Below are 72,089 nucleotides of genomic sequence, written 5' to 3' on the forward strand. Positions count from 1 at the left end.
GGGCAAAATTTTAGGCTTTAACAGAGCTGGAAGCCACAGTAGAGTACTTTATAGGAATTATAGCATAGCAACAGGTAACATTACAGCACAGCTACCCTATCTCTTATTGTGTGTATCCATAACAAGTAGTATCACATCTGTCAGATAAAGTTGGCCTGGGTAAATCATTTTTCCCAAACAATAATCACAGTGCACGTTCATGCTGCTTCACTCTGTCAGTGTATCTTACATACATTCTTTAACCAGATGCTTTAGCGACAATCTTAGGAATGTGCTGAAAGCATCAGGCTAATCTTGCTGTGATGTAGCACTGACTACAGCGGGCTGAAATCATGGAGGGAAAGTCACTTGAGTGTGTTTGAAAGATCTGGCACTAAAGGTACTTTCAAAATAGTAGTGGAGTGAAAAAAACCTAAAAGCATTAAAACAAATAATAGATTACAAGAGATCAGTCACATATGTAAATATGTCTTTGCAGCTGTAGGATTTATTATTTCCAGGGGTAGAGGAGCAGTGCTGACCACTGAGCAGAACTGGACACAATGAAATAAGTGTAAGAGTTGATTTCTTAATGCACTGCTAGGGTTTCAGAGAATTAACACAGAATTATTTGCTATACTGCGTATTCCATGTGTGATGCAATACCTACTCTAATGGTAACAGCAGGATTTCTAAGTGAACACTCAGGTTTCTTATCACTTTTATCCTTACATAGCATGTAAATATCTATGGTTATTCAACATATGAATTTTTCTTCACTTAATGAAATAATAATAACCACCAGGAGAATGTTTCCCATGTAACCACAAGTATTATATTTTGCTTATGTGAGCAGGAGTGAAGTTTAAGTATTTACTATTTGCTAATTATTTCTGTTCCCTTTTTTATCTGTTAGCATGTCTGCATCATAGAACCTGTCACAAGGATGTGCAAGTTACCTTGGCCTAAACCTGTCCATGTCTCCAGATAAATGTGCAGCAAAGCAATACCATATAGATATGTTCTTTGGGTCTAAAAAGACATAACCACGTAGTTCAGGAGATTTGCCTCCTGAACTAGTTCCAGTTCCACAGCTGCCAGAGATATTGATGGGTCAGGCAGTTTTGCACGATGATGTATGATTTTGCATGGTTATGTATGATATGTCATTCGTAACACAGGAAAATTCTGAAAGTTAAAACTTAAGCTCATATTCATGTCACTTTTCATGTGGAAGCCCCTATTCCTGAATATAAAAATCCATATGGAGATTAGCATTAAATAATTAAAACAGCTACTGTATGAGCTGGCTGTGTAATGAAGTAAGGGACAAGGAGGGACGAAGGCTTGGCATTACCACCTTGATGAGCCAGTACTTTTGCAAATATACAGCTGAAGAAACCAAGACACCAGCCCCAAGTAATTCACTGTGAAAACTACTTAGACCTCTATAATACTGTTTAAAGTGATCTGCAGATGTCCCTCTGCAGTTGCAAGTCTCTGCCTTAAGTCTTCAAGAAGATAGCACTTCCTTGGAAAATTACTAGTTGTAGAATCATCCATCTCTTTCTGTTGAACAGGTCTATTTATAATTACAAACTCATGGCCTTTTCTGGATGAAATATTCATGTAAACTCAACTGCCAAGCTGCACTTATGGCATAGTAAACTGTAAAACATTATCATATTAAAAGCAATTCAGCAACATGCTTCATACCAGCTTAATAAAAATGTCATTTTAAATATTGTTCAGAAGCACTAGTCTATTTTACAATGCAGGATCCAACACGTACTCAGGAGACAGTACATCTTGACAAAATGAAATCAAAATAAGAGGCAAAGGATTGAACTCAGGTAAGTAATTTCCAGGTGCTGGCCAAATATTTTATCTAGTGAAAAGTGTTTATTTTTTTCCAGTAGCTTCCTAAGACCTACTATAGACATTCTACACCTTTATATCTTCAGCAACCTTGTAACTAGTACATAGATGAAGTAAATAAAGAGAACTGAAGATTATCTAAATGGCACTGGAAAATATTTGTGAATTTGTATGTATGTATACTGACTTCAAAGATTTGTAAAGACTGTAGAAATCTGTTAGGTCTGGGGATTACACAGACTGAAAAGCATTGAGTACTTTTCATTAAAGAGGTAATACATAAAATTTAAAAAGTTTGCATGTAACAATAAAGATCATTTGCATGGTGCAAAGGGACTCAAAGATTTATATGGTCACGTACCAAGCTTCACTAATGAAATGTTCAGAAGTAGCATCTTATATTTATTCCTACTGAGAGTAGGAGTAATAACTGTTAATGGCAGGGACCTGAGATCAAAAATTCTGAAAATGAAGATTGGACTGTCAAACTGGATAGTGGAAAAAAGAGGCTCTAACTCAGAAATAACTTTTTAAGTAGCAAAGGGCTATCCTGTTATGAAAAATAAGACAAATTTGAACCAAAACAGAATAGTTTTTCATTCTGTTGAACAGTACAAATAGTAGAGACTGAAATCAACTTGACATGAATCACTCTGCATCTCCTAGAGGAATAAACTATGTTCAGATTCCGCTATGAAGTTGCTACTGAAAGTAAAGGGAACTGAATCCACCTTTAACCTCTGGGATAAGTAAACCTTGAGCTGTTCTACACACTGCCTGGTTTTGTCAATACTCGCCCCGCTCACACCACACAGCTCATATACTGTGCTATTTATTCTGCCTTTTGTCATTCTTAGTGTGTCCCCAAGACCAAATTTTGCTTCCTTTTTGTCTCTGTAACACAAGTAACCTCCTCAGAACTTGCACAGGTTTATGCAGATATTAACAAAACTGAAGATGATCTTTGTCTAGCTTGATAAATCATTCTCTCCCATAAAAAGAAAAATCTACAGGACTGTTGAAGAAGGAGGAAAAGAAGGAAAAAAAACCCCCTCTTTCATCAATTGTCCCACATTTTTTTCCAGTGGGAATGTGAATGAAGTGGTGTCTAGGGGGACATAAAGCCAAGAAAGTAAATGAAACAAAGAAATCATTCACTAGGTCCAAGAAGCTTACTATAGGAGAGAATTCATAGACTCCCAACAGTTCTGTGTTTATTTTTCATACCATTTTCTTTCAAAGACAGTGAGAGCTCTACTCCTTGCTTATTTGTTAGCAGGGCAATTATGTGTCCACAGGGAAGCCTTTCCTGCTCAGGGTGCTGTGGATGTCATGCAATGTGTGCTGACATTTATTTACCAATGTTTTAACAGTATTTTTACAGTTGCTATGTTCCAACAGGTTTGATCTCTATGAATTTTACTTTAAAATGTTTAAGTTTTTCAGGTCTGGTGGATAATTTCTGGATGGGAAGAACTTCAGATGGATGATAAGGAACTCAATTTTAAATAGTTATCACAATTTATGATGATCTAATAACCCTGTCTTTTCTTTCTTCCGAGAAGACACTATAATTGCTGAAGTGAGGCTTTCCTACTGAAATTTTACTGTATTAAAAAAAGAGTATTTTCTACACTGGTATTTTGTAAATAAAACACTTTCTAGTTTAATTACTTTAAATTATTTAATATCATTGCATGATTCAGTAATGTGCAACATCTTTCTCTGCGGCAATCACTGAAATTGCTGTATAGAGGCTCCTTGACAGCAGAAAGGGTTTACTACAATTATAAAGTAACTCTAAGATTTTCAGCATATTCCAGAGTGCTGTAGAATGTCTTTGAGATAAATGCAAAAGAAAATGTATGCAGCTCTGTTGTACTGACTGAATGTCTTGTCAGATACTCCAACATCACAGTACTTAATCAATAGAGGAAGATTATATTGGCCATAAAATCCAAAGAGTATGGTCTTCTAACAACATATGTTTACTACCAAAGAGGAAAAATATATTTATTCTTGGAACGCCACATTACAGAGAGGAAGAATGATTTGCAATTGTTATTAGATGTTTGAATTATTTCATTTTAACTCTGGAATATACTAACTAGGTAACAGTAGTGGGGGGGGAGGGGAAAGGGGGGAAGCATAAGCAGGCTAGGTTAATGCATACTGCAAGCTATTTATACACATACATGTGTGTATGCAGGTGTGTGCTCCTTAATATTAATCTCCAAAATTTCTTTGCAATCATAATTCCATGTAGATTCAAATTAAAAAAAAAAAAAAATAAATTTTCACATTAAACACACGGCAGCATTCTGCTAAATAAATAAACATCTTGATAAATATCTCGATAAACATCTCGGTCCAGATAACAGTGATTAAACTATGAATCAGATTAGAAGCAAAGAAGCAGATGATTGACGTATGTATTTGAAATTTACAGTATTTTTTTCACAGCTTGTCCAACATATTCACTACATACATTTGAATGCAGAAACATAGTATTATTTTAGGCCAAGATCATATCACCCAACAGTGAACTCAGAAGTTGATTACTGCCCGTCCTCATTATAATATCTGTAATGTATACCATTCTCATGGTGTACCATTATTCTTTTCGCATCTTTTACTCTGGCTGCTCAATACTGGAGCTGGTTCTGCTGTGAACAACTGCTTACAGTGTTAACAGTCAGCATCAGCGGGTGTTACATAAAGCTGCTCTGATTCAATCCAGAGTTTTATAAAAAACTTATGTGAATTTCACAGTCATCAAAATATTATCTTAAACCCTCATCAACTTGTTAAGGAGACAAATATGCACCGGCTTTACTTGGGCCAGAGTGATTGAAGCTGTTCACTTGGAAGGGTTCAAAAGGATTGAAGAGGAAATCATAGCTGGATGCTTTTTGAGTTTGACATAATTTTCAAGAATACTCAATGAGTAAAGCCTTACGAGGTCAGCATAAAAATTGTTGTTAACCTCACTGGGTTTGCACCAGGCCTCAGTAACTTATTTTTATAAAATATATCACACTGAATGCATAAGTCTGTAACAAGACAATAGGGAAAACTCTATTGTTAAAAAGTACAATCTTTCAAAAAGAGTGATGAAATTATTTCCTCTTTGCTAATGTTTACTGAGCATTTTAGAAGGATTGGTAATAGCTTCTTTGACTTTATCAACATTATTAAGACTCCAAGGAGCTGAGTATGCTTTTGAACACAAATTACCCTATGTATACTCACTACAGGTTCTTGATTATTGTGCTAGTAAAAAATGTTAACTAACACATTTTGAAAATAAACTTATGCGCTTCCTTGTAGACATGACCCAGATGAGATGTCTACAACTTTGTAGAAACTTTTAGCTTGTGAATACATAATTTCTATATTGTTTTCTGAACATATCTGTGCTAGTGTGAAATAAAACCCAACAAAACCACATCTCCTCTCACTGAATTTGGCTTCAGAATGGTAGAAAGACATGCAAACTTTGAATGTGCAAAGCCTGCAGCACTCCACACTTCAGTGCAGGTGGAGGCAAAGCCAGTGGCTAGGACCTTCTAGGGACTTTAACATAAATTTTATTTCTTTTCATGTTTTCTTGGATCTTTGGTTCCGGGTTTGTTTTGGTTTTTGTTTTTTTGGTTTTTGGTTTGTTTTTTTTGCATTACAAAAATAAATATTGTGGCTGTAGACGCCTATTGATGAGAGTACTTTGGAAAATAAGCTCCTGAAACTCATTACCTTCCTAATAATAATCACTTGGTGTTGCTCATTCAATATCATGTTTTTATCCCCAGTCCTTACTGTATAGTGTGCCTTGTTCATTGTACACTAGTCAAACCCTCTAGACTAAATGATTAATTTCTTCAGAGCCTGTGAAACTCATGAATGCAGTGTTTAGGTCCTTTACAACACATTCATAAAAACTATCTGAGATAAGTGTGTATTATTATTCCTATTCTAAAGATAGCAGATGCTATGCCAGAAATGTAAAATCTGATTTAGTGTTATATTATACTCTATATATCCAAGGCAGAGCAATTTACTTCAGCTGCAGCCGTGAGGTCTCAGCACTGGTGTACATTACAATACCAAGTCAGATGTCCAGAATATACACAGCTAAGGCAAAACCGTTATCAAGTGTGGGTTTAGCAAGCAGCAAAGCATTACTGCGTGTCAAGAGAATGAAGAAAACCAATTCTTCAGGTCACTAACCCTGAGGATATCTTTTTTTCCCTCCCTGCAACACGTGCCTCATTCACTCAATCCTATTCAGCTGCTGAATAAATGAGATAGGGACCTAAACAGTTTTCTTTCTAAAGAAGTTGCTGTTCCACAAACTGCTGGAGAACTGGAGAGTTTTATAGGTGAGCATCTCTACATTCTCCTGTTCTGCTCTTGCCTATGCATCCCTTGTGGGTAGTTACCTATCACAAGACGTGGTGATAGATCAGCCTTGTGCTTTAACCCACAATGTATTTTTTGTTTCCTTCAAGAAACTTCTGTAAATTCTCTTGTCATGTACTATCTTCTTTAAAACCATATACTTCCTTACAAGTTTTGGGACCTATCACATGGGTCCAAGTGCCTGCCATAAAAGTCCTCGTGGGCCAGTTACGGAAAAGGATCCAGAACTTCAACACTGGGTTTCAGGTATTTACTGACAGCTGAAGAATATGAAAATTGCGTATTTCATCCACTCTGCTCAGGGGCTATGGAGGACACAGGAGGGGGAGTTTTTCTGCTCATGTGCTCGAACTTTCTCCTAGCAAAACCAACACAATCAAAACCTGCAGGAAAAGTCTTGTTTGGCTTCAGGGTTGGATTGTGCCCACTGCAAATAAAACTTCTCCAAAGTTTGCTGCAGAAACTGAAATCTGAGAAAACAGAATTTACCAGAAGGTTTTAAGGTGGATTTAATTTTCAGAGTTCCATGTTAAATATTCAAGAATAATCCCCTGGATATAACAGCTACTCTTCCTCCTACCTGCTTCTAGGAATAATTTCAGTTTGGCATTATGAGGTGTCAGATCATCTTTTAGCTGCACAAACCAATATATTTTTTCCTTGTCTCATTCTGGACATGTATTGTACTTTAGCTGACATTTTTGAAAGCACATTCAGACTGAGGCAGACAGTTTTCACATACAAATTCAATGCAAGCAGTTAAGGAGTGACACAGACATGTAAAAACTAAGTCTTTATGATGAAGCTATTTAATGGTGATTTTGGGTGGTGCTTCCTGTTCCATCCACAGAATAAGGATGCCCATACATTTGTCCATGCATTTGGCATCTCAGACTATCACTAGATCATATTAAAGTGAATATTTAAATTCATTTTTATCAATATCAAATGGCTTCATGAAGACCTGAAGGAAAAATAATACATAGCAAATTCCATTTGAAAATGTAGTTTAAGAAAAAAACCTGGAATGCCAACAAATCTGAAAAGTAATAAAATTGTACTTAAAATGCTGAATATTTCAGAATAATTAGTGTTATGAATCAAAATCAGATGGAGGATATCAGAACACCACAGAAGATTATATAGACAAAAACACAATATGTGAAATTTGGCTTCCAAAACTGCAGGGGAAAGAAAAGAGAAAAAAAAGGAAAGGATGATTTCCAGGTCAGTTTCGTTATTAAAAAAACCCAAACTATCAGCTATTTTTTCTTGTCCCTTCATCATATATGTAATGATTTATACATAGTTAGATATTTGTAATTAATAGAATCTATTCTTTTTATTTTTGTGTCTGTTTTCTTTTTTTAAGCAGAGCTTAAAGTTAGGCAAATATTATTCAAGAATGATTTGGGTTTAATTTTTTTGGGGTTACATGAACGAACACTGGAGGATCTGTTGAGACCACTCCCAGGTCTAATCACCTATGATGAGTACCCAGAGACATCTGTAACTTGAAGCATCTTATCAATCATAAAAAATATGCAGGCTGCATAGTGCCCACCACAGCACTGTTTCTCAGCACATGGTAATTCTAGAGCTGGTATGCTACTTAATTGTAATGTGACCCTCACTATAATAGAAAACTGACTCAGATGCATGAAATTTTTAAATTAAAGTGCAGGGATGCAATCTAGGAATCTCTTATTCCTCAAGCATATTGCTAACTATTGCTGGTATTCCCACTGCAGAAGTCACTATCATGGCACAAAGCACTAAATGTTTGAAGGACTGAGATTTCAGTAAGTCACCATATGCCCAAATAAAGCACAAGAGAAAGCGCAGGAAAGACAATATATCCTATGTCTTACAGCAAGCAGTAAACAGGATTTATGCAAAGACTAGTGTGAGGGTGTGAAAACTTATTCATTCCCTTTTTTATAATTCCATGCATTTCCTCATGCATTTCACATTTCTTGTTGACACAAAGCATAGTATTGTTTTATCTCCTTGTCTACCCATTCTTTTATGATATAAAGCTTTCCCTACCGCAGTAATATCAGTTCAATCTATCACTTCACCCTAATGCTCTCATCAAAACAGAAAGCCTCACTCCGTTTCTCCTTTACTGTATGCCACTGATTCATGCATCTTAACCTCCTTTCAGAGTTCAGTGTGTGCTCCTATATCTGAGTAGGATTTTAGTCCCTTCAGTCTTTACACAGAATAAAAGACACACACTGTAAAGATGCCACAAAGGAGATGCCAAACAGTGTGCCTCTGTGTTCTCACTTTCCTCTTGTGTCTCTTTACTCGCTGTAATTGTCTCTGTCTGTAACATACTCCATATTCTGCTTTCATAACATAATTAAGCCAAGCCCAACTTCAGGTACTCTCTCTATATCCAGCACCAACAAAAGGTATGTGTGAAGTCTGAAAAGAAAATATTCAGGAATATGTTTCAGTAAACCCCAGAAATTCATAGCAGATTACTCATCTATCCCCACTTTTGGGAAACCAAAATGAATTTTTATGCACAGATAGCTTACAGAGCAAGAAAAAAACAGCACTGAGAAATGTGTGCCTAATTAACATCAATGAACAGCTAATTACAAACTATAAACAGATGAAGAGAATCAGGCTGCTAGAAGAAGCAAAGGATGCTGATTTGATCACATAAATCCTTGATCAAATACTTTAGGGCAGCTAAAACTAACAGGAGCAAATTAACTATTTTCTGCAAAGTTTTCTTGGGTCTATGCAGCTTTATTTCCTACGGCAGCATCTCCCCCTAGCCCTGCATCTTACAAAGTAAGCAGACATGGAAAACAAGGCTGGTCATTTAAGAGGAAAGGTTCTGTTTGTATCAAAGCATCTATATAACAAACAAAAGGATAAAATGACTGGAAGATGTTGAACACACCTGAGACTTAAAAAACTAATATTGTTACAGATCTTACTGTGGTGTGCTGAAGTCTCTCCAAGTATTGCCTTATATCCCAGCTCAAACCCTCTGAAAATGTTTGGGGTTTGTTGTTTTGTGGGGTTTTTTTTTTTCATTTCAGTGTTTTCAGTATTTCCTGAATACTCTAGAGGTGTTCTCCAGATTACTTTTCTTTCAGGGTATCTGAAAACTGCTTCTTTTTCCTTACAGCAGCTGTGAAATAGCACACTTTAAACCTTATCCAAAAGTTTCGGATGACTGAGCAGATCACAAAGCAATGTTTCATTTTGTCTTAGTCCATGAAGGGATTGCTATGGCAGCAGACTACATGTAGCTAAATTGCTGGGGGTGGTTCCAATTAAATATAGATTTTTACCTCTTTTTATTACTTGTTGTAAATGTCCTGGCTAACATTTAACAGTTAATAAGAATCTCAGACAAAGAAAATGAAGAAATAAATGGTCAGCACTTCAACTGACTCAGGAATAGCAAAATGCTTGAGCCTGTAAAGGTGTGCTTCCCCCCCCCAAACCTGCCCTTTATTTCCTGTGATAAAGTGATAACCACCAGTAGTAATCAAAATGGATGCATCTAGTTGTGATGCCTACATCTAACCCAAAGCCATTTTGGGGAGACAGATAACAACTCTATAGAGAACGGCTAATCTGAGCAACATGCCCACCTCAACATAGCGCGGGTCAAGGTCCAACTCAGGCCAACTTTGAATGAAACCAACATGTGTAGTTGGTATGCAACCATGATTATGAGTTGATAAACATGATTCCATAAATAGTGGACAGCCCAGGGCCTGCTGAGCTCTCCTGCACAGCAGCAGGCTGTACACCAGGATCTTCCCTTGAGTAGGGATGCCACTCAAGGTTACTCCTTCCTCAAGGTTGAGAGAATCCTTATCATATCAGCACGGTGAAACTTTGAAGTTGTAGCTAAGTGATATAAAGGATTGATTGTGCACATATAATCCTTTAGACATAAACCATTGATGAAATCTGTGACTAAGTCTGTGCCCTGCCACACCTAATCCCTGCTCTGAGAAGGTGTTTAGAATGAAAGGGTGTCCTTTCTGAAACTCATGACTCAACAGGAGGGTCTCCCCAACAATTTTGTCTGACCCTGTCATCTATGCAGTAAATAATCAAATGTACCTTGCCACTGAACCATGTTAAACCACTGTCACATTTACTATCAAACTGTAAAGTTTCCATTTTATATCAATACACATATTGCTGCTTCTGTCTTACAAGTGAAAAACATCACTCCATCTGTGACAGAACCAAAATTTCAAATCATGATTATGTGCTGTTCCATTATTCCTATATTTTTACCAGGAAATAAATACTTCATATCTGTAGGCACATTAGTTATTGTGCTTACTTGAATCACTAAAATACTATGATCAATTGAAAGAGAGATAAAGCTAATTTTTCATGTGTTAACATGTGATTAAAAACTGATCGTGAAATACTCATGCAGTCAAAGTGTAGACATTTATGGTGTGTAAATGCTGGTGCCAGTTTCAGAGTATACTAAAAACCTAACAATTGGGTGATGCACACAGCAGTTCAGATATTTATAGAAAAAATGCAAGCCATCTTGGCACCTATAAATGGACATACTTTCAGCAGCTGAAAACCATAAACATTGCTGGAAGTAGCATCCCACGAGGTTTTAAATAGCAGCTAAGCTATTACTACAGGTCAAACACAAAGGCAATCATTTGGAAGCTTTTCAGGTAGGACCATTTTGCTCAAGGTCTGGCATCTGAAACAAGGATAAGCTCATTCCCCTGTGTCTCTGGGACAGCTTTGTGACTGCCTGGTGGTGCAGCTCTCTCCAGAGTGCTTTGGCTGGTGTGGCTGCAGGCCAAGTCAAGGCTTACTTCTGGTTTATGAGAAAAAGTACACATCTGTGTGCAGGTGTGTACACACACTCACTGCCACCCCCCCACCATGAATCTTTCTCAGCTCCACATGGTCTTACTGCCTTACAGCAGAATCCTTGATGCACCCCTTAGTTGTTTGTTGGTTGTTTGTTTTTTTTTAATGTGAAGATTTGAAAATTTCATTTTGTATTTGTACACAGCATTTTTTAATCATCTATTTCAAGGTCAGTACAATTGATCAGGAGGAGATGAATTATTTGGCAGATTGAATTTAAGACTGCCAAAATTGCACAAGTATAGTTTCTCAGATGCATATCAGTACCAGATGCATGGTGAAAACAGAAATTTCGGAAGCATAAATTTCTGTTTTAAATACACCATTACCTTTTGAAGGCACAACTATCCCACTGCACTCTTGTCTCCAGGATCTCCATACATCCTGCTTCGTTTCAGCCGCAAACTGAAAACTAACAGAAACCAAATTGAAGTTACATGCTAAATGTAACTACTTAGCGTTTGGCTAGAATACCAAGAGGTAACTCAGAGTATAATCAAAGTGTACTGTCTCTTACATGATTGCTTAATTGGTTTATTTGCAAAGGGTGCACAGAGAGTAATTCTTATGCATTAATTTTATATATATATATATGTTTATATATATGTTCAACCCCCTAAATAGGAAACTTGCCAAGAGGCATCAGAAAAATTCATAGTTTCTTAGATGTGCTAGATGGTTGCAGTGTATTACAGAAAGGCACTGTATATGCACCACAGAAATCACAGATGATATGTGCATTGCCACAAGGCAGCCACCCATCAACCACAGGGACTTGTAAAAATCATGCCCTTCTTACGCTATTGATAGAGCCTGACCTTATCACCGCTTCTTAAGCTGTTTTTAAAAGGTTGCAGTAAAGAATTGGCATGCAGTCTATAGGGTGGGTAGATGTCAAGCTACTCAAGCATGGAGGCCAAAATACAGAGGTCAAAATCATAACGTATTTCTGGAAAAATACCTACTCATTTGGTCATGTTAAACACAACTTTAAAGGTCTGTTTAACAAAGGACAGCGATGACAGTTTTAGCTCAGAATGCAAAAATATTGATGTTCTCCTGTGCTAGTATTTTGATCTGTTAGGTTTATAATGCTGTTTCTGGCAGCATTCCTTGTTTTCCCATGCTGTATATAGTGAAAGAATAAAAAATCTCCACCACAACCAGAAGCCACTAACAATATATGTTAGGCATTACTGAACTGCATAGCTCTCTGACTAGGTTTCAAATGGATACTGACTTAAATGAACTTGCTGCTGGTCCTAGAAAGTACTGCAGAGTAATACTGCACAGCGCAGTCAAGCTACAGCAATACAGTACATGAAGCAGAGATTTTCCTGAAGCAGAGATTTTCCTCCCTGAGCAGCAAACTGGTATGCAGCCTGTGTGGCACAGAGCACTGTGTCTCTCTGAGGAATTCTCATTGGCAATTTAAGTACCACGGGAACCTCTGTTATTAGGCAGTAGTTACTACAATGTTTAAATTAATTCTTTTAACACTACAAGTTCCTGTGAGTGTAACTGCATGCATGTGGACAGTGTTTAGATGAATGGGTCCTATATCCATCCACACCACCACTGTAAATATCAAAGAGATAATGGAGAGTCACACACTAAAAGCCGAATGGCTTACCCGCTCCCACCACCACTGCCTCTGACCTTCCCACTCTGCCACAACAGTTTAACACTCTCAAAGACATCTCCTGGCAATTAGCAGCCACAAACAAGGTCTGAAGGCTGTACTGTGGTCTTAACAAGCCCTAATCCTGCCTGGCAATCTCTGATAAATAAGTTGTTAGAAGCCACTGGAACTTGGATCAATGCAAAGAAACATCCCCCCAAAGAAATAGACATGGAAATTTTGCAAAGCAGGAAACTGCTGGGAAAGAATGGCATTGTCGGTGTGTTCACAGCATTCAAGTAGCTGCGCCTGGTCCCTGGCAATTCCAGTTCAACTCAGTAGAGTTACTCCAAATGCTTCAAAGACTCTTAGTATTGCAAAAATAACTATAACCATCTAAAAATACAGAAGTAATTCATGCTTGTCTCCCTTCCTCTCGCCACCCTGGGCTCCACAAATTGCATTTACACTTTCAGTTTGTATTTTATCATTTAAGGGTGCCCACTGAACCTTTGCTATGAGACCTTAACAACCCTGTGTTCACAGGTTACTTATCTGTCCATGTATAACTAATTGTGTAGCTCAACTACTGAACAAAATTAAAATCAGCAGACTCCTATTTGGACAAAACAGCACACAATGAGTACAAGTTCTCCAGATTTGTCTCCTCCTGTGCAGTCCCTGGGTTGTATCACAAACCACATGTGCCACATAGTTATCTTGAATTTGCTGGTTTGTACTGGGTGATGGTGGAATAAAATATGTAAAGATTAAGGTAAATATTCACTTAGAAAAACTGTGAACTGAAGTGCAGGGCTCTGAGTCTGTTTAAATAAGAAATCACGGTCAAGTAATCACATAAATGAAATAGAGATTGAACGATGTGAAAATCAATAAAGTCTTTTTTCACTTCAGGCTTCCAAGTTTTTCTTAGAAATAAAATAGCAGAAGGGAGGAAAAGAAAAAGTAAAAAGTGTGATCAAAGTTTTTGTATTTGCATCAAAATGTATTTTTTAACATGCCATGCATTCCTTTATTAAGAGAGGTTTCAAAATCCATCTACTTTCAGGTCTTTGCTTGATAAGTAGAACATTTAAAGAATTCTGAATTGCACTGCAAATATTCTGCACAGCTCTAACCAGAATACTCATGAGTTCTTTTCTATGACAGTTACTCCCTCCAAAGCTTTTGGAAAGTGGCTGAGGTTGAAACTTTGTCTAATAAAGTCAAAGGGTACTTCATTGCTGCTTTAGGTGAGGCCAGCATTTCCCAATCTGTCCATTCCTGTCTACAGTAATCAGAAATGTCTGAAATGTGAGATCTTGCAACAACATTTGTAATTGACATATAAAATCATATTCTAAACCAGAACATTTTCAAGTCCTAAACTCTAGCTGGTCAAGTAAATAGGTACTTCATGATCATCAGAGATCACCAGTATTGTTTTTCTTAATTACATTTGCAATTAATTAACGCCTTTGCTGCATTCCTGGATTGGTAGCATTCCCTAGATGTTCTATCCTGCCTAAAAGGGGAATACAGTGGTAACATAATCTAATTGCAAAGTCAAACTGTAAAGATTTTTAATAGCAACCACTCTATAGCACTTTTAATTTTCTGTCTGCTTCATAAGCATTAAATGATTATTTCTCACATTACCCATGTGAGTAGATTACACCACTCCTGTCTCTAAGCTTGGTAGCATATATTCTCACTCTACCATACTGCTGAACATGTTACGCTTGAGAGGCATCTATTTCAGATGCAGAGGCTGAATACCAGTGTTTCAAATAAGGTCTGTTATTGAGTCGTATAGCATCTTTTTGGCATCATGCACGGAAATTTGTTACATGATGTAGCTGCTGTACCAAATCAGATTTCTGTATGCAGAGGAGGTTCGAATGAAGATCTTTTCAAATTAGCAGATGAGAATTTAGGAAATAATCTGATGCCATCTGCTTTACTCTCTTTAAGTTTTAGCAGTTCATATTCTAAATACCCACTATCAAATGTGTATTTTATGTTATCGCTAGGAGCCAAGTTAAGGTCAAATTTGATGCTAGAAGAAGAAAGAAATGTTGGCAGGACATATACGGAAATAATTGCCACTATATGAAGAAGGACAAGCCTTCTTGCACTCCACCTAAAGCATATTCCTTATAGCAAAATACAATGTTGGTTTTTTTTGCAGGCCAAGTGAGGGAAGATAGATCTTTCATGTTTTACAAGCCAATGACAATTTTATTAGCAAAAGGAGCTGTGTAAGACCTTTTTCTTGGAGTAAAACCTTTTCAAACCATATACTACTATGTGAACTTCATTATAATTTGGTATGACAAGGCAGATTAACAGACTATGACTAGCTGCCCTGGATCCTATTGGAAATGCAGGCTATCGCAGATCAGTTCAGGTGTGGGAAGGTGGGGGACTCACAGAATGGATTATCTTCATAAGCCTCAAAGTTTGTCATCAGCCCAGCTCAAATTTTCCTGAGAAATGTCTCACAAACAAGTAAAGAATTTTTCCGTTGGATGTCTATGTATTTCGGTTCCTATATAACATGATTTACCTAATTATTTTGATTTCAAAATATTTTGTGCATTTTCTAAAAAGTCAGATTTAAAAGAGAGTCACTGTAATCATTTTCTTTGACTTCCTGAACAACACAAAACACTGCACCAACCTCCTTGAATCTTCTTCTTCTTTCTTCTGGTTTGTGGTTTTTGTTGGGTTTTTTTTATGCTTTACAAAAAACGTTTGGTCTGGGATTTACTCCCCCAGTCTCCCCCTTTAAATTTTCATTTCCATCTGACTTCATTTCCTAAAAGTTCTTATTCTTCCTCTTCTGTGAAATGCTGACAGGGGCAGAACAGGAGCCGTGTGGGGACAGGCACGCATACAGATGAAGTACCGGATTTGACAAACATTTTGAAATTAATGTATTCAGCTTTCATATAACTTAAACAACATAAAAAGGCTGGATGATGTAACCCACACAAATGATTTAATAAATTTCTTATAACTTACATTGGTAAATTCTAATCAAGAGTGCGGGAGATGGTTAATGGAACAAAAGAAAGTTTCTGATTGAGGTTAGTATTTTTTTTCTTTGAGGTCTTAAAATATTTCAGACCAGTATATTTTATGGCATTGCTAATTTGTGTTTTCAAATGCTACAAATCTTTAAAATTGGTTTGGGAGTGCTTTGCTTCTTTCCATCAGAAGAAATTTTCATTCTGACTATCACCTGGATAGAAGCCTGGGGAACCTAGTCAGGTGAAACTTGACATTTTTTCTGCCTATTGAGATAACCACCCCAGTCATCTCTCAACAGAGTCTGCCCTATTAGGTTCAGACAAAAACAAATGAATCAAGTTTAGAGGGTGAGTTGAGAAAAATCAAAATTAAACAAGATTTACTATGTGTTCTAGTGCTATCAAGGAGAGAAGCTTGGAAAAGGAATTTAAGAAAATTGTTCTTAAGAGGTTAATGTGTTCATCAGACTCTTAAATCACAGTGCCAGTAGACTCAATGAAATGACAAATTGAACTATAAAGAAACATAAAATAAATCATTCTTTAAGCTAAGTATAGAACAACCAGTTCTCACTGGTTTCTGCAGTATTTTTGTAGACTTGAAAGGTTCCAATACATACTGCAGATCACCTGTATCCTCTGGGAGTTTAACAAAAGAAAGGATTTCCTTCTCAGCTTTTTGATGCTTGTCCAAGACAACTGTCTGAGCTCTGACACTCACCAGCCATCACATTATTTTTCCAACAATGATCAATATTAAAAATGTAGGATACCTTTTCTATGAAATTAAATCAGAGCAGGAGGAATGCAGGAAGGATGGAGGGAATAAAATTCCAAACTAAATCATTCTTGGTTTAAACAGATATCATTTCTCATGTTCATGAGACACATAGGGCCTACCTCTACAAAATATTATACAATGGGAAACTTTTAAGCTTCCTATTCTTTTTTTATTAAATTATTTTAGAGCAAACAGAATACTCAAACACATCAATACAGAAAAATTAGGCAAAAATTTCTACCTTATAGTAGAAGAGAGTTTGACAAAGAATAATAATAAACTATTCAAACCTTAATGCACTTGAAATCTTCTGAACTCATTCAGGTCACCTGTGTAACAGGGGCTCTCCCCTCATTTCTGCTCAATGAGGTAAGTATTTACTTGGAAAAACAAATCTCTTCTGGTCTGTAATTCAGCTTCTCTCAGAATCACACTGCCCTCTGCACTCCACTTGTTCTTTCACCTTGGCTTCTCTCATATGTTTGATTTCTCTCTTCTTCTGTGCCTTTTTTTTTCTCTGCTCCCAGTTCTGTACCTTTTTCTGAATGTTTACTTCTCACTATTACTGAGCCCTTTCTTATTCCACAATGTTTTGCTAACTAAAAGTCACAAAATTCCTATGAGACCATGCTGAAAGACAATGCCAAATAGGTAAACTTAAAGAAAAAAAGTCTAATTAGTTTGATCAGGTCCCTGAGAATTCAAAATCAGAGGTGCTATTAGGGCATAGATATATCCCTTACTGATGTTTGGCATCCCCTAAGTAGAACAGGCAGGTAAGTATGCACCAGCTGCAGCGCTGGCAGCTACAATTGGTGGCAGCTTGGTGAGTATCTTCTCCAAAGCTGCAATTACTCTGTGCTTAAGTCTGTGCTAAGCTGTAGCATAGGCAATTTATGATTTCTACAAAGGACTCAATATGAAAACTTTTTTATTAACATGATCACATCTGTATTTGTGGCTTTTCAATAGAAGGACTGATACATTACTTTAAAAAATGGAGTTTCAATGTCAGGCTCAAAGTACTAAAAATCACAGTAGCAGCAGGGACGTTGAGATAAAAGAGACTTACAGCGTGAAGGCCAGCTTCACTTATACATCTGCTATCAGAATAAACTTATAGAGAACCTTTACTTTCTTGGAAATGTCTTGAGTTTGATATAGATGTGCAACAGAAAAGCCAAGCAAGAATAATTTCATGAAAGGAAGACCCAAAGCATATCAATATGTGTTATCCACTTACCCACCAGAAGCTTTTACCCACATAAACACTTCTGCTGCTTTGCTCCTGCTCCCTGACTGCAGGGAAGTCTGATACTAAACTAAACAGGACTGACTGCAGTCAGTAAATCCAGAATATTTTGGGATGGAGTGAAACACTCCTTACAGCGTGTATCATCTTGTCTAGAAAGGCTAATCTTTAATGACTGTATAGATATATAGAAAAAAAAACTGTAACTATTTTTATCCATTACTAATTTTATATCTCTCGCATTTGAGGACATAGAATAACAACACACACTGAACCTATCATTTTCTCAAGAGTATGAGAAAGAGACAGCCATTGCATGCACCTTCATTTCAAATACCCCATCAAATGGCTGATTAGGGAGCAAAACACATAATTTCATAAGGGTAATTGGATACATTTTCTTCTATTGCAAGCAAATTGCCCCCTGGCATGAGAATTTAAAAATCTTTGGCATCGGACTTCCTGAAACCCATCTGTGATGGAAATTAATTTTTTGCTTTTGGGCATACTGTATTTACATATTTTGTTTTACTTCTCAATATTTAATCTAGTGAGAAAAGAGACTCTTAGGGCAAGCACTGAAACTTCTCAACACATTTTAAAAGAATGAGGTCTGCAAAAAAACTGGCCATCCTACTATAGCCAACATGCCAAACTGGAACTGACTTGACTTCCGTTAGGCAGTCGGATGTTAATTTTATGCACACCTATTTTTAAACATCTATTATTTATAATATTATACCGAGAAAGTATCTGATAGCATTTGCTACAAACTATGACTATTCTCTCATACACTTGTAATTTCCCCAGACTTTCCTTTGGTGAAATGTGTCATGCAGGGTCTCCTGGCAACGTTGAATTCCTGCTGTTTTCACACATTTTATTTATTTCATATAAAGAAATGATAAAACAATTTTGACAACCAAAGCATAAGACATTTGAGCACAGACTTACCCCTCCTGATTTAGGACTATCATTCCCCTGACTTCCTCCTTAGCAATGGCAAGAGACAGACACTTTAGATGGTAAACCCATATTAACCAACTCAGCTGGGTTGAGTCTACTTGGTTTGCTTCTGGTCAATGTTCTGGTTGCAACAAAATATAAAGAGGAAGTTACAATTTCACCAGTGCAAAAGTAACTTTTAAAACTATTTTGTGTAAAACATTCACATAAATTTCTGGAGAAAACCAAGAAGTGCAAATTCCGTAGTTGTCGAAATAAATAGCATAAATGCTTAAAGGAGTTGCTATCATGAAATGTCTGAAGCCCTCCATACTACTTAACACAGGAGCATGTCAGTATACAGAAAAGCTTCATAATAAGTGCTATATGTGCAAAAGAGAAACACTTACTGTAAAAGCTTGACCTCTGTTGTAGGAAACTACCACTGCCAAGACACCGACCACTTTAAAAACTAACAAAAAGTATTCAAGGTTATCAAGGGTACAAACTATGAAAAACACAGGCTATTACAAAATCCCTGAAACTCAGATGAGCAAAGAAGATTTACAGAGCTGACACAACTCTAAAACCTAAGTAGATAAAGCAAATGCAACATTTCAAAGGACACATGTTGTGAAAACGACAAACTTGAGGGCATAAGCTTGTTCCCATATGAGGTTTGGAACAAATTATTTTCTTGTGCAGCATCTGGCATGGTCTATTGCCAAAGAAAAGGATAACCAAATAGCTGAGCTACTGTTCTGCTTAGCAATGTCTGTATTCTGAATTGTTTGAAGAGGTGATACCTGTGTACCCTGTATGAAGTATCCATGGCCAAGGAAAAAAGGAATTTCCTCTGAAGGACAGAGATCAGAAAATACTCATTATTACAGACATAAAAAGACAGAATAATCCAAACTGTTATAAATAAAAAATGCCTGAAAAAGAAATTCTAGCTGTGAAATATATGAGTACTGTGAAGTTGTCTATTCATATGTGCATCGGCTGGCTATGGCACTGCTGTGCAAATGGTATTTATCAGCCAAATCTTGCATTAGCCTCCCAGGCAGACAGAGACAGATGTAACTGCTAGGATGCGCACAGGCAGGAGAGCACATCAGTATTTTTGAAGTACATTTTCTACAGTATGACATGACTGAAGTATGATAAGAATCCACTCTGAAACTCTGATCAAAGAATGTGAAAGGCACTGAAACAATTGACCCTCAGGGAAGGCAGAGGACAGTGTCCACGGATGACAAAAACACTCCTGACAAGCTCGACAGCAGGGACAAGAGGGCAGGGGTGAACACCTCCATGTGATGGCCAGACTTAGCAAGATGATATGTATGCTCTTTTTGTTATCTTCAAACCTTTCTTGATCTCCTCATTATTTCCCAGTAACTAAAGCACTTTGTTTCAGCTCAGGTATTTTCTTCCATAGTCCACAGGCTGGAAGGTAAAGCAGGTGCTGTTGCTTTGGAGGTGTCAGGGCTGAGAGGAATGGTGGGTGTTGCTCGCAGACCTGGCCTTGGCACCACCAGCCTGAGCCCTCAGCAAAGTGTCAAATGTGCAGATTACCCCGGAGGCATAGCTCCCGGGTGTGAAAATCATCAGATGGTTACATGAGTATTCTCCACCAATTTCTCCTGCTATTTTCATTTATATTGGGTATATTTAAATTTCCCTCATTTTCCATACTCTGGTTAGGGCGCCAATATTTCAGTCTTCAGATGTCAAGTTTCTGGCAGTCCTCCTCCAGGCTTTAACCCCTGTTAGGCCAACAGTGAGCCTTTAAAACTGGATCAACTTAATCTGCATGAGACAGCAACACTAACCAGTCTTTTCCAATATTCTTCCACATCTTACCAAGTAAAGGGATAAGATTACCACTGCACATCATATGTATGAAACCTAAGAGTGTGTCAGTATCTCTCTGTAAGTCACACAGCAAACTAGCTATTTTAGCCATTGAAGGCGGAGCATGGAATAAAAAAAAATGGAAGTAAATTTCAGCGCTATTTGGACCAGACACCTCAGAGCACCTAAGGACACAAGACAAGCAAACACAGAGGAATAATCCTTCCCCCCTGTGAAAGGACAGCACTGAAGGAGCAGAAAAGAAAAACCAGCTTCAGAGTGTGTGCCTGGTAAAAAACCCTGCAACCTGACTGAAAGCAGGAAGTACTCTGTGAAACTCCATGATGAAATTAAATTTATCTGCTACAAAATAGGGCATCCACTTCACTGAGAGCAGATGTGCTCATTTGTGGATGGAGAAGAGAAGAGCAGTTTCTCATTCAGGACGGCCAGAGCAAAGCATTCCAAAGGTTTTCTGGCCAGAGGGATCATTATGATTATCTGCTGGTTTTGAATAAAAAGGCCATAGGATTTTGTTGAAAATAATCTAAACAATACATTTGGAACATATTAATACATTTAGGAAAGAACTGATTAAATAACTAAAAGCCCTAATTTATGTTGAGTTGACAAGTATAAGCAGTACAATATATATCAGGGAAAACTGAACCAGATTTAATGAGATATAAAGTAGCATTACTGCACTATATTAATATGCTTTTAACAAAGTAAGTAGGTTGGAATTCCTGCTTCTCACAATAAGGGAAGCAGGAACAAAATTAAATATATCTCAATTTGCAGCCAAACCAATGAAATATTCTTTGTAATGTGTTGCCATGCTGGCGTTATACTATGAATATTAAAAGAGCCCAGGAAGGGTCCTATTTTCCAAAAGATGAACTTCAACATTCAGAACTGCAGACACTTTTGGTTTATGAATGTGATGTTCAAAACCTAAAGGGTTTTTTATATAAATCTTAAACAAAATTATGTACCACAAAACAAACCAGATGTGCAATGTGAAAGGAAAGCAAATTTCCCTCTGAAAGAATAGTTGCATGTTATGCATATCTTAAGTACTGTAGCAGTTCATTTGCATTTCCATAACATTTATACTCATAGCATAAGCCCTCAAAATAATATAGAGAAAGAAATTACTGTACCTGCAGCTTTGTGCAACATTTGCTCATACAAAAGATTAGGCTTTTACTAATTCTTCACTAATTTAACAGTCCCAGCATCCTGCTTCTTTCAAGTAAGGGAAGCCATTTGTTTTGTTTTGCTGTATCGAGTATTTTTAAGGAGAAGCAGTATACAGTCTGTCTGTAACATAATTATTAGATAATATTCCTGAATTTTAAAGTTATGAAAAAGAAACAGGGATTTATTTTTTTTTGGCTGATCTTCAATGAAAAAGAGATAGAACAGGTTCTGTGAAATAAACCACATAATCAGATTAGCTTTAGAGCACTGATTACTGAACTTCACATTAAAATAAATGCCAAAGAAGAATTCATTTGATCTACTAGTTAAGCTAAAAATGCAGAATTGACAGAATATAGAAGCTCTTTGATCTTTTGTAGGTATTCAATATACTCTCAATGCTGCTTGATGAGTGACAACAATTCTTAATGTTTTAAAAATAAACCCCTACGCAGAGGGTTTTTTTTCAGTTTTAAGCTTATGCTTTTATTATATAACTGTTGCTTTGACTTTGAAGATTTTAATTTCTTTTTCTTATTTAAATAACATATTTTATTCTCATTTTGGAATGCACAACTAGGAGCTGAAATAGGTTTGTAAGAGCGAAACAAAGTTGAATCAGAATTTTAATACCAGAATTTTTAAGAATTAATTTTTTCATTTTAATTGATAGTCAATAATTTTAATTGAATTAAAAATATGCTAAGCAAGGTAAGGATCTCGTTTACTTTCCTTTTCAAAGCTGATAAAAGGTGACAAAAGTCAATTTGGGTTCATTCTTGTAGGACCTAGGTATATTTTTCTGAATGCCATGTTCAGTCAGGCCTGCCTTCGTATTTGTCTCCCATTTCCTATTCTGTCTTTCACCATATTAAGGGAAATTACTAATTGTGAATAAGCCACCCCTCCCTCCCCCATCTCCCAACACATACCCTGTTATATCCTGACATCTTCTAGAAACAAGTCAAAATTTTCTAAGGACTACCGGTAGTCCAGTATTAAGACTGACAGGAGGATTTACCCTCAGAAAAAATTAACAAAGCAGAAAATTATTTTTTCAGCTGGAAGAATGATTAACTTTTTAGACAAACTTCTCCTATCTCTTTCTATACAAGACCAGAATTAAACAAAGCTGATGAATGACATTTGCATTGTTTAAATTGCAAAACCATGATTCATTCCACTGATGACTTTAGTTTTCAGTGGACAATAAAGCTTTTATTTCAGGTTTCCCATATACGGTTTCAGACGCAAGAAGCAGGACCTGCCAGTCAGTACGCAAAACTGCATTTTTTCCACCAAAGTCTGCATCAGGACAATTAGTGTAGAGCAACCAGCCTAGCAAGACAATTATGTCAAGACATTCACCTCAGATGAAAATCCATTTTTGGGCAGGTATTGAGGTGAGTAAGATAACGGAGAAAGACTGTATGTTGCGAACTGTTCCATTATTTAACTATGCTTTGAATTTGCTCCCCACAGCAATCTTTGATATGAAATGATTGTGTTGGTGCTGCACTGTTAAGATATGGTCATCAATTCAAATAGAGCAGAAGGGACTGAGCCATTTATATTCAACAAGGCTAATGTGAAAAACGTTTTAATGAAAAGACCTGAATGTACTTCAGGGAAAGGGAGATTCACATTTTCAGAAGACATGATTTTCTTGACCTTATTTATATCATTCTAAATGTTGTTTCTCAGAATAAAATAAAGCAACCAAAAACTATTAACAAATTTGAACTTTTAGTTGTATTCTAGAGAGGAAAGAGTAAAAGAAACCACCTGTAGTAAGTATGTGATTCCAAGTGTATTTTAAGCTCATGTAATCATAATTCTCCCAACATCTAAGATCACAATACAATACTGGTATTTAAAAATACCTTGGCATATCTTTACTTTCAGCAATTTCTTGGATATCAAAACTTAAACCTTTAATACGTTTTCATTAGAGTTTGAGGGTTTTTGTTAACCAACACTGAAAGTAGCTTTGAACAAGTCAAATTTCTGTTTAGTAACACAATCACTTAAGCATCAAGAGATTAGGGTTGCAGTAAATCAGCTAGCTAATTTGAGGAAAAGAAAAAAAAAAGTGATTCTAAGAATTTTTCTGCTTCTGAGTTTAAGTGATTTTATTCTACCCATGAAAGAGGTTGAGAGATAACTAGAATGGGATTTACTCAAAAGAAGATGTCTCAAGAAGCAAGTAATTCTGTAAGCAGTTGTACTAATCAAACCACCTTCCTCCTGCCCAGCACATACCTAGCAGCTGAGCAGCAGTTTGTTCAGCTCTTTTTTCACCTGCCCCTACTGCATTACCATACAGGCATTTCTGCTCCTTCCCTGTTTTCCTCCAACAAGTCACCACTCCAGAACCACAGTCCCTGCAAGCCATAGGCTTCACTCTGAAACCACATCACAGTATCTTCAATCAGCCCCTCAGATCTCTACTTCTGAACTGTAAGGTGCCCTGAAGATTATTTAGTTTCTAACACAGACTGAGCATGTCCCAGGATAATTCTGGAGCTGGGGACAGGAGGACTGTCCTGGCAAGTGAGCCTGATCAGCATTCTAGTGAGGTCATCTTTCTAGGATCTGAAGATCTCAGGAGTGTTTCTTTCCAAAATCACAGTCCAAACAATCAACTCTTTGCAGCAGAATAAGATGCCCACCCCCTGGTGCCTCCGTGTTCTGAAATTCATTTCATCCCCACTTACACTGAGCTGTAGTTTCCCTGGGCTCCCTCAACTGTGCTGTGAAGGGACATATTAGTTAAGATTCCTGTTACGCCATTTTATGTCATCTTGACTATTTTCTATTCATGCAATTTTTATATTTGCTATGGTTTTTCACTCTTTGGCCTTCTTGGTATCTGTGCCAGAGCACCAAAATAAATGTTGGCTTCAAGTTCATGCTAGAACAAACTTCAGTCTTTAAGTAAACTGTAAAAGGGGCATTGGTGGCTATAAAGACTCAGTTGCACATTTCTGCTCAGATATTAGCATCAGAAACAATCTCTTCTCATGATTAACTGCTCTCACATGACCTTGTAAGTTGAGCTCATGAGGAATTTTATGAAAAACTGTGGTCTTGAGCATGCAACAGTGACTAAATTCCTCACAAATCACATATGATTTACATAAATGAGTGTCTTAGCTCTCACACAGTCAGCACTAGACCTAGTTACTAACACATGAAAAATGCTTTCTCAGACTTGGCACATAGCTTTTGCAGCTGCCAGATATACCCCCTGTGAGATGAGAGCAGGTTGATGAGGAGGGCAACAAAAATATTTTCAACATTGTTAGCGACAGGAAGAATGAGAACTCTGTTTATCTTGTTACAGATTTTCTGATCTTATCAGTGATTTCATTATGCTGTTCCTAGAGACCAAACCTTTTAAAAGAGCACGGAGCTCAAAAATGCCCTATGGAAATTGCCTAAATCAGACTCCCACCATATTAACGGTGTGAGAATTATACAATATGGAAATACAGACACTCCTCGTAGTTGGTGTTTGAACACATTTTGCACTGATATTTGCACATATGAACCTGTCTCCATCCCGTAAATTTATTTTAGTATCTGGTTTGTGGCATGGACTGACTTCACCTTAGGCCACGGATGCATTTGCTCTTCTCCTTTCAGGGAAGCCCTGAAAAATGAGGCAACTGAGCAGTGAATGAGGAGATGGACTTTGGATCAATAGGTGCTGTTCCGTCATGATCGTAAAAAGGCACAAACTCTTTTAAATGCCAGAAAGTTTCTAGCTGGATAGACAAATTTTGAAAAGGGAATCTCAAAAATCCTGGTGGAATAAGAAAAATATACACTGGATGTTATTTGACTATTAAGACACAAAAAGATTACATATAATCCATCTCTCATAATCAGGTTGATAGGTGCCTGTAACAAGGTTAGAGGAATGCTAACTCTTAATCTGTATATGTTTCTAAGACATGTTTAATTTTGTGCCTGATTCTATAATCAGTTTCACTTCTTTATTCAGATACCTTGACCTACTATATTCTCTCTCTCTTTAAAATAATATAAAAATACTGCTACACCTGTGTATAGTCTCTCTGCCTGGCTTCATGTGCCAGATGATCTCATCTCCTGTTTATCAAAGATTTCAGAAATCAAATAATAATCAAAAAACAAACACTGTTTGGAGCCATCCCAAAACACTTCTTAAAAGGCTTTCACAGCATAGAGCTATTGTGACTTACATAAACCTTTGGGCAATGATAAATCAAATCTGTGTAATAAAAATGACTGAAGAAAACTGTGTACTGTTAGCAAACCATATTTTAAGGGATGCCTATGCATTCAGCAAAGGACTTGCTTAAATTTTTTCAAAAGGACTTCTCTTGTGAAGATGTCAGCTGAGAGCAGCATAATCATAAATTATAAAAACCCTTTACCACCATCTATTTCAGAGTAATCCAAAAACTGTGGTAACACTATGATAATGAAAAGTTTGATGGCATAAATATATTCATATCATTACATATGCCATTAGTTTTAGTATTTTAGTATTACATAGAAGTCTTAGATTTTATATGAAAGGCAAAAGCAAAAAAAAGTAGTAAGGTTGGAATCCAGGCAGAAGACTTTGGAGAGTAGATTATGTGTGTGGTGTTAGTCTCAGTATTTTACTACAATTACTAACGAAACGGATTGTGCCCAGTGTCTTCAACAGAAATTGGAGCAGACCCTCTGTGAAGTGAAATACAAACTGTCGACCTGTTTTTTAAACCAGACTGTGGTTTTACCCAGTCATATTTTCAAAAGGGAAGAAAAAGTGAGTTTTTAGTATATATAGCTAAGCTGTGCCATCTTCTAATAAATTGACGAGAGATGATAGAATGCCCTGGACCTTCAGAAAAGGAAATCTCATTTGTCAACACTAATTTATAAACTTTGGAAGACCCCACTCTTGGCTTTGTAATAGCTGTCCAAAGAAAAAGCATCTAATCTTCACAAAGAGAGAATAAACTAATTTCTTTTTTGAGATATCTAAAATCCTTTTGTAGCACATGAGAGGTAAAAATAGAAACAGACGTTTGGCTTGATTTTTCTTGTATTTTGACAATCTAAAGAAAAAGCGGCAGACAGGATTGTCCAGATACAAAATCCTCTCATCCTGGAAGGATCAGTAGTACCACTCTGTTGGGGTTTTCTAACAAACGCTTAGTTTCTATTAAAAGGGAATATCTACACCAGGAGGGTAGGGAATAACAGCAGCACTGAACACAAAAATGGAAAATCAAGACTATCTGATATTACTGAATAGTAGCGCATAGAGAAAGAAATTAGATGTGTTATGATACACAGGTCCTGCTCAGTAGTCTTCTCTCTGAATTGATGACAGCATCAGTGGGACAGCATTACTCAATGGCAAAAAAGTCCCCAGCCCCTTTGATAAAAATTACTATAGTACATCCCACAGACAGAGCACTCTGGCATTGCACATAAGTTAAAATGTGTTTCAGTTGACATGTCCGGATGAATCCACGTAAATTTCCCACAAAATACACAAGGGTATTTAAAAGGTTAGAGTAATTCCACAGATGAAGCAAACAATGAATTCACAGTCTTAGCAATCCTACATACATCCTTCCCATTAAAACTTGTTATTTATTCATTTTGCCTATATAATTTCCTAATCATTAGGTACATCCAATGCTTGTTATCCATTATCTTATTTTACTCTATCAATGCCACAGTTTCTGCTGCTTCTCTGATACCTCTCTGTGATAAGCACTGATGTATTTTTTCCTGTTGCTGCCTCATTTTATTTTTCTGTTTTTCTTTAAAATTATGAATATTGAAGAACTTACCAGGATATTGGTAGGTTGGTCTTATTCTCAGTTACTCTCTCACAAGCATGACATGCTTTCTCTTCACTGTGCTGTGCCTGAAATTTACTTTCTGACAGCAACAGACCTCTCACTACAATGTTATTTCTCAGCCAACAAATCCTTGATCCTGTATGATGCATACCACTTTCCCCTGCACTTGCAATACAAAAGGTGCCCTTATAACTTTTCTTGTTCAAGTATGTTCCTTGTTCATGATCCTGCCAAATTATCGAGGATTGCAACTTTGCACCTAAAGCTGAAAACAGAACAGACTGATTGTCTGATGTGTTCTTGGTTGAATTCCTCACATAACCTTTTTTTTTTTTTAAATAAAATAAATTAATTCTAAGATAAATTAGACACCACAGGGATAGAAGTGAAAAAAAGAACAAACCCACAAAAAACCAAACAAACCACCACCAAGTAAAGAACTGATATCATAAAATCATAGAACAGTTAGGGTTGGAAAGGACCTCAAGATCATCTACTTCCAACCCCCCCGCCATGGGCAGGGACACCTCACACTAAACCATCCTACACAAGGCTTCATCCAACCTGGCCTTGAACACCGCCAGGGATGGAGCACTCACAACCTCCCTGGGCAATCCCAGATGTTCTTATGTTATGGATGATTGTGGTATTTGAAACTACTATTCATCCTAATATATAAACAAAATATGCAACGGCTAAAATGACTCAGTGGTGATGATGCCTGTTGCATGGTTTATCCTTGCCCCTGAAAGATTGTACAAGTCTGCAAATATTCTAGCTATATATATAAACAGATACACACAGAGTATTACTTAACCCAAGACTTAATGGATAAGAAACAGCTTACTGAAATGAAACTTTATGAAAACAGCAGAAAAACTTCTGATCTAGATTTTCAACTCAACAAGCTAAGCTAGTGAAAATTAAATACACAATTGTTGTCTCAAAAAATGCAGCCACAGGATCATCAGCTTGTGTGAATGTACCTACCATAAGCAGTGTAATGCTGTGAATGTAATCCATTAAAATAAATATTTTTAATGGGACAGAGGTCAGGTAAATAACTATTCCTTAGGCAGTGAATGTAGAATCAGATCTTGGCAATTTATACTGCATATTTTACATAACAGATTCTTTCTCCTGATACAATCATAGAATCCTTGCTGCATTTTAGTTCTCAATTGTTCAGTGTGAAAGTTGTCACCTTCCAGCCCATAAAAATTCAGCAGGAGTTCTCAAGAGAAATCCATCCTAAGCACTCTTCAAAAAAGTTGTTGTTTTCAGGTAGAATTACATATTCCCTTTTTTCAGTTACTACAGCAGATACCACTATGTCCCTTATGATACAGGTGACTTTAGCTGTCAGATGATCATACTCTTCTCATGTTCATAATCTAATTGTGTATACAGCCCATTTTACAGAGAGGCAAGTCAGTAGACAAGTAGCTATTTAAATAGGATATGCAATACATACTTTATCATAAAAATATCATAAAAATTTCAAAGATACATATGATCATGGAAGCAACAACAGTTACTTGACATGCAAGATGAAGTAAAAATAGGGACACCATATGTCAGCGTGATGTTGGAAAAGTATTGAAATACATCAGAAAGCACTGAATTACCTAAATATCAGAGTACAATAATATCCAAGAGTGCAATATGGGAAACGCAAACAGCAACCGCTAAGCTAGAGAATGAGTCTTGAAATCTGGATTTGTAAATTCATTTGGGCATCAAGCACCCTTTCACAGAAAGTACATAGGATCTGTCAGCATCACAAATTCTCCACTTCTACGCTGGGCAAAACTGATTGCCATTCCTTTGACCATTTAGGGTTCAAAAACATGTGGAAAGCTTCATTACCGCCTTTCAATGACCCTTTAGCAATAGGAAGCAGTGGAGAGACAGTAGAATGCTTCAGCTTGAAGAGAAAAGATACACAGATTGATGTCACACTTTGTTTTTGCGCCTTGGCAAAAACACAAATAGAGTTAGATAGCCAGTCATTAAAAAACCTCTTACTTTTATTGCAGAGAACCTGACCAAGATAATTCCTTTCTAACGCAATGATGTTGTTGCAGGGCCCTGTAGTGTCTCCTTTTTTCTCTATTAGATATAATTTTCAAAAAAGTCTTTTCTTTTATCATTACTATTTTAACTTTACCTCATGTATAGCAAGCAAATATAATAAGCTTTCAGAAAACTAGGCTCATGTGTAAGTGTGCATTCTTTATATAATTTTAGGAGGAAAACAGTTAACATTTTAGCCTCATGACTTGCAAATGAAAGAAAATAATAACGCTTAGCAAAAGACATTAGAAGAACACATTTACCATGAATCATACTGCCCTTGAAGGTGCAGCTTAAAAAAGCAGAGAAATAGATTTGACACCACTTGGACTTGCAGCTCGGACATGCTGCATTAAACTGTTCAAAATTAATTTAATCTGAGCATGGAGAATAATAGCCTCTCAGTTCAAGGCTTCTGATAGCAGTAATTTGCACTCGAAAGTACTTCCAAAGGGAAAGAATAAATGAAGGGCGACTCTCCAAAACTGAGTGAGCAAATGTATTCACTAAATGAAAGCCTCTTGATCACCCTGTAAAAGAGCATTCAGGAAAACGACACATTCTATATCATTTTGTGGGTTCGTATTTTTTTCTTCAAACTACTCGCCACTACAAGGAGAGATACTGTTCTTCCTGGACTGATGATGGGATAAGGAGCTATTTACGTAGAGCTCTTGCATTTTAACTCAAGAGCCTGACATCCATTTGCCTCAGAAACAAGTAAGTAAAACACCCTCTTGTCATATTTCTAATAAGGCGCTTTGTAGGCTAATTTCATATAAGGTATTGACAGTTCACCTTGCTTTTTTAGCAGAGAACTAAGAGGTAACTGTAATGCTCCAGCCCTTAAAAAGTACCTTATCAACCAAAAATATTTTTATATTTCATAAGCATCATTCTTTTCACTTACACATTCACAACTTTCAATTCCATCCACCATGCCTGCAACTAAAATCTTTCAATACCTGTTTAGTATCTCACTCAGCTCCTAATAGGCACCCACTGAAAGGGCACTGGAACAGGACACAAGAAACACTTTCTCAGACATAGGTGGTGTTTTATAGCAGCATCTGCCCAATAAAAACTGCTCAGGTCATACATGGCAACACACTGGACAATGGAATGGGAAAACCTCATCACCTTCAAAAATCACACGCAGGCAGAGATACACAGCATGAGAGACTTCAAGGCTGCCCTCCAGTATTAGTTTCTGGCCTTCAGTATGGCTTCTGCAGCCCAAAATGACTGTCCCAAAGTATTCTACAAGCATAAGAGCAAAGTCTAACCTGTATTAAGCCCAAGATAGCTGGGGTAGACTGTGAGAAGAATCACTGGGGTTGTCATCTAATCAAGAACTTTGCAAAGGTTAGTGCTGTAGCTGTAGCAAGAACAGGGGTGAAAGAAGGGGAAAGGGATTGATGTTGCTGAAAATTGTGGATTTGGTCCAAGCAAACAACTTCCAAAAGATTCATTTTAGTTTTAACTGAGGGTGAGCAGGGAAGAACAAGGAAATAGAACCATCTTCAAGTTCTCATTCAATCTTCTGCTTCTTTCTCAATTATGTTCCTACCCCATTTAATATTAATTAAAAATACATTAAAAAAGAGTGTATTTAACACTACACATTACCTCCATTTATTAGTAAAGCAGACAAGCCAAATATCCCAGCCACAGTAGATAATTTAGCAGTTCTAGCAAGTGAAACACATGTGAGAGCCTAGGCAAGCCTGGGAACAAGCAGTGATAAGATGATTTAAAGCCCTAACACCTTTAAAATCAGGGTCTTGGGCTGTTTCTTTTAGGGTCTTAAGAGTCTCAGGCAGTGTGTTCAGCTGCACCTTTTCAGTTACACCTCTAACAGAAAAAGCCAAAATCATGCTTGGCGTGCGTGTGTATACGCATCAGTGTGTATGCATGTGCATACACACAGACACACTGCATCTTTCTTTTAGCAAATAGAGCTCTGTTATGAGCTGTATCCTGTGGATGTACCGCACAAGGCAAACTGTGTCCTTAAGTAACAGTAAATAAAAATTAATAATATCCTTCCTAAGCAAAGAAGAACAATGGTTTGCACTACAATGCACTGGCAGAATGACAAAAAAGAAACAAACCTGTAGTCAACAAAAAATAAACTTAACAAGCAAAATGAGTTCTTAATTTCTTTCCGTGCATTTAAATATTTCATCTCCTTTTTCTCTCTTTTTTTTTTTTTTTTTTTTTTTTTTTGGTACAAGTGATAAGAATCCACTATTTTGAATGAGCTTAGTACTGTGAGAAAGTCTTAGGAAGAGATACAAAGAAAAAGTTTCTTCAAACAGTAGGAGAGTAAATAATGTATTAGTATTCAAACTTCCTTTCCAAACCCACAGTTGCATTACGTTTGCAAATTTACAGCAAAACAAGCCAAAAGGTCTTTTTAAATTCTCTGGTACCGCTTAATTTCTTCTGAATAATTTACCTGCCAGTACCTGTTTGTTGTATAATAATTCAAAGAAAACCGGTTATGCCAAAAGTCTAAAAAAAATGAAAAGTGCTTCTAGAATGTATTAAAATGTTAAAATCGATTGAAAGCCTTCAGGATATTGTAACTCATACACAACTGGTATGAACAGCATTGTCATGGCACTTAGAAGACGAAAACTAGTCTAGACATGATGCTTCTGTTACCTTTTTACCACATTAAAATTGGAGGTTAAATTCTGAACTTCCATTTCTTTCAAGAAAATGCAGGATGCAAATACAATTAATTTAGGTCTTTGAGGGCTCATCCTTCTATATCCAACAGCTTTCTTAAAATACCTAGTTTTAGACTCAAGCATTAGGCTTTATAATTAAAAAAAAAAAGGATACCTCAGTTTTTAAAGTTTGTTCTTTGCACTGCAAAGCCCGCTGCATTCGCTAAGTTATCAGATTCCATTTTAAGTACACTAGTATTTAACCCTTGACTTTGCAGATGAATTAACATACTGATATTGAGTGACTTATGGAGAAACTACCCTGCAAGCTAACAAGTAATTGCTTTTAGAAAATACAAGAAAGCATATTATTCCATGGTTTAGTTCCTTAGGATTATTAGCAACAGAGAATATTATTGAGCGAATAATGACTAACATTTCAACTCATTTCTGTCTTTCAAAACTGAAGTTCAGTTTTACATCCACTGCTTTCTACAAGTGTGCTGGTTTTGGCTGGGATAACTGTCATCACAGAAGCTGGAATGGGGCGATGGTTTGGAATTCTGCTGGAAACTACTGGTAACACAGGAATGTTCTAGTGATTGCTGAGCAGCACTTGCTTTCCTTTTCTGCTCCCCACCCCCACCCCACCAGTGAGGATGCTGGGGGTGCACTAGAAGTTGGGAGGGGGCACAGCAGAACAGCTGACCCTGATTGATCCCAGGGATATCCAATACCATAGGGTGTCATGCTCAGCAGAAAAAACTGGGGGAAGAAGGAGGAAATTGGGGAGAGGGTGGATGTTGGGAGTGATGATGTTTGACTTTCCAAGTCACTGTCATGCGTGATAGAGCTCTTCTGTCCTGGGGATGGCAATGCCTGCCTGACCATGCACAGTGGTGAATAAATTCCTTGTTTGGTTTTGTTTGTGTGCATGGCTTTTGCTTTGCATATTAAACTGTCTTTACCTCAATCCAGGTTCTCACTTTTAATCTTTCAGCTTTCTCCCTCATCCCACTGCCAGGGGGAGTGAATGAGCAGCTGTGTGAGCCTTAGTTGCTGGCTTGGGTTAGAGCACCACAACAAGGGAGGAACATTTTCCCTTTTCAAGAACAAGAAAGGATGCCTACGGTAAGAATTAGCTTTAAATTGAACTGAATTTATATCACGACTATAACTTTCAAGAAAAGAAGAATGGAATAATAAGAACCTACAATTTTAAATAAAAATTCGGCAACATATCAGGAATAACAACTGGAATGGCAATTGGTACCAGCCCTTTTTTCTTTTGACACAATGAATGAGTTAGTACAGTTTGGAATATCTTTAGGAGGGAAAAAATGAAAGCATGGTATTATAACATTTTATAATTTACATAGATTTTGCATATTTACAGTTTTCAGAGATAAAAATAAACAATTACTAGACATGACACTTTAATTTTGTTAGGCCATAAAGTCTCATGGCCCTAGTACATTTGGAAACTAAAAGCTCTAGTATCTTTGTGAAGAATTAAATGTTATAAAAGGGTTTAATCTAAACATTACATCTTTGTTTTAAAAGATAAGTGCAGGCAATTAACCTGTTCAATGACTTTTGACTGCACATCCTGCTAAGGAGCTCCCTCATGGCCCTATACAACTATATCACATTTTTTAAAGATGAACAAAGCAACTCAGACCCAGGGTTCACACAAGGTTTATGCAATCAGGAGATTAACAATGTTTGTTACTGTAAGAAATTAAAGTTTTTTCCTGGTTAAATGAGGTTGCATATAAAACTTCTGTATATTCCATTTGGAGTCATCATCTTTTTGCAAAACCGTGGGGCAAGAGGCTGCTTAGCTTATTCTAGACACAGTGGAAGGAGATAAGCTGCAGCCCTTTCTCTGCAATGCATCCTTCCCATTCCACAGGCATGGTTGACGTGACTGGAGCATGAATTCACAGCCCCAGGCTCCTTTTGCATGACAGGTAAAGGCCAAGAATCTGATGCCTGTTAAGAAGCACGTTTCATAAAATAAAATCAGAAGACTCATTTTTGCAAAGCCTTAACAAACTAATTCTCCTAAAATGAAGAAATATTGCTTGATATTCCCTACCACACGGGGAACTACCAACCACACCGAAAATTTGAGGAAGCTAAGTTATGATCCCTAAAAAATGTTGGGTTCTTTTTGTTTGTTTCTTTGTACAGGGGAATAATATTCTCATGGCTGAAAATATTTATAGATATTTACTTTCAAGGGATAAGATGGAGAAAATGAAGATGCCCACAAGGATGATAATTCAGAATGGGATAAACATCTTTGTGAACTATCTCTGGTATTGCATATCAAGATTTCTGTATTCACAGGCTCACTAAAAAGCAAGTTCATAGAAATTTAGAAGTTTATGATCCATTACAAAGAAGCATCCGTGCAAAATGAATCCTGAGTGTGGGAACTTGCACCGTTATAACTTGAAGAGTTATATCCCTCTGTTGGGAGAAAGTATTAGATCTCAAAATGACTACTCAACCAAGACAAGGCAGAACTATTTCAATTTCTGGTGATTCCACCCTTCCTACAGACCACTAAGTGTTTCCATGTGTGAGCAGTGATAACCCCTTACATCGACATGGTAACCAAGCTACATGTGCAGAGGAGAGCAGAGAAGCTGAGATGAGAATGAAAAATTGCTCCTGACATAGCATTATACAGAGAACTAACCAATCCACAAACCACTAAAGCCCACTCAGGCTTGTAGACTGGTACATGTATATCTCACTCTGCCACGATCTTCATAGCTGACAGGCAATAGAGTTATTTTTTTTACAGCACCTGGAAGTATTTGTCTTATCTGAACAGCAAGCACAAATTACACAGACAGTAATAACTGAAAATAATATACAATTCTCCTATCAAGCAACAAGCTATTATTCAACTTGGTAAAATTAGGATCTTTATTTACTGAAAACCAGTTGACAGCTTCACAGCACCACTCCAATACCACACATGGGGGTTGCAGGAGTTTTGTGGCACCTCCAGGCTCATGTCTGACTGTGCATGGACGTATTCTGTGGCAAAAATACCACCAGTACAGGTGCTACAGGTCACCTGGTGTTCCTCCTCACAAAGCTTCTGTGCAGACTGAGAATCACAGAATCACAGAATCCCAAGGGTTGGAAGGGACCTAAAAAGATCATCTAGTCCAACCCCCCTGCAAGAGCAGGGTAACCTACAGTACATCACACAGGAACTTGTCCAGGCGGGCCTTGAATATCTCCAGTGTAGGAGACTCCACAACCCCCCTGGGCAACCTGTTCCAGTGCTCTGTCACTCTTACAGTAAAGAAGTTCTTCCTGATGTTAACGTGGAACTTCCTATGTTCCAGTTTACACCCATTGCCCCTTGTCCTATCACTGGATATCACTGAAAAAAGCCTAGCTCCATCATCCTGACACCTACCCTTTACATATTTGTAAACATTGATGAGGTCACCCCTCAGTCTCCTCTTCTCCAAGCTAAAGAGACCCAGCTCCCTCAGCCTCTCCTCATAAGGGAGATGTTCCACTCCCTTAATCATCTTTGTGGCTCTGCGCTGGACTCCTTCAAGCAATTCCCTGTCCTTCTTGAACAGAGGGGCCCAGAACTGGACGCAATATTCCAGATGCGGCCTCACCAAGGCTGAGTAGAGGGGGAATGTGGTGAAGGTTTGATATAGGTGGATTCACTACAGAGATGCAACGAATTTAAAGGGATAGAGTAAATATGAGGACATTTTTCTATCTCAGGAATACCATTAACAATACAAGAAATACAGTAAGGTAAATAAATCTACTCCTATCTCCATGTCACCCCTCACAGTAGGGTGATAATTGGGTTAAAATCTGCAGATTAGATAAACAACAGAGAAAAGCAAAGAGTACATTTTTAGGGCTGCAAATAGCATTTGACCCTTCTATGAAAAACAAATGAATTTTGTCTTCTGAAACAACGCAACAGACACAATCTGCTTCGCCAGACTGAGTTACTGAGCATCAGTGCTATGGACTACTTGAGAGCAGAGTCTAACAGGTAGTGAAAAAAATCAACTCTCTGATAACATCACAGCAAAAGAGAAATGTTACCTTTGCAGAACGTCTCAGTTTAAAGAATAACTGAACAAAACCAGAAACATGAACTCTGAAAAATATTCAACAAGCAGATGGTGTGAGAATAATTCGGGAAGCTGATATCCAGTTAAAAACACTGCCTAAGGACTGACAATGCAAGGGATTGGTGGCATTTGTTAAGTAAGTGGATACACTGTGTGTTATGAGAGCTGAGGACCAGCTGCAATGTAAAATTACAGATGGGCAGCAAAAGGAAAAGAAGCAGAAGCAATTATTGCAAAGATGAAATAGAGCAGGAAAGTGGAAACATGGAATTGAAATGAAAGCCTGGCAATCAAGCAAAAGTAGTAGGAAAGTAAAAAGAAAATATTTTGTTTCCAAACAATTAATTAGAAACCTAATTTAGGATATTTATCAACCATATCTGAAGTCTACTGGATATGGATCACAAACTCATATTGCTATTATTATTGTGTTAGTCACCATCCTTTTATTAACTGTATTACTTTATATCACACTTTGTTCATGCACTTAGCTATAATTAACCACCTCTCTTATGCTGCATCTTTTTAACAGTCCAAATCACCTTGAAAATGCTCCAGGGTGAAATACTGACATGCCTCTCAGCGCAGATATCGGAAACAAGTTTAAGAACGTCAAATTAACTGTGACTGATTTTAAGAAGGATCCTTCAAGAGCACATCTGTACTTGATATCATTCCAAGCCTGGTTAAGTTCTGACAATGTATTTTTACCTTGCAGCGTATCTTGCAAACCTTGTTCATCTTTCTAGGGGCATGTATGTCATCAGATTGGTGATAACACATGAACTGCATTTTAAGAAGCCAAATGTCATCTCTCTAGAGGCCTCTTAGCACTTTTGAAAATGCTGATGTACAATCTAGTCCTTTCACGTGCCCTGTCTAGCCCTCTCAAAAGTGATTAGCTTCTAGAAAGCTCAAAGAACTGTAACTCACAAAATATCTATTCAGAAACTCTCCCAATTGGGCAAATATTCATGGATCCTTTGTCAGAATATTCAACAGAGCTTCTGCAGAAAACCAGGCTTTCAGAATCTTCTGCCTTCCCTTTTTCTCCAAGGAAATACAGTGTAAAATATATGCCACAGTAATGACCAGTAATTACTTATATAAAACATCAGCTTTCACTAGAGCAATCCTCCACTTTTTTGGGTTTACTTCCATGTTTATTTAGTAAACATTTATATAGTAAATAGTGTTCATGGACATTCAGATTTATTATGGTTGTAGCACTTTTCCTTGCAACAATAATGGAGATTGATTCAATCTCAACAGCATTAGCCCCTTGCCAACTGAGTACTGCGTTGCTCTTGTAAGTCAGTAAGAAAATTCTTTATGGTGGTGCTGTTTACAATTCCACTTTCTGAAATATTGCCTTTCATAAAACACAGTTTATTAATTTATAGTTAAAAGGATCTCTTACACTGAAGAATCAAAAGTGGTGGGGGAAAAAAAAATAGTTTTGCCACTTCTTTGAACGATCATCTTGTAAGTTATGAGCGTTTCTCTGCTAAGAACTCTAAGGGGTTAAATAATTTATCTTTTCAAGTGCACCTGAATTAAATGTCACTTTTCTCATTCAGGTCATACAGTATCAATATCATCAAAACTACAACATGCACTTGACTGTGTTGCTAATGACTGCAATCATTACAATCTTCTTTACAAAGCATCATGTATGGGAGAAGCGGCTGTACACCACAGCTTTTAGGATGAACAGGAGGTCCCTTTTCTGTCTCTCTTTTTAAACTCTGTCCATTTAAGAGGCACATATCCATCTGCTCAGATATTTAAGGAGAAAGTAGATTTTTTTTGTTTCAAATATGTTTCTCCCTGCAGGAATCATCAAATACTTGGATTCATTGCTAAAATGGAAGGATTTATCAAGTTTTCCTTCTGGGCTTAGATCATCATTAAAATTATTTTCAACTATTTTTATTACACTTTCCTAACTGAACCTTAACCACATGACTAAAGCACCACCCACTTCAGTCTATTCTGCTTTCTCAGGATTTGAAGAAGTAAATGCTAAACTATGCATTCATGTTTGACAGATCAGGGTGAATACAAGCACATCCTAAGACAAAACATATGCACATAATATTGTAGATGTTTGAGCTTTACTAAAAAAGTGTTCCCAAACCACCTTTAAACCTTCACTGAAATTCACTGATAACAAGAACTGAATAATTCTGACAAAGCTGGCATATGATTTATGGCATATGCATGATATGGCATCTGCAAAATAATATCACATGTAGGAATCTGCATATGGCAATATTTTGAGATCACTAAAAAGATTGGACAAGAACAGTGAAAGAACAAGAAAGCAAGCAAGGCTGGTATCACTGAAGCATATTTATTAGACTATGATGACTTTTCAAACCATTAAAAGAAGTGCTGATTATTTCATCATACTGTGTCTTTAATGAAAGACCTAATTGTAAAATTGCCCAGTATTTATTTTTATTTATATAACTGACATTTTTAAAACAAGGTGTTTAATTATATGTTAGTCAAGATATAAACTGAGTGTCTTTGTACTGCAGTCAGGTGATTCGTGGCGGATATATTCAGTTCCTCAAAAAATACTGAACAGTTGTACAGAGGAATGCATCTGTCAAGGAATATGACAAAAAGCCTTTGTTCCAGTCTGGAATTCTCTGCAGGGATCCCTGTCTTGCTCAGCTGCCTTCCTCTGCACAAGTTGTTTCTATGCTGTTCCTCACAATACAACAAAGTGTAGATTGCATTAAATACTGTCATAAAGTACATTGGAATCTATTAATGCAACTGTCCTGACAGGACAGAAACTATTTCCCAATGAGCAGGGAGGACAAATCACACATGGGAAATCATTTCTATGCCTTCTAGAAAAGATTAGGCCTAAAACTGAACAGATGAAACCTTTAAATAATTGACTGAAAATAAAAAGCAATCTCAGTCTGGGTTTAAATTTTGTAGCGTTCCTGATATCCCAATTATCTTCAATTTTAAGTTAAAATACCTTTCTCTATCTCCATAGAATTTTGAAATGTGGAAATAAAAATATTTCTCAGCTTGATTCCTTGCTTTTTTTACGCATTTCTAAATCCATCCTTTCAAAATTCAACAGAAATATCTGTCAAAATATTCAAGCCTCAAATATACCTTGCCTATTACATATGGTCTTTACCTGAGAAGATCAAAAGCAACACAGTGAAAGTGGATCATGAAAACTTAACTTTAAAGAATAATTTTTCGTTTGCTAGCTTGAGATTATTTTAAGTTCTTGGTATGATTCCAATACTTTCAGGAGACTTGTCAACAGCATGGTAGACATATGCAACTTAGATTAAATAACAAGAGCTGTGAAGGTGTAGCAAGAGCAACCTTGAACATACCAAGATCCTAAAGTACTTACGGAAACCGTTAGCCTAGGCTGATGTTCATGATGTCGTGTCTTCACTATTACCAAAATAAATCAAATTATGGTGTGGTTATGTAAATTTACTCATGCAGCAAGCAGAACTTTGGATAGGGATGGAAGCTGAACAAAACACAAGGAAGTTTTTCAGAATTTTTAGAATTACACACAACTGTATGAGAACCCACACCAAAAAAAGTAGGATTTTGCTATTACAGTCATTGTGTTTAGTAGGGTGGTTGCAAGTACTGATAGATACAAACAGATATTTTTACTGGTAAACACAAAATGTTAGGCACAAGAAATCTATCTTTAATGCTCCTGTTGCAGCTATGCCCTACCATATACAGGTGGATCTAGCTTTAAATAGCTAGATAAAAAACAGTGCTTTTGGGATGCCAGCATACTTAAACAGCTTCTGTGGATTTTGCTGCCTAATGACTTAATTGCAAGCATAACCAATACCTGTTATTATTATGGTTGCATGTAGATACAGAATTGTACTCAGGTCAAGACTTAGCTTCTGTTTACTGTGCTCAGCATATTTACCAGTATAGTTTTTGATATTTATGATGAAATACTGATGTTTATTATGCATACTGAGTAATACATTTGTTTACAAGCGTAAAGCCTGGAACAAAACACTCAGATATTTATCATCTCATATTAAAACTATGCCAGTATGATTGTCTCTGCTGCTCCTTCCTCCTCACACTCTTCCCCCGTTCCAGTGTGGGGCCCCTCCCACAGGAGACAGTCCTCCACAAACTTCTCCAAACTCTAAACAGGTATTTACATAATATGTGGGTTTTTTTTTGTCACAGTATACTTATGCTTGTATTAAATCTGTGAGAATGTGCAGCGCCTGATCTCAAAGGTGATACTTGAGCACAAGAGCACTGTTCCAGTTAATAAACAGAATACAAGCAGAGCAAATACCAGATTACTATCTATCTAAACACACTCAGAAATTCATACATTTAAAACAACTAGCTATTGATTTTCTCCTGTCTCTTTGTTCTTTCAGAGGTATTGAATCCATGCAATACAAACAAATACAAACGAAATACATTTCAAAATACTACCTGCTTGCACAAACGTAAAATAAAAAATTAAATAGATAATAAAATTGTGTTTGGTTCCTCCCCTTCCCCCCTAGATGAGCTAATATCTTCAGTGGCCCTATTATTTCCTTCAGAAGGTGTGCCCGTTCCTCAGACTCTTGGCATGCCTATTACTGTGTTCAAGTTATTCCCACTTATTACAGACCTAATGCTATTGATGAATCTTACTGCTATTGTTGCTTTTACTAGAAGAATATTTTGAACATAGCCTGCTGCTATAAGGGCTGTTAACAAAAGCTTACTTGAGGAAAGCAGTTTTGGGTACAAAGAAAACCTCAGTTTATGTTTCCCTCATCTGCCCCATCTAAAAGTTAGACCAGCATTCAGCTGGCCAGCCTTGGGACTGACCTTTTACTTTCTTGTGCAAGTATTTCCTACATGGTTTAGAAAACCAAAAGAATATGAAAACGATCAAATGCACAGATGAGAGGCAGATGACAGAGCAGGAGGAATATAATCAGTACAGCCTTCAGCTTTACTGAAGGGAGTTACTAATGAATTTGCAATAATTAATCCCCAGAAAAACCTGTGAAATAAATTCATTACAAAACAGTGGAGCAGAAGGCCACTAGCTGTGGAGCAAATAATATTATTTACTGTATTCTATTCTAGATAGAAGTTAAATGCTTTTCAAGACTTTGCAAAAGAGCCTTTCTTTAGACAGTCATTTGAACTGCCTAGAGACCAGTTTCCAAAAATGTGATTTTTTTTCTTTAAAACTATATTCCCTGCTGACACAATGGAACAACGTCAATCCATGCTGTGAAAAATTCCAGGGGAAGAAAAACACGCCCAGGTATCATCTTTAAATTCCATCTATTGATACATGAAAATATTTTTAGACGTAAAACAAAGCATACTTTTATTCCCACAAGCACTGGCAACTTCTTGATCATTCTCATGTTAATTGGGTCCAAATTCTGCAAAGCAGTTACAAGTACGCACTTTAACTTTTGAACAGGCACATTCTAGTTCCAGCTGAATTCATGTAATTATCCCCCAAATTAGCCAATCATTTAGCATTCAGACAGCTGTACTCTATGGAGTTCTATTTACTAAAAAATTAAATGTGCGCGCAAATACGAAGTACACTAAAAAACCAAAATTTAAATGTCAATCTGGAAAGCACAGCTCCAGAAAAACATAAATCATGAAGACTGATAAAAAGCAATAGATCGCATCTGCAGCAAATGTCACCTGACTTTATTCCAGTTTGCCTTCAGCCTGTGGGAGTTTGCTGAAGGAGGAACTGCTCTTTATTTGTTGACCAGATGATACATACCATTCTAATATTTACTATATCTTAATGAAGCATTATTAGTCATAAACTTCATAATACATACATATCTTATGATTCAAACATTATTCATTTAGACACAATTTGTAAGTATTAAAGTACTGCAGTTTTTAAGGGGAAAGCTCTTTTTGACTGTTGCACCACTTTTTGCACACTGCATTTAAAATAGGATGTTTCACACAAAAGGTATGGATTAGATAAGAACTCAACGTGATCAAAAGAACACCTTTCATGCAAGTAAATCTAAATATTCCTACTGACTCCTTCGTTTTCTGTACAAGATGCATGTCATAACTGAAACAGGGGGAAAATATGTTTACAGGGAGGGGGGGAATTTCAGCACTTCATCCTGAAATTGAACAGAAATTGAAATTTAAGGGCATGTAGGGGGCATCACTGAGATGTAGCTCATGGAGAAAAACATATCAAAAGAGGTCCAGTGAAGAGTATCTTAACTGTAATTTTGGTCTCCCATGACTCTGACTCAACGTATTGTGTTTCAGTGGATTGTTGATCCTAGGAATTTAAAGCCATTTCTGGCACCTTGTATTTCAGGAGGGCTTTCTTGTATTAAGATGGACAATTTCCTCTATAGTCCTCTATAGTCATTTCTGAAGTAGAAATAAAGAGATATAGGACCTGTAGGAAGACTGTGAAACAATGAAAGGATCCATAACAGCTGAAATGAAAGTTCTATGTGCAGCCTCCCTTTATTTATTGCTGAACTTCTGCCCACATAATTGTTGCAAGTTAAGCAGCTGTTTTATTGCAATTCTCTCAGAATCCCTTATTTCTACTTCTGTGTTTAAAATATATCAACTTGGTAAATACGTGGTATGCAGTTCAAGAGACACTTGATGTTTAATCAGACAGGGGTTACGCTCTTTTTCTCTAAAGTGCCCAGCCAATCTGCTGCTAAATTCAGTATCCTTGATATTCATGGTATTTATAAATATTTGTTGAAACCACATCCTCATAAAACACTCCAAGAAAATCCTAGGTTTAAATGACTTCTTGAGCAAAGTAACAAATAGTCTGTGACTGGACTTCCGTATATAGAAGTTCTTTTTGAAACTGTGCTGACATGAAGTGAATTTAAACTAGAAATAACCAATTTTAAGACCTCCTCTGAGATTTGTTCTTTGACAACTGACAGAAAGCCTGAGAAATTAGCATTTTGGTAAAACCTTTGTTTGTTTAAGATGCCTCTTAGCCAAAGAGACTGTCTGTTCAAAAGGATTAACCTATTGACAATGACTTTCTAAATCCAAACTCATTGAATAACAAGTACTGAATGTGTTTACCTTCCTAATGCACCCACAATTCACAATGAAGCAGGCTTTCTTGAAAAGGTCAAAACGCATGAAGAGCTGAATTTCAATAGAAAAACATAGAAAAATTTAGAGTTGAATAGAATGGAATTTATTTTATACAAGAATTGGTGGGCTTAAACGCATTTTTGCCTATCTAAATGGATAAAAACTTTTAAAAATTATTTTAAAATACTATTTTTGCAGGCCTGTTAGTTTTACCTGAACTACATTTAATTGAATCAACTTGATTATTCACTATAAGGCATACTGAAGAGATAATTATTAAGATAGATCACTTGTCATACATGGAAACATTTTTTTCAGGTAAGACTGAAAATGCAAATGAAGCAGTTTAGATTGGGTAACTGTGAGTAGGTTGCAGATATCATAATATGAGTACTATATATATATGAAAGAGAACATTTTTATAGAACAAGGTGAAGAATGTGATAGAATCAAAATAGAACATTGTGCCTGTATGAATAAAAACTTCACCACATTATAAAAATGTTAGCTTCTCTTGAGTACTTTTGACTAAATTATGCATGGAGGTTAAAAGTAATGTTTAAAATGTCACTCAGACACCAAATTCAGGTGTGGTTTTAATGGCACACGCTCTTAGATAAGTAAATTGTGTTTGCAAGCAATACTTAAGCACTTAACTCAATATGAGGCTTTTGAAAACTTTTCCTCCACTCTGTATTTTTGTAGGTTTTAGGCAACCTCTTTTTTCAAGACTGCAGTCTTTCACTACACCCAGAATACATCTGTCAGGATGTTTAGATCTCATCCTGCACCATCATGGCTGGATCATGAATTCTGAACTATTATGAATTAACTGAACCTGTTCAGTATTTTATGGTGCTAACAGCAATGAGATTTAAAGATACATCAGGCTTGCAAAACTGGCAAGGATATGAGTCCCTAAATAGAACTGTTTCGAGGTGAGTCTATCCTGGAAGGATTTAATGACCTGTACCATTAAGAAACAGTCCCCTAGGTGCAGACTGTTTCCTTGATACCCTAATCACAGAATGATGCCCACATTCCATATTACCTTATGAATATAAATTATATTTTTTCTGTCTTATCTTGGGCAGAAGATCCCTTTTCTGGGGTATGAAGATGTGACCTCAGTCTTCAATCTTTCTTACTCACGTGTCAAACAGCAGCAATAAAATCCATCCAGAATTTTCTGCTACTGGAAAATACCAAATAGTATAGCAAGCAGCATGACATAGCATCCTATTGATTAAGACAGATTACTGCAAACAGAGCAAGTTTATCCTGTATCTTGGGGATTTTTTATTTGTATTTTATTAAGAAATTTAGGATCTATTTTCCCTCAAGCTCTTAAGTTACAGAAATAAAAAAAAGCAACCTGCAAGCTTCAGCCTGCTGGCAGTTATTTTTCTGTTGCAGAGCAGAACTTTCTGCAGCACAAATAAAATTCACTTGTGTTTTAAACAGAGTTTTCTTAAAGGTGTCCTAAAAAGACAACACACTTGAGAACCAGTGGTCAACACATCAGTTAAGCCTCATCAACACTTACCATAAGTGGAAGGAAAAATACAGTGATGCTTGGTCCCACATTCTTATGCATGAGCAACCAGAAGACTACATTCCACTGCAACCACCTACATTCCTGTACTGAAGACGATGGAGTAAACATGACAGAAACACTTATTAATGTGCTATTGAAGGTTTTTAAATTGGACTAAGATGAGCATAATAGGAGAACATGGACAGAAAGTCATCATTATTGTTTTACTGAATATATGCCACAGTGCCAGAAGAGATAAGAATGCTAAAGATAAAAAAATAAGAATAAAAAAGATGAATGAGCACCTTATTTCACTTATAGGCATACAGTAATGAAATGACGTCGCAGATGACCTCATTAAAATTGAAGCAGTGTTCTGTTGTAATAATAATTCAGTATTTTTGAAGAGGAGCTTGAAATGAAGCTCACGCATCTGTATATATTAATACACATATAGATATGTATATACTACTATATGTACATTGTTAATCACAAGTTTGCTCTTCAGGATATGGAGCATCAAGTAAGTTGGGAAGAAGAAGAGCTCAAATGACAGTGTTATGTAGAACTCATATATATTCTTGGTTTGAAGCACAGAAACCTGAATCTTTATATGCAAAGTAGGTATTGTGCAGAACAAGCTCTGAAATGTAAACTGCTCAAATAATCAGACTGAAGCAGCCTGATTTTCAGGAATGTGATTTGGAAGACAAAAGCTAAAGATTTAGAAGATGACTACTGCAGTGTTAATGTATGTGAGTGGCAGTAGATCATTCAGAATATTTCAATCAAAGCGTGAATTTCTATTAATACCAGTGGAGAAAAAGAGAGAAATTTAATATATGGTAATGACAATAGAAGGAACAGATTTAAAAACCATTCTTAGCCATGAAGCAGAAGGAAAAGACAATGCAATAAACCTGTACAATATGTGTTTGAGAACACTGCATCAGTTTCCTCTATTATCTGGAGATCCATATCCAATATAGAAACTCTTAAGACCCTTCCAAAGTTCTGAATATCAAAAAGGATAACTATTGTCAGGGGGAAATGCTTACGATGATTCCTGATTCACTGTTTTTCGTTCTTCAAAATTGTGCACAACTATCAGGTGCAATCTTGATGCAGTTAGTTTCTCCTATTAACCATAGTTATTGGACATATTAATAAAAATATTCATATTAATGAAAATATATATAGTTCTTTTAATTACATACTGACAGAGGTCTGCCTAATACTATGTAGCAGAAAAAAGTCCACATACTAATTTATTTACGGACAACTGCATTCGCACATAGTCTTACCAACATCAACATTTATATGGCCTAGATCTGTTCAAAGGTCTAATTCATGAGGAACTGTGTCCAAGCTTAAAGTGAAATCTATTTAGGCTAATATGCTCTTTTTATATGACAACCTACTCTACAAATACAGTTTATGAACAATAGATTTTAAAAACAAAGGGTTTGTCAATGCAGCTTTGGAAAAGAAAAAAATTATTATTTTTTTTAACTGATGTCTGTAAAGTATTTAATTGAGTGCTTCCATTGGAAGAATTCACCCCATAATGCTGTAACACTAAGGCATTTAAAGTAAAAGTCAGTAAACAAGTTATGGAAATTGAACATATTGATTATAATTTAACTGTTAGAAGATAAATATAATTAAAGACTATTTAACTTAAAGAATGTGTTTATGTGCGTGTTAAATTTCCCTCTTCTTATTACATGCCTTGTATATGTAAGGAAGGTTAGTATGATTTTTGATCCAAGAATTTTTCTGTGTTTTGTTGCTACATCAAAATAAACAAAGTTTTCCTTTAATTTAAAACCGGTTTTATCAATTAGAAAATATCTTCTATGCTTGTCAAATCAGAAAAGTTTTTCAGTCATTGTAGGACTAGACAAAAAGATTAGAATAACCTAATGAAATTATGAAGAAAGTGTTTTGCTCTACTGGGTAGGCATTTTTCTTTTCTGTGTATATTTAAAAACCTGTATGTTTTTAAAAACCCTTGTCAGACAACTCTGTTTTACTATTACTATTTTAACAAAATCCTCCTCTGTCAGACTTGTATTTATTTATGATAAATCAAAGAGAAACATGAAGCTAACATGCAGTGTTTCTGACCCATTGGGAGCACATGGAAGAGAGCATTTAGAGCAGATCAAATCTGTGACACAGCTGAATGTGTTAACTTTTTCCTTGCTTTCCTGATATGGTTCAATGTCATTTTCACTTTATTTTGCTTTTCTAGTATGGTAGATCAGTTAAAACAATCTTGAAGTGGAGTGTCAGTGCTGAAGGTCATGCTAGATATTAACAGTCATACTGCAACCAACTGTTCACCAGCTGAGGACATACTGTCATCTTCTATGCACATGTAACCCTCTATCTTCCACTCTTTGTGAAATCCTAACTGTTATAAGACAAAGAGCAAACTAAAATAGTCACAAAATACTTCAGCTGCAAAGACTTTGAACTTCTGATGGCACACAGGTTTAACCTCTATGCTAAAAAAAAAACAAAAACAAAAACAAAACCAACAAAACCCTCTTACAATCATAGAATCATAGAATAGTTAGGGTTGGAAAGGACCTTAAGATCACCTAGCTCCAACCCCCCTGCCATGGACAGGGACACCTCACACTAAACCATCTCACCCAAGTCTACGTCCAACCTGGCCTTGAACACTGCCAGGGATGGAGCACTCACAACCTCCATGGGCAACCCATTCCAGTGCCTCACCACCCTAACAGGAAAGAACTTCCTCCTTATATCCAATCTAAGCTTCCCCTGTTTAAGTTTTAACCCATTACCCCTTGTCCTGTCACTGCAGTCCCCAATGAAGAGTCCCTCCCCAGCATCCCTATAGGCCCCCTTCAGGTACTGGAAGGCTGCTATGAGGTCTCCATGCAGCCTTCTCTTCTCCAGGCTGAACAGCCCCAACTTCCTCAGCCTGTCTTCATAAGGGAGGTGCTCCAGTCCCCTGATCATCCTCGTGGCCCTTCCCTGGACTTGTTCCAACAGTTCCATGTCCTTTTTATGTTGAGGACACCAGAACTGCATGCAATACTCCAGGTGAGGTCTCACAAGAGCAGAGGGGCAGGATCACCTCCTTCTACCTGCTGGTCATGCTCCTTTTTAATGCAGCCCAGGATACGGTTGGCTTTCTGGGCTGTGAGCGCACACTGAAGCAGGCTCATGTTCATTTTCTCATTGACAATAAACTGTGCTTATTTATTTTATATAGGTAGGGCTTTGATAACTGAACAGTGTTTATGTGTGTGTTTCTATACTAATGCAATAAATCTAAAAAAGAGAGATGTGATTCTGAACACCTGGTTTTAAATGAGGGTAATAACATAATAGGCACATCAGACACTTGGTAGAAAGAAAATAATGAGTGGAAAACCCTTTACATCAGCAAACATTCTATACAAATAACAGAGCAAATCACTCTGCTGGAGAAGTGCTCCAGGTTAAAAAAAAAAAAAAAAAAAAAGCTTAGGACCAAGTAAAGAAAATAGGTTACAATGGTTTGTATCAAGAATTCAAATTCCAAGCTTAAGTAGAAAGAAGATTAGTATTAGATCCACAATAGTGACAACTTGACCAGGTGCAGAAACTGTGAGATGCTAAGGCAGGTTGAACTGCAAGGGCAGAAAACAGAGCAGGATTGAGAGACTTTAATTATTTTTAGGCAGACCAGGTAAATATCACAAATGGATTTTGGTTCTCACATAAAATTCACTTTTATAAAGGACACGTTTTTTGCAGAAAGAAGTACCAGATTTTCTTGTGCAAAACAATGCATGTGCTCGTTGCCGTCCTGCGTCTCGCAGTGACTCTGTTCCTCCCATCTTTGGAACTCAGGAATTAAGCTTTTTCTGACTTCTGTGACTGAATATTGCTACTGAGGCAAGGCACACTCCACAGACAACAAAATTACAATTGAAAACCAGCTGTAACTGCACTATGACATAGGAAAAGAAAAATTACATGTAAGCAAAGTTTGTGCATGAAGACATGGAAAAAATATACAGTTCTTTGGGTGGGATTTAGAAATAGTGAGTCACTGAAACTTGGGTTCAGGCTGAAGTTGTAGCCATACACTGGCTATATTGGATATTGTTATCACCTCCAGTTCTGAGTTAACATATGGAAAGGAGCTCAACAGCATACAAATTGGCTAGTAAGAAAATAAAATCCATAATAAGATGATCTTATTTCCCAAGGATGCTCAGAGAATATTTTGCTATAGATGAAGTACACCTGTATGCACTCCACTGAAAATTAGCTATACTGTTTTACATTCATGATATTGTTTCAAGTACAAAGAATTGTTTAGAAGGTGTAAATCATTGACTGCTTTGGATTGTTTTATCTAATCCTTTACAAATATATTAGTCACACTGTAAAACAAAGATGTAATTTCCCTTTCTCAAACCCTAACTAAGTCTTAACATTATGTAAATAGACATCTGCTCTTTAAAACACAGCTAGAAAACAATCCACATTTATTACAGGATAATACAGGATTAAAGGTTACTGTAACATAATTTTGCTTTACTTTATTTGCTCAGCAACATCAAGGTATAAAAGCATTGAATTTCACTATGACTAATGCTGCAATTAATATTTCTCTTCCGAGTGTAGCTACCACTGCAAGAACCAATGTGCAGCAAATCACCACTGCTTACAAGTAGTGTGTTTAAGGTAGCTACTGCCTTTAAAATAACAGCCTCCAATGTGATCTGATTATATAAATATAAAATATCAGAAACATAAGGACTCAAGGAAAATGTGGAACAAGAACACTTGACTGCAATCCAGCTATCTAAATCAGGTAGCAAGGAAACACGTGTCTCTTAAGTGCACATTTGCAGGTGTATGTGCTTCGAGCTCACATCTGCTTATTTTACTGTAGTTGTTTTGCAGTGCAATGGAAATTTTCCGTATTTTTACTTTTATTTTTCTCTAGGTGTTTTCCAAGATGTGGAACTGGAATTCACTGGAATGCTTCAGTAATGTCAACAAAAGGAAAGGGAAAACCAGAGTCTAAGAGGAGTATTTCAGGCAGGGTTTCTGAAAGATTAGTGAAAAGCCATTCAATAAATTTTATAAAAATACCCCAAATTAAGTAGGAATACAGGAACTATAAAGTTTTAAATACTTGATTGGGCAATAAATGTTACATTATATGACTATGGTAACATGGATGTTGGCAGTTGTCTATTGTAAATCGAAATCTAACATTATAGTTTCAAATACATAATCATTATAGTATGAGATCTTGTTTTTCACACATTGTAACTGAAGACAGAAAATACCTTGAGCTGCTCATATGGGTGGTATTTACTTCCAGTATAAAGCACAGAAATTTGTACAAGGGTAAGTTATGGGAAATGATACTCAAAAGCCCTGAACGTCTAAACAAAATTCATAGATCTGCTGGAAGTGTTGCATAAAGACAGAAGCAGTCTTTTAGAGATTATGATGACAGAAAATTCCCAGGAGAGAATAATAGACAAATTCAGACGGATTCTTAAGTTCTTAATCATGGGCAAAGTGCAAACTATTACAGGTGATACTCCTGTTTGAAGGGAAATGTTTGTAAATCACTGTAAAACTTTAAAGGTCTCTCCAATAGCTATATTTCTAAAGGCTACTGAAATGGTATCAAGGTTTCAAAACTCAAGATCAAGAAAAATACTATTATACTTTGAAGGTTCCATGCGATCACAGAGAACAAGGCTGCTTGTTTAGTTACAATACAGTTTTCTGATACATTTGGGATAGTAGGGAACATAAATGAAAAATAGAAACTGCTCATAATTCTCAACATTATCATGCATATGCAGCAAAACCAGCTCTCCAGTCTATTATTTATTTCACTTTTCCCTGGACAGAATGCAGACCATGCAGCTTTCCAAACACAGCAATATCGCATGATAGACAGAAAAAAATAATTTTTATCTTCTGCTTTCAAGAGATGGGACTTTAACCCAATATGCAAAGGATCCATTCAACTGAATATGAGTTTCTTTATTGCATCCAGGAAAGCTACGTGCTTATTTTGAGGATAGGTCAAAATTGTTTGAATTCCTCAAGGGGCTTTGGATTCTTGAATGCTATGTCCAGGAATACAAATGAAGACAGATCTTGAAATAACTATTTTTTTCTTTGCATTTCAGATGGTTAAGAGTAACCAACATAAGGCCAAGTATAGATGTCGTTTATAAAGGGTTTGTCAATACCAGAGCATAGATTTTACAGAGTGGTTATTTCTGATGAGAAACCAGATGAAAAGTCACTTAGCGAAACCCTCCCCCCCCCCCCCCCCCCCCCAGTGTAAAGCAAGAAGGCAGAGAAGTAACCAACTTTTAAAACAATATGTAACAGTTGTACACCTCTCTCTGATTTGTCTAGGGCTCCAGTGCATTTAGCACATTTCTTCAAATGCTGGAACAGTATCTTTTAAGCTTTTGTTGATTTATAACCTCAAAACATTTAATGAGAAAGGTGAGGTCCCGCATTTATACATTTTGAAAGTAGATCTATTTTTCTTTCTTGCCTATTATTGACAATAAGAAACAGACAGCACTTGGTAGATTTTTTTTCTTACATCTGTTAAGGATGTAATTTCTAATTGTGGCCTGAACTCTTGCTATGAGATTCTTGCACCTCTTTGTACGCTACAGTATTTGAAATTAAGTGTCTTCATGAAAAATACAGCACTTTGTAACAGAAATTCATGTCTTTTCTGATGTTCTTTCTCAGCCATTTTCCTTTTATACAGCCTTTATTTCTAAGATACATAACAAAACCCTAGACTAGAACATAGTAAGCCTGCACAATACACAGGTTGTCTCTAACAGGGACTTTTTTTTTTTTTCTGTAAACATGGTAACATCAGTGTATTTCATGAATGGCTATTTCATTCCAAGTCCGAGTGAAATAAATGCTACGTTTCACAATTACTAAAATTTCATTATTATTATTGTTGTTGTTATTATTATTGTTATTATTTCGTTCACATCAGGATTTTAGAGAGCAGAGGACAACAGTTGCGTGAAAACAGTTTTGGTCTTAGCAACATTTTAAAAAGTAAAATCTACAAAATTAACCTCTCTTCCACCCCAACTTAAAAGATCATTCAAACAAATCACATTAGAAGCCCAAAAATGGAGCTTTAAACTGTGCTGCTTATTGGTACTGTGCAGCTGGCACCACTGAAGAAACTGCAAGTTCAATCCCAAAGGGAAGGCCAAAAAATTCTCATTCCAGACTGTGTAATTATTAACACTAACCGGTTATTCTAATGGTAATCATCACAGTACAAGTGACACTTAAAAGGACATTATGCTTTGATACAAATCACAAAACACAAATTAATTTAAAGCAGATGCTGATAGGAGTTTCTTTATGGTTGCACAGCAGTCAGAAAATTGTGGCTACTATATTAAACAAAATAGCAAAGAAATTGCTACAAACCATCATTCAATTGTCCTTGGGAACACAGCGCTTTGCAGTACATCCAGTGACTGAGGCAGGTTATGGTGAAGGTTATGGTGTAGTATGTAACTGGCAATCATGCCTGAGATATCCTGAACATATGGAACCTACAGAATTAAATAGTCTTAATTCTACTGTATAGACCTGTCTTTCTTGACAAGCTATTTGAGTAACTTTTGATGAAATGTGTCTAAGTTCAGATCACTTTTTCCAAATTAATCTTCCATATAACAGAACACAGCATGCCTACTGTGCTTAAGAGGTTAGAGAAGAATAAAAAATACTGAATCATACCTTTCTCTGCACTTGTTTTCTTGCTAAAGAACAAAAATTCCAATCCAAAGCAAGTTGGTTTTAGTTGAAAACTCGTGAAATAATTTTCCTTGCAGTTATTCACACAAAGCCTAAAAATTCAGGGGAACAGCAATTTTCTGCCTAATTCTGAACAATGTATCCTCTCTAAAGACAAGGATGTTGTATGGCACAGTGTCAAACACTTTGTACAAGTCCAGATAGATTATATTGAAAGGGACACTACAAATGTCAAATGTTTGTTTCTATATAGGCCAAATATATATATATTATACACCTTTTTATTGTACGCTAAACTTCATATATAGGATGCATTTTAAAGTAATTGAGTACCTGAATTTTCTAAGACTGTTAAGTGCAAAGATAAAGGTCTAAAAGACAGTTTTTAATATTTCACAATTGATATAAAGGGTTAGTGAGTGAGAGAGACAGATATTTCAGACTTCACTCATTTGCAATACCATCGCAAGGATTCTAGCTGCTGACCTATTTAGGTATCAAGAAAATGAGGTCCTGGCTTCCAGGCAGGAAACCAAATGAGCTTCTGGACACTTCACAATTCACTTGAACACAGTTTCTCTGAGGAATTATTCTTATGAAGCCAAGGCCCTGCTGATCATCCTTTTTTGCCAATTAAATTAATAGGACCACTTAGAAATACACAAAAGAGATTTCTAAGAGAAGTAAATGGAATTTATATTTCACAGCATGAGCAGTAAATCAAAGGAAACAATAGTAGATAGTAGACCTAGTAGGGATAGGTTATTCTTTCACAGACATGGTGTACACAGCTCAGTAAAATGCAGAAGGAGAAAATAATATATTTTCTCTAGTTTAAGAGAAGCGCAAAAAAAATGAAACAGGCACTTACAGCCTTCACTTTCTGGTACTGACTTTTTATGGAGACAACAGTTTCTGTACTGTGCAGTGCAGTTTGCATACCTATCATCGTTAGATTCCAGGTTTCAAATGCTTTTCTTTCAGATGCTGAAATAAATGTCACCTTAAAGAGGAGGACATCAACACAGTACTTTAATTGATAAGACTGAGGAAGGAAGAAAGATTTGATGTAGCAACAAGAGCTACAGCTGAGATGCTCCTTACAGCACCGAGAGTACCAAACACTGAAATAAAGAGAACAATTTCGTTTAAAAGAAAATTTAGATTTCAAACTTGCCAAACCATTAGCAGGGTAAAAAAAAAAAAAAAATTATAAGTTAATTTTGAGTACAATCTCTTACTTATTAAGAAGTACCTAAAAAGATTAAAGACAGTAACTTTGAGGAAATCATAAACCTGCTCTGTCATTTATCAGAACATTAAAAAGCATTATTATAGTGGCAGGCAAGGCATTCTTTCATTCTATTAAACAGATATTTTTTATACATGGTCTAGTTTCTTTAGCATGGCAATATGATGTCCTATATGCTTTGGAAGCTATTGTATTATCTATTATTAAATTTGCAAAGGATATTATTAAAGGAAGTTCAAATTTGCAGCTTCTAGAAAACAGAAAACAAGCTCAAGATGGAAATTCAGTGTGGTAATTATGCACAGAGGTTTTCAAAGCATTGTGCGGTAATTGTAAAAACTGCAGAAGTGACCACAAATAAGTAAACTCCATAGTTCTCCTAATCCCTTGTTCTACAGTGCACAAATAACTCCCTGCCTCTTTTCTGTTGAACGTAGGAATCAAAGCAAAAAGAGCAATATTGATCAAATCATAGTTTTAAAAGCTTCCTTGTTTCAGACATCTATTAATGCTGTGACTAATTTGTCTGCTGTATACTAACAGAAGCTAGCTTTAATAAAAAAATAGTCAAGGATGGAAAAACTTCACAACATTATTTCAGTTTTCTTCGTCTTCATACTTTTGTTACAGGTTGGTTAAAAGTCAATTAAAATCTTGATGAGCCTACGCCTATGTGATTGATTACATTGACATTTTCTGATGCTTGTTTTCAAAATCTCATGCAGGACTGAAACAATCATGTCAGACTTGCTCTCTAAAACTGGAAAGTTCATTACACAAGTTGTTCTTGTACAAATGCTACAGATTTGCCAAAATGTCTGACCTCATGAGATTTGAGTCAGTGGCTGAAGAACTGCTCTGTTCCATTCACTATCTAATCCCACTCTTCAAAATGTTTGAGACATGATGGCATGGGAGTCTAAGAGTAGGCTAATTACTCTATTGTCTTGTTCATTATAGCCTGTCTAGTATCTATTTGTTACAATATTTGACCCAGGAATGACTCTCATTTGTGGAATTTTTTGTGTGAAGTTTAATGCAAGAACTGCATTAAAAGAAACTGTGACAGAGCTTCCCTGCTACTTCATGCCTTACTTTATTTTTGCTGATAAATAAGAGAAATAGTGATTAGGTAGTGAGTGAGCACAAACAACTGCTGACTGAAGGGAAGTAATTAACGTTTACTACTTTAAAGAATTTGTGGGCTGCACTATGTGTAGCACAGTAATGGAACACTGTTTTGAATCCAAGTGCTAGAAGCAATTCCAACATAAAAAAGATGTATGGGATTTACCCAACACCCAGAAAGTGAAAAAACAGTGACATTATAGGTATTACATAAGTCTACAGACTTTAAGAAGTATTATTTTGTATTTAAAAACAACATACTGAGTATTGGAAACTGCAGTAGAAATTGCCCATCAGTATATCCATGGTGGAAACAAGAAAGCCAGATATTTATTCAGCTTTAAATTCCCATTTTCATATTGGCTGCTACCTTTACAACACGTACAGTTACGAAGTATTACCTGGATCTTTCCTCTTGTTCTTTAAAGAGATTAGAAGAAAATAACCCATTTTGTCTGGGACTCGTGCAAATCTACCATATTTATTCAGAGCAAACAGAAAGTGAGATTTGTGAACACCCTCGGTTCTGTGAAGGCACATTTTTAAGTTTTAAGTGACCTGTGGATATCTAGGAATGCAGTTTGTGCTCTGAGGAATCTGGAAGCTTCAGTGTTAAAAAGGTAGAAATATTTCCTTTTTTATTTGAGAGCTGGAAGTCACTTTGGGCAAAAATCCCAGAACTATTCCTGTTATTGCTCTTTTAGAGAAAAAATATGTAAGATAGGAGCAGAAGAGCATGAAGCTCTAACTCATCAAACCAAACACATAGCAAGCTAGAAGGCAGAGTTCAGGTCAAAAGCCTAAAAGAAATGGAAGCCATGGTTAAAATGAGGAGTCCATCAGAAGCCTCAGCACTACTTTTAGGTCCCATGATGAAAAAAAACAACTCTTATGTGGGGTCATATGGGGGACACTTTGTGAAAAGACTGCATTAGGTTTGGATGTGAACAAATCTGTTTACCTTTAATGCATCACCTACAGTAATGCTAAAAATGTTTGCAACCTAAAGTACTCTTAGCTCCTTTCAGAATATACAGAGTGCAATACAGTGGAAACTAAGTATGTCTTAAACTGTGCCACACTTTCAGTGAGAGCTTTTAAAAGGAGCACACGAGACTTTCTAAAAATGCATGTACGAAATCGGAAGCAAAACCTAGATCAACATAGCAGAATATAGTTTGCACTTTGGCAATCTGGAAAGGTTTGCAGCATGGTTTCTTCACAGGAAGTTTACGAGACTAGCGAGGCCGGTTTCTGATATCGCCAGAACAAGCAGCATTGACAATTCTAATTCTGGGATCAGAGCTGGTTATGCTCTGAGATGGCATCTAAACTGCAGGTCCAGTGGTTTCCAAACCACACAGACACAAAACAATTATCCCTAAATCCGTCAAATGTTGCACAATTTACCTGCATTATTTCACATTCCTGAACAGGCTCAAACTTAGTGCCTTTGTCTTAGCAGCTTAATAACTTTATGGATGGCATAGAAAATACTCTAATATTTTCCTGTTTTCCTCTGGAAAAACATAATTAAAACACAGTTTCTTTAATCTCTGAAAGTAATTAAATTGGTATGCAAAGAGATCTTTAAATTTATCTGAAATTTTAAGCAACATAATGATTATACAACAACTTATCACTAACCCTAAACAGGAAGATTTCTAAGTGATTTAGCCATGAATACAAAATAATATGGATCTAACAAATATGCTTAATCTACATATGACATGGATGTGAAAAAGAAAAGAAACATGCCTTATGTACCTTTTCTAGGACAGGGCAAAGTACGGAATGAATTATTAAAGTAAATTTAAGTTAATTTCAGTAATGATTAAGAATTACAAACTCAATATTTTGTATGTCGATAAGCTCAATACTGTTAAACCAGTGAAATGACAAGGGAAAAAAAAAATCTTTGACTTTAAAAAGTCAGTATTTTTGAAGTGAGATGTCCAGGTTTAATTTATGGTACTGAAAGATGCGACACAATAGATCACATTAGTCTAGCATGTGTTTCTACTTTCAAAACTCAAAAATATAAAGGCATGGCAAAATCTCTTAAATTAACACCTTTCACCACAGAATTTGATTAAAATTCTGAATTACAGCACACACACAAAATTATTCTAGTTACTACTTTTTGCTATACTTATTGTAAATTACAGTATAAATACTCTTTGGCTTATGCTCATAGAAGCATACAGGTTTATAGATATCCTATCTATGAAGTTTGACTTGTATTGTGAAAACTGAATAGAAAAAATATTGTACACTGTTCTCACATACAATCAAACCAATATTGTGATCCCCTCTAGCAGCATATTCAGAAACTCCGTTAAGAAAATATAGTGTCTTTAAAAATCCATTGTAAAGCGCTACATGGCAATTCGGTCATTATTTAATGGATAAAACGAGCACTCATGAAATGATCACTCTTTTCATGTCTAAGTGCTCAGAGTAAATGATGGTAGAGATGACAAAGGAGACAGATATTTTTCTTCCTTAGTAATTTTAGTTTGGTAATACCAGCTTTCCCTAGATTTATGAAATCTGACATCATTAAAATCTCAACATTTCCTCATAAATCCTTCAATTTAGAAGAGATTCAATAATTGTTTATGTCTTCCTACAAATGAGCTTAGATATAAGCGACACTGAAATTAATTTATGAACTTCACCAGAGGGTTCCTAGCAGAGGAAGGCACTTCAAAGTCAGCGGAGCAACTCCTGAACCATTAAGCTCATATGTTGTTTCAAAAAAACCTCAACTGTTCATGGTCGCTGGTACCCTGCACCCATGTTGTTGACCCCTTTAGCCTGGGCTCAGTTAACCTGTGCTTAGGAATAGCTGAGTTCACAGTCAGTAGGCCAAATTTTGGAGCGGTTTAGCATTACACATGCCTTGTCTAGGGCATGTGATTACCCTATATTTAACATCTCATGCGAACTCTACCTTTAATCCTTCCCAGCTTTCAGGGGCTTCCTAGGAGAATGCTCAAAGATCTAGAGCTTTCTTGGTGTGGATATTCTCACCTGCAGCTCTGGAACTTTTTCACTGTGCAAAAAAATCACATCTTCGATGAGGCAGAAATAAACTCAGTACTCTAGGTAGGAATTCAAAGAGACATGAAAACCAGGCTGTAGTATCCATGCTCTAAGAAATTATTCTTTTCGTTTTGCATTGGCCAATGTAGGCACAAGGACTAAAGTGGTCACCATGAATTTTTGAAGGTGGTCTTTGTGATTGAGCTAAAAATTCCCCATCTCATCTCAAATGGGAAGTGGCAGAAGGCCCAAGATTACATCTTGCTACGATACACATGGGAACGCTTTTTTTCCTTAAGGTGTGTGCTGATGAGTTAGCCAGCCTGATATGGACATGGACTGGGCAAATAATACTTGTTCCTAAGTCAATTATTTGAAAATAGAACTGGTAATGTGAGGTTTACTGTGATGCTGGTAGCTTTGTAGTGAACTGAAGTGTTTGTAGCATCTGTAAAATTGATGGATTGTTTCTCATAGAGCTAGCAGTTCAATAGCAAACATGGCTTTTATGCACAGAAAAGCAGCAAGGTCAAACAGCTGTGAAGGGTATACTGGAAACACAACTGATTTCTACGGGAATAATGCATGCCCCCTAGAACTTACTATTTGTTTCTTTGAAATGAGAGCAGATGTGAAAGTATCCACAAATGTCATCCATTCTTTTCTGCCGGCTTCATGTACCTAAGAACAGAATGGCTAGGAAAAAAACTGCTGGGATTTGGATTTATTTTTAAGGAGGATTCAACAGAGAAAAATATATGCTCAGATCTTCCCAAATGTAGAAAGAATACCTTGTGTGACTGTGTTACCACTGCTAATCTCAGAAATTACAGAAGTGGAAGAGGGAATTGTTCTTTTGATTTTCTACTCATGCATAAAATAATTGCAACGTGAGTAAAAACAATAGGCATCTGAATTTTACTTTTTATTCCCTTCCCTCAATTTCTTTGGTTCATACTTTTGTGTTGAATTAAGAGGGGAGAAGACAAATTAACTCTTCAGAAAATGTATTTCTCCATTGTATGGAAAAGTATCTTTGTTATTCAAAGTAAAAGTCCCTTGAAAAATTCACTGGGAAAAAGGTGCATGACAAAAAAATACTTTTGATTTTAAAACTACATCAGATAACATTTGATCAGATCTTGTAAAGAACTAAGACATTGTGAAAAGCATGTGAGTTTACGATACAGTCTAGTTTAAGATAACTGTCTCTGACTGTGGCTTGTCATCACTGAAGAAACATGAACTGTTAATAGTAGCAGTAAAATGTAGATACCTTGTCAAGCTGGAAAAGCTGTCTTGACTTTGGCTATTTCCCAACTAAACAACCCTAACAGGAAATTGTGTTAAATAAATATGAAACTAGACAATTAATACAAATCTCTGTTTAATTCCTGGCTTACTTAGTGTGACCTTCAGTGAGGCACTTAATCTCTCTGTATCAGACTGCAGATAGTTGCCTGAGAATGACTACGGTATACTAGAAGGCACATAAATAGCTAGCAGAAAAAGAGTAACATAAATTATTCATCTGTTTTATGAAAAGCTTGCCTCCAATTGAGTAAATAGAGCTTTTCAGTCTGAATTGCAGTTTATGTATAATATTTTCTTTACAATGAGCTCATTTTATTCACTAATACATTATGTTCTTCAAACATCAGGAAAATGGTGTCAACTATACCTTTCATCACTTATGGTGACATTACAGTCCCACTTATTAGACTTAGAGCTTTAATACTACTCGTATCACCTCCTTAACATAGACTGGGATCTTCAACACAAAGAATTACAAGACACCTTGCCCTGACAAAAATATTTGCTAAAACATAGAAAGCAATAAGTCACCTGCTTAAAACCAGTCTACTTGAAATGAAGTTTCTGAGATTTATCCCTGTACTTAACCAACATTGCTCCCATTAGTTCACGCTGGCAGGTCAGTCTAGCCTTCTGTAAATATGAATGAAGGTATGTGTGTGCTCTGTGAGCACTCATGACTGCTCAGTGTGGAAAGCAGAAATTAAAAAGCCAATTATACACCCCCCCCCCAGTAACAGAACAGCAGTGCAATGAAAGTAAAGTACTTCCCCCTCATTAAAATGCATATAATTATTTTCAAAACTGTGCATGTCTAATAGGATGCCTTGCTATTTAAAGAATCTTAACTCTGCCATGATGTCATGAAAATAAATTCATAGAACTTCTTCCTATCTCATTTAACAAGAAGATGCAAATGTAACTAATGTTTCCCTGAAAATTGAGAAAAATATCAGCACAGTGCCTAATCAACTTCAGTAATGTAATGTTGTTTATCACCAACCACAAGTGTAAAATTGCTTCAGCAAAATAAATAACCACCTTTTTCAGTTTGTATTGCACTTCAGCACAACTTTCAAACTGAGAAACATTTTAGCTGAGATATGATGAACAACAGAGATCTTGAGTTTAGTCATTCATCCCATACTCTTGGGTCTGATTCTTACCCAGGTTCAGAAGAAGAAAATTATGAAACTAGCTTTAGTGATCTAAGTGTGTATATCAAATATTCATGAGTAAAGAACATATCATATCTAATATATATTTAAAACCATATAGCATGCAATAAATAAAGAAAAAAAAAGTAAATTCATAAACCACAATTTACCTCACTGTGAATCTGATACCAAACATCAGCAGAACATCCTTTCACTTTAGATTCTCTGAAGCACTCGAAACCTAGTCTAGTGCAGAGAAGCTGGGTATCCGTACCCCTGTGTTCCTAGACAGCTATTGTACAAGAGAGTAATTTCTGGTTAACTGGAATTGCTATAAGGGTTTTGACAGGTTGAGCAGTTCAGTTCTTCCTAAGAAAACTAACATTATATTTCTGGACCAGAATCCTAAAAGAACACTTCAGACAGCACAACCTGTTTTCATCCAGGCAGTTTCACTGGAATAAACATCAATACATGCATCAACATCAATCATCATCAGTTTTAAACATATTCAAGTTTGGCTCCCTGTTTCTAGCAAACACACGTCTATCTATAATTACAAAGCAACCCCAAAGAATTCTGAAGTAATCCAGAAGACCTTTTTTATTTAAGATCCTGAATTGAGATGAGAAATAAGATCTTAGTGCCCCTACCAGAGTCTGTATTGGAAAACTAGGACCACTAAGTTGTTTGGCTGAAAAACAACTTTCTGATGAATAAAAAAGCCTTAAAGACACAAATATTTAATGCGTCTTTTTCCATCAAAAATAAAAGCCATGATACAAAGCAGTTTTATTTCAAAGAAACAGAATAATGTAGTACTATGTTACAGTAACTTTTTCTATTGAGTTGCTATTGAAAATGTGCCACTTGCACTGAAATACTAACTACTGAAAAACAATTGCTTGAAAGATATGGACAAATAGATCAGTGTTTTGAAAAACTCCTGTTGCTGTTGTATTCCCAACACTCAGAAAGCCATTCACACTTTGCAACCACACTTCTTACCCATACTGAATTGTCCCTTTTCTTCTTTTGCTATGTCTTTTATGACTCTGATTACACTCAACTTCTTGATTCCTTGTAGTCAAGTCTTGCCAACTCCTTCACACCAGCCTGAGTCTCAATCAAAGCATGAGTGATCCCAATGTTTGGTAAAGATTTTTAACTTTACTGAACCATAGAAGTTACAGGATTCAAAAAGAATGCTCTCTAAATTGATTGCTTTTATCAAACAAGTTTCAGTAGACTTGCAACATTCCTTTTCAGCTCAACCCTATTCAATAAACTATCGTCAGATTCTTATTACTCTCATTAATTGATCAAAGGCAATGACAGCCATAAATGTGCAAATGGAACAAACTCTGGTACCCTCATATTTCTCTGCAACCCATATGTGCTTGGGCTACTGAACATATGTGAAGTATTAAATCGCAAAAAAATTGTTTATCAGGAGGTGTTGTAGAGATCAACCTGGAAGCTAAGCAAGCATAATTTATCCTGAGACAGAAAATTGCCACTAAGCTCTTAATAAAGGATGGTTTGCCTGCTTTGCGGTGGTATCTTAGAGCTTACCAATGCTAACGAAATCAAGTTCCTACTCTAAAATTATTCTCTTCCCACCCTAAATCTAAAGTTAAAAAGGTTTTTTTATTCATTTAACAGACAACAGGTATGAAGCTTTAACAGTGTATTTTAGTATCAACATAGTATGTCAGTTCTTCAACCTGGGTATCTTGGTATAAGTTAAGAACAGTATAAGTTTGCACCAAATCTAACTGAAAACCATTATACAGCTAACTATCTTTTATTTGCTACTGTTCCCATGCGTGGTAGGAATGCATAGTTGGTGCTCCAAAATGGAGTAGAGTAGAAACTGAGCTTTTCTCAGATACATTATAAATCCAGCTGTTATTTTGAAAAAAAAAAAAAAGAGAAACTGAGAAGAAAACAAGAGGCAGAGGAGAGAAAGAGGGAGATAAAAGATAGCTAAGGAGGCAAGCCTTTCATCCAGCACAAGCAGGAATATGTCAATATCTGATGGCTCTACAGACCTAATGCAAACTCCAAAGCTGAAAATGCTATTTAAGTTTCTTAATGCCTGGCTCAATGTAGTCACACTTATTTTAGGTTGACTGAATTGCACCAGTTCAGGCTGCCTAGAAATCACTGCCTTTGAAACAGGCAACATAATGGTCCTTTCAGGAAGAAATTCAGACTGTCTCATCTGCCCTGTCTTGCTAATATGAGCACCATTAAGACAGCACTTAGAAAAGAGTTAGCAGAAATGTAAATAAGCTCCAACACACACCTAAATGTCTTCACAAGTAATACAGAGCTGCAGTAAAGCATCAGTATTCAAAATCATCACACTCCTGCTTACTGTCACCAAACAGTTGCTGTATTAAGTTATATGATACAGTGACCCACTAAGTGGATGAGGGAAAGACTGTGCATGTTTACCTGGATTTTACTACAGCCTTTGACACCTTTTCCCATAATATTCTCCTGTTGGATATTAGGAAAAATTTCTTCACCAAAGGGGTTGTCAAGCACTGGAACAGGCTGCCCAGGAAAGTGGTGGAGTCCTTATCCCTGGAGGTATTTAAAATATGTGTACATATGGCGCTCAGAACATTGTTTAGTGGCAGACTTGGCAGTGATAGTTTTACAACTGAACTTGATGATCTTAAAAGTCTTTTCCATCCTAAATGATTCCCAGTCTCCAGCTCAGCTGTGTCCTTTGTCTGCTGAAGGATAATTCTTAAGAGACTATTGACAATCTAATGTAAAGGAATGTGATTGCTCCCTTTTAACCCTCTGGTCTCTAGGTTTATCCAGAGAAATATATTATCCAAATAGTGCAAGTTTTTGGAGTCTACTAGGTAGCTTACTAGAATCAGTGCTAAGTCCTCTATCGACTTCAGAGAACTTCATATCACATCTCTGGCTAACATTCAATGCATAAATACAAAGATGTAAAATTTTATGAGGTCTAGGATCTAAGTTACCCAGTTTCGAAAGGCACTCTGTTATTTGGCAATAAGATATAACGGGAATATCTGTACCAGTCACAGAGAATTTCAGTTTGAATCAGATAGTTTCAGCTCTCTGTTATCATTTAACCTGAACTCACTTTATGTATTAAATGTCTGCTAGCTTGAAGACTGAAGATTCAAAGTTTTCACTTTAAAATATTCAGAGTTTTCATTTTCACTGTTATTTTCTGCTCAGGCAAATAAGTGTGTAATTACAAAGAGATTATATTCATGCACAGTTTGAGCTTTCAAAGAATTCAATTGAAGAAAATGGTAAGAACCAGCTGAGTTACACTGGATAGGGACAATAATTTACATTGCCAAACTCAGGGTACATCTGTAGAAAAAAAGGAGCTTAACAGATTTGGTGTTTGTCATTACAAGTTCTCTAAGTTATACAGCTCCAGTGTGTTGCATCAGGTTTTGATGGGATGGAGCAAGAGTAAAAAGAAGCTTTATACATACATGTGTTTATAATGTGCACCTAGCTGTATTGTATAGGCATTCTTTTGAGAAAAAGGAAATTTGAAAAGAATTGTCCCCAAGCACCTGGTGTGAAAGCAGCCATAGGAAAAAGATCCAAGTACCACTATACCAACATGTAATTGCCATGTCTACTTTCACAACTGCTATTGTGGATTTGGGTAGAATAGGAAATCCTAGCAAACTATAGAGAGGGGCAGAGACCCTTACCTAGAGAATGGCCAATGCACCTTTCTGCATTAATAGGATTTGGGTTATCTGACATTTTGTGTCCAATATCATATACATTTTATCTTCCTTTATATTAGAAAGAGATAGGCAAGAAGTTCTTAAACAAGATACTTTCCCAACAAGTTTTGCCATTTATATAGTATTGTTAAGAAGTATCAGAGCACTGAGAAATCATAAGATGACAACTGCTTAAGGGTTTGTCTCTGCTTGCTAAGATTTTTGAGTATAGCTATTCAAACAGCTTTAAACAGATATCACGGTTTAAAAAATCAAGTGCATGAATCCTTGTGGAAGCTTTTACAAGTAATCAATTCAAGAATCTTGAAAATAGCCTGAAGAGCTTTCACCACTGGCAAAGAACCGCATAGTGACTGACATATCTACACTGAAAAAATACACTTCAAAATAAAAAGTAGACTCAGTGCCACCATATATAGGGTTGGGAAATCTGCCTGCCTCCTTTGTTAGGTCTCTATTGGCTTAAAAGCAAAGAGGCAGATCCAAACAATTAAGTACTCATAATACAAAATTAACTTAATTAAAGACGCACATGAACAGACTACACTGGCTAAAAAAGTGAAGATATAATGATCTAGGGAGAGGAGACAGAAAAATCTAATTCAAGTGTATTTATTTATCAGTTTAATAGAACTATAGTTTAAGAAATAAAAAACATTTGTCATGTAAGTAGCTGCCGTGTTATCTTTGTGACAGACCATTTGAGACACACAATGGTAATACTTGTGCCCTTACTCCCTGAATTAGGATCATCAATTGCTTTTGAAAGTAGAGGACTTTATTTCCAATTATGTTACATTTATACCAATTTTTACGGACTGGTAGAAAGACCATGTTTTAAACCTGGGATGTTTGTCTCCGATTCAATTTCAGATTTATTTTTTTTCTTTAATGCTGAACAAGTGTCTCATCGCAAAGACTACATATCAAGATAAAACTGGATTTGCTGGACAGTGGACTCGGAGACGAGGCCAATGTTACAAGGAATGTGTGAGCACATCTAATATTAAAAGAAAAGAAAGGCAAATTAAATGATGATGCTTCAGAAGTTTCAAGCTACTATGGAAAAAATCAAAACTATCATCCAGTATAGAGTACAATGATATTACAAGTGCTCAGTCCACTTCATTAAAGCAAAATTTTGATAGGGCCTCATTTCATTCAAAATAACTTTCTCCTCCTAAAAAGTAAACACCATGATGATAAAGAATCTACTTACTATATTCAGGTTTCGACTCGTGAAACAAATTGTACTGACTGTAGAAATATGCAGTTCCTGCAAATAATACCCAAATCCTCATACAAAATCCTAAATCTGAAACTGATTTATTTTGAAAGAACTTCTTAGAACGATTTGTGCCTTAGATATTTTGATTTGACAAAGATCTGTACAAAACGATGGAGACTTTATTGTCAACTTCCCTGTAATAAGTTATCATCATTCAAAAATGCTTAGAAACAGGGTCCATCCACATTGGATAATGAACACTCCCTACCAATTTGTTAATTTTTGTGCCATATTTGCCTACATCTTAGCATTTATCTCCTCATGCTCAGCTTCATTTTGTGACTCTGTTATCTTTAACAGTTTTCAGGGCATCAGTGCACGATGGAGCTATTCCAACCAGAGCTGAGCCACTGACATTCTCAATCTCTTTTTCATTTAAAATATTTTTGGGGTTGGTTTTTTTGGTTGGTCGGTTGGTTTGTTTTGTTTTAAAAGTTGTTGTGTTTGGTTATGGTTTTGTTGGTTTTAATCCAAATAAAATGATTCTCATGTGGAAGGACTTCAGTGAGCACTTTTTTCTATGAGTACTTTAAATTTTCTAGGAATGAATTCACTGGCGCATTTACAACCCATCGGCTTGCAATTAAGGCAGAATTATTGTGTCCCATGCAGTTAAGATATACCTGTATCATGTAAACAACCTAAGCCCAATGGTCATGACAAAGCTAAAATATATTTAAAATAAATAAGAGTCATAGTGCTTTCAGGATTAGGTACCCAAATTTTGCCATTTACATAATCAATAGCATGCAGTAGAGATGATATCAAAACAAGTGAAATCTAGCAAAACCCCAAAGATTTCCAAGAAATCACTGAGAAGATCAAAACATTTTCAAACAGAGGGAAAAAAAACCCACTGATTTCTAGAGCTAAAAATTGTGTGCTTTCTTTGAAGAAAGAAATGGGAAATAAAAGAACTTGAGGTAGCTGCAAAATAGTGTATGTGCTGTAGTTAAAGGAATATAAAGGAAGTATACGTAATTTTAGTTTGCAAAATCATTATAGCTGGCCATTCAAGCATAAAAGTGGATTTTCTGCTGTAGCAACAGTTTTAGTTTCTGTTTTTCATCATAAAACTAATTAAAACTAGAGATGGGTTCAACTTCTAAGAAAAGAAAAAAAAAGTTTGGGTACATTTAAATACTGGATTATCCATTAAGACACATACCACTTACCAAATACAGTTCGCTTGTATTGAGTTCAAGCTGTGCCACAGAAGAAGCTCCAGAGGAGTTTAACTGAAGCACACTTCCACGGATTTAATATCCCTTAAATTACCAAAATATGTGGGTTTTTTCTCCTATGACTTTCGAAAATCATATTTCCTTTTTGCCTGGTAGTTGATAAAAGATAACATTCTAATGTTGATTTGCTAGGAGGAGGCAATTACTACATAAGCTGTATAAAGTGTTTGAGACAACTTCATTAAATGTGCACAAACCCCCTCTGCTGCTCTTGAAGGCTTGCTCTTAAATTCAGATGTGTTACAGCCCTATTTAAGCATATGTATAACTAATGGAAAAAAATGCCTGATATAGAAATACAAGCCTGAACCCCTGGGCAGACAAAACATTTTAAGATCTAATCCACTAAGAGTTCTCTTTGTTTACTTAGGCATATGGGGGTAACTAAAAGCAGTTTTAGGAAGTAGAGTAAATAGAGATGGTGCAGTACATAAGCTGTATCAAAACTCAAGAGAGATTTTAACATGAAGATAATGGAGGTGTCTTAAGAACAGTTACCAAAGACTTGATAGAATATAGACCTGGAGGCCAGAAAATGGGCTAATGAACCATAACTTTCCATTTCACATTTCTAGAACTTCGTACTTGAAAAGCAAAATACACAATGCACATGAAAATGCACATGCTTGAAATCCTTCATCCTTCAGTTATTACTTGCACAGCCTGTCCTTCCTAGCATACACACACCATCTATATATGTAATTAGTTATTATATTTAAAAATTCTATGGTGTGCTAGTATTCTCACCCTCCAGCACCTGCCTCAAGCTGCCGTTGGGGACAGCGGACCCCAAGGTGGCAAGACCTGGGATGTGCTCCACAGATCAGCCCCAGTAACTTTTGTGTTACAGCAGTCCTATTACCTATGAGTCACAAGTACTTGAAAAGTTATTTTCAGGACTATTGAAACAATATTTTCCTCAAAACATATGCAACTATTTTCAGATTGTATACTTGGATAATGCAAACACCTGATCTGTGTGGGAAGCACAGGATTTGATTGCACCCCCCCCTCCTAAATGGTATAGTTGGCCCTATGTTGACCTTAATAGTAAGCTAGGAATTCAAATTCCTGTCCAGTTTCTAATTAAAAGATGTGAATGAAAAGCTGACATTCCATTGTGCCTGAGAAGACTGGGGTTTTTAAATTCCAGATCTTAAAATCATAGGCAATTATTTATTCACTGTAGGACTATCCTATGCAAATGTTCTAGAAGTTGGATGTTAATTTGATATTTGCAATATAACATTTCTGGTGCTCAAGTCACACAGCTTATAATATTGTGCTACCTTCCATAGCATTGAGAGTTCAAGTCCATTTCTCCTGAAAGCTTTCAGCCTAGTAAAATAATTTAAATGCTGAAGAAATATGTATCATAATCAAAAAATAAATATTATTAATAACTAGTTTCATAACTAAAATTGCTTACAAAGCAGCTTTTTATTTTTAATAAACCTGTAGTACTATATAGGTATGTTTGGTTATATATTCAAAGCTTACTGGCATTTTAATTGCTTTATTTGTCATTGTTACAGTTTGTTACTACAACAATTACTACAAAAATGATTTTTTTTGGTCATATTTAATCAAAGTTATTCAGAATAGGACAACATAGCAACTAAAACTATAGAATAACCCAATAATTTCTTCCACAAAGTGTATTGTTTTAGTTATACTTAGGATCACCTAGAAACTTAAACATGCAAGTTTTAATGAACGATTATCATATCTCAAAGAGATGAAGAAGGATCAAGCACTGATTATAACTCAAAAATAGAAATATGTGTAAAAATAAAAAGCTCTAACCTTGCATCCCTGAGAAAGAATTAAAAAACAATCTAAAGAGACATGGAAAATTGCACATGATTGATGAGAATCAATTGATTGCCCTAATTTCACCTACATAAAATTCTCCTCTCAGTACAGGGTACTCCATTAATATCTACTAATGAAATTAAATTTTCTCAATTATCTATATTTATACAACTGTTATACATGCTGCTGATCAATAATGATCTCTGATCACACAGCAGAGGTGTCTTCAAACCTAACAATTCTGTGATTATTAACGTCCTAGGAAAACTAGCCAGAGCTTACCTATAAATCTACAATACAGTCCAACCAAACAGGACAATCACTGGAAATACAAACTGAAAGTGAGTAAGAATTTGTAACATAACACCTACTCATACCTGCAATGCTTTCAGAAGGCTAAATAGATAAATAACATTTACTGCTATGTAGTTTAAATAACAGATCAGTCTTTAAACCTCCAGAAAGAACACCTCCTTAGTAGGGATGGGATCATGCAGTATTATTAGGCCCACATCTTTCACCTTGATTAGCACCATGACTTTTTCTTGAGAGGAAGCTGACAGAGTAGCTACATTCATGGTCTGACTCAGTACAATAAAATACTCTGCTCTTTCTTAAACCCAGCACATCCAAACATGAACACTTTTATTGGAACTGAAAATCAGAGCTTATTCTGAAATTTTACAGTTCAACTATGCCTCCCAAAATAAATGTATAGACACATGCCTATTGTTTAATTTGTTTAGTATCCATATTTTTCCTACTCATGTCAGTCATTTCGTTAGGTACATGCAGAAGAAAGGGCTGTCCTACATCTCATTAAATAAGTAGACATTTTTATCAGCAATATTTTACATAGCAGAGTGTCGTGGTTTAAACCCAGCCACGCAGCTCGTTCACTCACTCTCCCCCCTTCTTGTCCTCCCCCTACACCCAGAGGGATGGAGAGGAGAATCAAAAAGAATGCAACTCCCATGGGTTGAGATAAGAACAGTCCAGTAACTAAGGTATAACACAAACCACTGCTGCTGCCACCAATAATAATAATGATAAAGGAAATAACAAGGGAAGAGAATACAACACTTCACCAGCAGCCGACCAATGACTCACTGCACCACACCCAACCGAGCAACGACCAATACCTAGTCCAACCCTGCAGTCTACTAGCCCTTCCAGGTAACTCTCCATTACATCCTGGGCATGATGTGCTGTGGTATGGAATACCTCTTTGGCTGGTTTGGGTCAGATGTCCTGTCTCTGCTTCCTCCCAGCTTCCCCTCCTCCCTGGCATAGCATGAGACTCACAAAGTCCTTGGTCAGACTAAAACATTTGAGCTATCAGTTCTGTTCCCAGGCAGAAAGTCAAAACACAGTGCTGCACCAGCTACTAAGAAGGAGAAAAATGACTGCTACTGCTGAACCAAGGACACAGAGACAAACTGGGAGCCAGTTTAAAATCTGCAGGCATAGAGTCTGCCAGGTCAACGCAAACCCAACTTTTTTAACTCAGCCTAGAAAATAACTAACATATCAGTGCATTACTTCTAGCAGAAGACTTATAATTCTAGGAGGGCAAAAGCTGAGGCCTTATGTAGTCCAGAAAACGCCAGTGCCCATAGACACCAGTAGAAGTTACTGGATCCCATCACTAAAGTAGTGATGCCTGTCAGCTTACAAGAAATATCTCTATTACATCTAATGATTAAATTCAAAGGGCTTTCAAACAAATGCTTTATTAGCTTAAAAGTTACGTTTTTAGTTCCTCTAGCAAAGGCTGAATGAAAATCAAAATGCACATTTTAATTTAGCCTGTGAGCCAATTGTACAAAGTGATCAATTGATAAATTCTTCTGGTCATATAAGGCTGCCACTTGGTACAGAAATAGTATTAACAAAAAGCCTCATGAAGCTTTATGGAGATTTTATTAAAAAAAAAAAAAACAAACAAAAACAAAGCTTTTTTCAACTTTTCAGTGAATAAATTTATAAATTAAGCTAAAAGCTTGTGGATACTTTCTATTGGTGCCCAAGTCTTTGCTCTTCTCAGATTTTGAAGACCTAACAACTGTGGCAAAATTGTTTCTGAGAAAATATTAAATCTGCATGATTTCCCAGCTTCACTAGCGTCAGCCAGCCAATGCAGAAGAGACAGAACGTCTCTAGACAGCCTATAAATGCCAGCTCTAGAATAACTTTGCAAACTGAACAAGAGATGAGAAAATCCCATTAGTTTACTCATGACGATTTCCTTCCCCTGGTGACATGAGGGAAAAGCAGAAGCTTCCTCTCAATCTCCATGCCCAGCACACAGCACAGACTGAAGTGCTGAAGTTTCCACAGCTGCCTTCACCTCAAAAGTACTGAAGAGATTACTGAAGTCCTAATACCAAATACATTTTACATCTTTTAAGCACCAAGTGGTAGGCAAAGATGGGAGATTAAAAGTTGCACAAGCTAATTCAAGCAAGATTCTTTCCTAGGGAAAAGCGGAGATCAATTTTTGCAACCTTTAGACTTCTGAATGTTCCCAAGCAGGTATTTTACAAGCTGTTAACAGCAGGATCTGCTACTTGTTCAAGACCTTTATTAATTGCCCCTTTTTTGGGGGGCAATTTCTTTTCAGGTCTGTATTTCCGCTACAATACTTGGTACCATTCGTTGGTGAGGCTTTAAGCACTTGAAAATATATTTTGTTAAAAAAAATGTAGATTATTGCAGCAATTGATAATTAAAGAGATGACGGATTTTTCCAGTTTGGGATTGTTCAGATGCTTGTGTGTTTCTGGAGTGGACTTTCATAACTAGTTCAAGCAGAACCTTTTCATCAGGTATGGCACTCTGTGCTAAGCTTCATAGTTTATTTCCAATGAAATACTGCAGAATAGAGCCACAATTTCCAAAGCATTTATCAATAGCTAGTGACGTGAAATATAAATGAGTCTC

Source organism: Lathamus discolor, chromosome 9, assembly GCF_037157495.1.
Source record: "Lathamus discolor isolate bLatDis1 chromosome 9, bLatDis1.hap1, whole genome shotgun sequence".
Taxonomy (NCBI): Eukaryota; Metazoa; Chordata; class Aves; order Psittaciformes; family Psittacidae; genus Lathamus; species Lathamus discolor.